Raw genomic sequence first — 59,153 nt, 5'->3', positions numbered from 1 at the left:
ATAATAGGCCCCTAAATCAATCTCTGCCGGCATTTCAAATGATGAAACTCATACACCGCAATCATTATTTTCGAAACTGCCGCCAAAGACGACACATGCAGTATTAGGTCAATCAAGCTTAACAAATCCTTTATACCATGCATGCTAGTAATCGATAGATCATAACAAAATTAGCTGCAAAACTTTTTCCAAATAACTTTGTGCTGAACGGTAGTTCATTATTTTCATAATAGATTGTATTGTCAAAACTTAAACTTCACCATTGTACGCAATATTCTGTAATTTATTTTAGAAACATTCGATCTTTAAAATCTTAAATTACCAAGAAAGCTAAATATATGTAATATTTAGAACTCAAAACAATACGACTGATAACAATGCTACCTACAAAATTCAACTTTCCCGGTATGGATCTTTCTGGGACACCCATGCAGCTTAAGATGACAGCGAGACAGGTTTCTCTAGATCGATTACACGGCCATTCATACCTATTACCTGTTTTAGGGAACAAACCAAAAAATCGATAACGTCTTATGGGTAGGGGGTAAAAATACTCGATTACGTTTGTACAAAAACATCGGTCTGAAGAATGTGTCATTATTATTATTATGTCAAAATTTCCAACATTTCATTATTACGTTTCTGGCATGGAGGGAGGGGGTCGGCTGAGAAACTAGTTACGTTTATTGGACGTCATCGATCTTTTGGTTTGTTCCCTTATTGTAACCTTATAGAAGCCATACTTTTCACGCCGTACTGATTACCCTCTGTACGGAATGTTACATCACAATCTTGATCGACTTGACAACAGGCACACCCCGGTACAAATAATTGTAAATGGTGGAAAGTCGTATTTATGACAAAATGATTAAAAAGTGATACTTTTAGGTATTATTCTGTTAGTTTCTGTTTGGCAAATCATAAATACTCACGTGTTTTGGTCAAAATGGCAATAATCTTTTTTCTACCCCTACCCACCTGAAATAGCTAAACACAACCCTTAAATTGCAAATCTTGTGCAAAAAGTTACTATTTTCGCCTGTTTTGTTATACGGTTGTTAATTCAATGAACTATGACTTTGCTAAAGAGCGCTTACATATTGATATGTTGATTTTGTGTAATCGGTGGAAAATGCCGCTTCTGGCGGCCATTTTGGAAAAAGCTGCCGAAAACACATTATTTTGAAGAAGAAAATTATGTACTACAATTGTAGGCTGTTGAAAACACCACTTTATATATGAAGCGCAATATCAATAATCTGACATTGCAGAGAATCGCATTTTATTCTGTAAAATTGCTGAAAAATGCTGCCGGCCATTTTGTTATAAATAGGCACCAAACCACATTTGATGGAGGAAATTATGTACTGCTAGCTGTAGAAAACTGTCATTCAAATATGAAGAGTGAATTGTGTAATAATCTGAAATTGCGGAAAATCACATTATATTTTGTGAAACTTGTGGAACATCCTGGACAAAATCCAAGCATAATTGGACAAAAATCCACATTTTGAACTTTTAATTTTATTAATATTTAAACTTTGAAAGTAAATGGTCTGCAAAAAGATCTTGTGGAAAATCACACTGCTTTCTTCTGGATTAAATGGGCGCTGGGTAGTGGCGGTAATTTCTAAAATATGCTGACGACAGCGCTGTAGATCTCTAGACCAGGTCTCGGTCTCGAGTCCTGGTAAAAACCCACAATTTTTTTCACGAATCTGCCTAACTAATACCCATTCTGCTGAAAGCGCGTAGGGTATAGAGCCCGTGCATTCTTTTATCGATTGGCTCCAAACAAACGATTTGAACCGGTGTCCTTCACCGTAATCATTGCGCAGTGCAGTCCATTCAATCAAATGTTGTCATCAACCTATTTGATCGTAGTGCATTTGTTATGTGTGTGAGACGAACTGTCGCGGTAGATTGTAATCATGCTTTTGTTGAATGCATTTGAGAAGTTCGCTATATTTACGGTATGATACGTCATATGCACAACCTCTATATATAATGCACGGCAATCGTGGTTGTATCATGGTATGCGTCGTATAATTGATCTGATGTGATGATCGATATGATATAATGTGTGGCGAACGAAATAAAACAAGATATTCCTGAAAAAACTGGTGTCAGTTCCAATTTACAATGTAATTATTATTTGAATGTAATGTTAAAGATGGAATTGCATGAGAAGTTTTGCACTAAAGCACTGACAGGAACATTTAGTGGTAGTTCATTTATCATTAAATAATTATACACTTACATGTATACGTGTTTTTCTCAGGACGAAGATGGCGAATTATATCATTCGATATTATCAAAGACAGAGATTAAAAGACTTTATCGCGTCTGACGTCATCTGTCAAAACAAACTCGACTACGCTGAACGCGGCGGTATAACCGGGCACCTTATTGTTAATTTTGCACCTTCAAACATACAAACCATCTCACCATGTCAACCGGGGGGTAGCCAGCTTTCTTGGTCAGGGGTGGCAAAATAAAATTTCTGGGGCACAGACGAAAAAAATGTAGTTATATCATACAATACATAATGCCAGTTTTGTTTTTGATAAATATTGTACATGCCTTTGAGCTTCCCCAAAGGCTTGGGGTAATGTGCGTGCGTAGCGCGCAAAATTTGGTATTTTACACTATTTTCGCCCATTATCAGGATAAAAGGGCTTTATTACGACAATTTTTTTTTTTTTATTTTACACTATTTTGGCCCATGATTGGGGCCTCCTTGCCCTTTTTATTTTCCTTTGCCCTCCAAATTTTCTCTTTGATTTTTTGTCAGCGGGGCACTTTTTTCTCTCAATTTTTGTCAGGGGGGCACTCTGCCCCCCTGCCCTACCACTGGCTACGCTAATGCATGTCAACAATGCCTAGAAAAGTTGCTTTTTGCCTTGTAAAATTACGTAATATTTCGCCATTTTCTGCTATTCAGCATGGAGGCAGGTCGATTCGGACCCAAACCAATTCGGTCACAGTTGACTTGGCCAATATGCCAATTTGAAAAATCATTTGACTCCAAACGATATCCAGAAATAAAAAAAAGAGGGTTATGTGCACAAAGTACAAAAAAGTGACTATATCTCATTAACCAATGATCCTACAGATATGCGAACACTGACTTTTTTGTTCCTTATGAGCAGAGAAAAAGTTCGACATATGGCACGAGGATTAAGTGCACAAAATTAAAAAGTGACTATATCTCATTAACCAATGATTCTACAAAATATACGACCACTGACTTGTTTGTTCCTTATGACCAGAGAAAAAGTTCGACATATGGCACGAGGATTAAGTGCACAAAATTAATATGTGACTATATCTCATTAACCAATGATTCTACAAATATGCGACCACTGACTTTTTTGTTCCTTATGACCAGGGAAAAAGTTCGACATGGTACGACTCTCTAGAATATTTCTTTAAAAAGATAGCAGGTTAAGTGCACAGATGTAAAAAAAAAAGTGACTATATCTCATTAACCAATGATCCTACAGATATGCGACCACCGATGATTTTGTTCCTTATGACCAATGTAAAAGTTTGACATATGGCACGACTCTGTAGGATATTTGGTTAAAAAGATAGAGGGTTAAGTGCACAAAATTAAAAAAGTGACTATACGCTCGTATCTTATTAACCAATGATTCTACAGATATGCGACCACTGACTTTTTTCTTTCCTTATGACCAGTGGAAAAGTTTGACATATCGCACGACTCTGTAGGAAAAGATGTAGAGTTAAGTGCACAAAGTAAAATAAGTGACTAAACGGTTCCAAAAAAGTAAGCCCTCCCCTAAGACATTTTAGTATAATCCAAAAACGGCTTGATCAATTATCTTCTTTTAAAGTTTGGAACATAGACTGATTAGTTATGCATCAAGTAATTAGGTTTTTGTTGCTGCCTTTTATCATCTTCATTGCAAAATGCAGCCATTTATGAAATGTTCGGCCAAAAAAAGTTGCATTTTTCTAAACAGGCCTTTTATGCTTTAATTCGTGTTTAACAATTTTTTCCCTTAAAGTGAGTAATTTAATCAAAAAGAAGCATAATTTCATTTAATTAAATTTAAACCTTTCCGGATTTAGGTGTCACACGTTCAAAAACAGTTTTTATGGTTCAGTGAATAAATTAAAATGAATGCTGCAGCTTATTAATGTCTTTCAATAATGAATAGGCCTTCCTTCATGTGAGATGGTTTCCAAGCATCGTTCTTCTCTGCTGCTGGTCAAGCTGGTTCCCCTGCATGCTCCAGGATTTGCTGCAAAGTCCTTTAAGGTGGTGTTGTGTCTCACTTGTCCGCTTGTAACAAGTTGAGTCTTGATAACGGCCACTCATATAAATGTTTTTTTTACCCATTCAAGTATTGACCAATGAAACAAGTGTATAGGGATCCAGCATAAAAGATCTAACCAGGAATCTGTTGGTCCATTGGTTAAATTAATCAATGAACACAAGATTTATCATTGAAGTTACAGTTGTTCCTTCCTAATAAATTTAATTAGAATGAAAAAAACTTGTTAAATTTACGCATTTTAATGCATACAAAAAGCCAATTTAGAAAAGTGCAACTTTTGTTGATAAATAAAACTTCATAAATGGCTATATCATTACTCACTGAACCATAAAACATGTTTGAAATGTGTAAAAATTAATTCATGAACATTTTAACTCAAGTTATTTTAATCATCATCAGTCGGCTGCGATCTTGGGCAAGCGAAACAGTTTTGTTTGGCTGCAGCATCCCTTCAGTATCTCCCAGGAGGTGCTGTACATAGTGTAAGTACAGTGTCCGCGGCCGTCCCGGTTTCCTCTTCCCATGTGGTGGAATATAAAGGTCATATTCTTTCACAGGCTCGTCATCTTCAAGACGCAGTATATGGCCGAGAAATTTGAGTTGATGAATCTTGACTCTGGCAACCAGTGGAGTGGTGGTCAGATTGTAGATGGTTTCATTTGGGATCCGATCCACACGCTTGATGTTTAACATGACTCTGTGTTTTCCATGTCCTTGGTGATTACTCATGACTCGCACCCATACAGAAGGATAGTGACACAAGTTGTCTCAAACAGCTTGATTTTTGTTCCGATTGGCAGGGATGGGCTTCTCCAAAGGCGTTCCAGTTTCCAGAAAGCGGCCCAGGCTAGTGCCTTTCTTCTTTTTAGGTCTCCAACACTAGAGCCCATCTATTTTGGAACCCAAGTACTTAAAGTCTGTGACATGGTTGATGGTACTACCATAGACTTCAAGTGCTGGCTGGGCATTACAGTTTGCAGTCATATATTCTGTCTTAGGTGCGCTGATGACAAGGCCTATATCTGCTGCTGCTGTTGCAGTCCTAGTAAGCTGTGACTGGGCCCGGGCTATAGAAGATTCCAACAGGGCAATATCATCAGCAAAATGCAGGTCATTCAGCATCCTAGCAGGATACCTACTTGACCGACGTGGGTAGGTAACAATTCCAGCATCAATTCCAGAAGTAGATTTCTTCAGGAGGTAGTCTACCAGGATAATGAACAGGAAAGGTGCCAACACATCACCCTGAAGCACTCCAGTTGTTACTTGGAAAGGCTCTGAGATACTTCCATCTACCATAACGGCACTATTGGAGTCCTTGTAGAGCACCTGTATGACATTGACCACAACCTTTGGTATTCCATAATGCCGCAGCACTGAGAACATGACGGACCTGTTGATGTAGTCAAAGGCTTTTTTGAAATCCACAAAAGCGACTGTCAAGGGAAGTTGGTACTCCTTGTACTCCTTGAAGCCTTCCATGATCCTCCTCAAAATGTGTATTTGCTGAGCACAGCTTCGACCTGATCTAAAGCCAGCCTGGTTGCTTCTAAGCAAAGGATCAATGTGAGGTCGAATCCTGTTCAGAAGGATCTTGTTGTACACTTTTGCGGCAATGGACATAAGCGAAATACCACGGTAGTTTGTCATGAAAGAGAGATCGTCTTTCTTTGGTAGAGGAATGATGACATTTGTGACCCATTGACGTGGCGATGTCAGCGTTGAGAATACTTCCATACAGAATTTGAGAATCATATCAATCATGCTATCCCCTCCTCCCTGAAGTGCTTCAGCGGTTATAGCGCACTCCAATGCTGCTGCCTTGTTGGTCTTCATGGCTGCTATTGCTTCGACTACTTCTTCACGAGTTGGGGACTCAGTGATAATAGGAAGATCTTCAACAGCTGGTGCAGGAAGTTCTGAAGCTGCTGTGCCACTGTCGTTGTTAAGGAGTGAGCTAAAATATTCTTTCCATTCCTCAAGCAGTTCATGGTCACTGGTTGGTGCTGATCCATCTCTCTTTTTTTTTTTTACCCCTTTCCTTGAGTTCTTCCCAGAAAGCGAGTGTATGATTTTCCAGGTGGTGGTGTAATTCCCCCATTTCATCGGCCAGCTTCAGGTCTTCCATCTGCTTATTGGGTGTAGCAAGCTCATCAGATTTATAGGAGTTGTTAAGGCTGGTGTTCAAGTTCCTCCATCTTTCTCTGGATTGACGAGACTTTGAAATGGAGTACCGCTTTTTGGCCTCATCCCTTTCAAGTTTAAGTCTAATGGCTGCATCTGATACCCAACTTGGCAGTCCGCATGGCTTTTGCTTTCCAATAACTTCCTCAGCAACTTCACGAACTGCTCTCTCAAAGGTCTCATACCTATCAGAGATGGGTGTGGCAGCATCCATGCTCAAGACCTGTAATCTGTTTGTTAGTTCCAGCTGAAATTTCTCTTTTGTATCAGGATCTTGCAACTTCTTCCAATTGAATTTTGGTCTCTTGCAAGGTTTTCCTTTGCTTGTTCGCAAACTGGCAGCTAGACGGATGCTCACAACACGATGATCGGAGTCCACTTCTACTGAATTGTATGCTCGACAGTTGCGGAGAGAATTTACCCACTTGCTGTTTATTAGAATGTGGTCTAACTGTGCATGGGTTGATCCAGCTGGATGGGTCCAAGTCCAGAGACGATTCCTGGGTTGGGGGAATCTCATTTGGGCCGGTCTGACACCAACACCATCCTATTGACCGTTGGGAAGTAAATCCTCCTCTTCCGCTCTTTGGTCCATGATGAAAATTCGGAGCCATTGAGATATGCTATTCCAATATGAAGAGAATCACTACGTCCTTGTCCCCTTAGAATACTCAAGAAAACAAAGATGGAACTTGATGTTCATGGCAAGAGACCTTGAAACTAAACTAGCCCTACCAGAAAAACAGCACCCGATCTTACCGCACTGTTCTCCAGCAGTTTAAGGACAAAGTCCGACCGGAACATAACTCACAAGTGCTCTTGAAAGACCTGGTATTAAACCTAACCTAACAAATTCCACGAACACCAAGATATGAGTAACTAAAAGGGGAAAGAACGGAGCAATATCGCAACATGATTGTGTCGCTGGCTGTACTGTCTACATCGTTGCAGTAGCAAAAACAAATGGCCAAGACATTTGAACATACTGGCCGTTGAACCTGATGGTTTCTTCCGCCCTAAAGCTGGCATGTTCAACAACTGAGCTAGGGAGGTAGAGGGAGCTCATTCCCTCACTCTGGTAAAATACCAGCCCGCACCTGAGAGCACCCAAAGGGAAATCCAACACCAGAAACAGCATGTTAAACACTGATTCTTTGCAACCGGGGTTGCAGGTGTTGGCAAAGGTAATTTTCAGCTCCCCGACACTGCAACAGTATCTCCCTTTTTAATAATAAACAAAAACATATATAAAAACATTCCTTTTCGATTCATTTTCTTCAAGTGAAAGAGGTCTGAAACCAAAAGCCATGCACAAAAAGCCTATGAAGAAAAGTGCAACTTTTTTTTGGCCGAAAATTTTATAAATGGCTGTATTTCTCAGTGAAGATGATAAAAGATCACAACAAAACCCATTCACTTGATGCATAACTAATCAGGCTATGTTCCAAACTTTAAACAAGAGAATTCATCAAACCGTTTTTGGATTATACCAAAAATTATTAGGGGGGGGGGACTAATTTTTTGGAACCGTTTATAATCTTATTAACCAATGATCGTACAGATACGCGACCGCGGACTTGTTTTGTTTCTTATGACCAGAGGCAAAATTCGACATATCGCACGACTCTTTAGGATATTTGATTAAAAAGATAGAGGGTTAAGTAAGTTCACAAAGTACAGCGAATTGGTTTGTGACCGAATGCAACATACTGCAGTTACTGTCCGTTTTCCTATACAAAACACACAGAGCTCTCACAATTCACGCGTTACCTCTACAAGTAGTGTATGTTAGAAGTATAGGCAATTGCCTAGTTAACCGTGTGAAAAATAACCGGCCAATATTTAAAGTATTCTCTTAAATTCTAGAAAATATAGTTTTGTAACATATCCTTAATTTTTAGCTAATTTAGGTGTTTGGAAATATTCGCACTTTGGTGTTTTAGTGTATGTTATAGGTAATAGGACATTGCCTAGTTAACGTCACTGTGTAAAAAATAACCGGCCAATATTTAAAGTATTCTCTGAAATTCTAGAAAATATAGTTTTGTAACATGTCCTAAATTTTTAGCTAATTTAGGAAGGATATGTAAATGACAGATAACACCAAAAAATATGAAGAAATTATTTCCAAACCGTGTTAAGTCTGCAAATCATTATGCTTCTCATTTTCAAGAACGTTGGTTAACAATAAGCACACTATTGTCTCATTTCATAAACAAAAGCGCACACAATATTGTTACCTTGCGTTCGCTTTATAATTGTTCACCCAACTGAAACTATAATACCAGCTCATTGCTCATTGCACAGGTAAAACAAAAACATGTGTCGTGTAGATTTAACCAGAGAAGATCTGATTTAATCAGTTGAGCTGTTTTCAATGTGTGTTATCTTGGTTTAATAGCTTTTAATGGGGTTTAAGTCCTGCAAAGGTCGTGGTGAATTCTACTGTAAACATGACTGCATCATGAGACATCAAGGCATCTAAATATATGTACAGATTTGGTATAAAAACAACGGTTATCACGAAAAAGTTAAATTTGGCCAATTGTTTTTGTACATCAATTATACAGGGTTTGGATTGGCATGTGAGCGAATTGGTTTGGCACTAAATTGACGATACGTGGCCGAATTGGTTTGTGACCCAATTTACATTAGAATTGAGACTAGATTCTGCGCACGCTCACGTCTATGCTCCCGATACTTGTATTCAAATTGTGGTCCGTTTCGTTGCTGCAAATAATATTGATATCGATATTGATATTTTTACAGATCATGTGATCATTCGATATGATTCGAATTGTCACATGATCGTCAAACCTGTATTAGAAGGTGTCAGTTCTCCAGGAACTGACACAAAAACTGTGATTAATTGTGCATGGGAATCGTTAATGAACAATAATGAAACTACGACGATTTAAATAAGTGTGACTCGCGTCTCTTTATCTGAAAATACCCCCCAATTTCGCGAAATTTTCGACGATAATATGAGTACCCGCGGATACACAGAGTGCCGGAACCGGGAGTAAAAGTACAATAATTCTGCCTCTGAGCGAATACAGATAGTAGATTACGTAAAAGGGCACATTTCCCCAAACAAAGGAATTTGAATAATGTGTTTAAAATTCCATCTGTTGACAATGTTAGCCCTGTATATGCCAATATCATAAATGATTTTTTTAATTGAAAATTAGTTTGTTGATATATATCGTCGGCTTAATTCCATAGTGGCGTAAGGTGGAGCACCGCGAATAAACAACTTTTCGAGAGAATCGGGTGTACAGAAAAGCCAATATAAGATCGAGTTGTGTAAATCAGACATTCATTATATTATATAATTGATGTGAAATTTCTGTAGTAAAATAAATAGATTTTATCCTTATATAACTTTCAAAAGAAATAAAGACATAATTATTATATACTGGTCAATTAGAAACAATAAGTACGAAATAATGCGTCATTTTATAAAACACATTCTTTAGTCAATATTTATTGAAGTAGAATGTTCTAGTTTCATTTTGTCTTTTTTTTTGTACTTTTCACAACTGTATTTATTTTTTTAATTATTTTGGTTTCACTTTTGTTAGTTCTTTTGTTTCAGCGATTTTGTTCCCGTCATTAGTTTGTGTGGTCAACATTAATCAGTTACAACTGCGGTACATCGACGACCCATGCTCCTTCCTGGTTAGGCAAGGCGGGAATATAACCAGGGAATATAGAGGCTAGATTGATCTTCAATAAGCAGGGCATCGATATTAGTATCACTGCGTTATGCTTGAACCGCATTTTGCTCAGGCAGCGAGAGCCAGAGTTAAAGAAAGGAGAGAGAGATCGGAAGCCTGGAGACATTACAACTGAAACAAACTGACTAAAGAAAACTGAAATTAAAGAACTGAAAAAGTTTTGTGTTTGCTCTTTCTATAAAACATATACGAGTGTTTACCCAAGAGCCACGCATTAATTGATAAAACATTATTTGAAGTCCAATTGGGAGGTTATTTTTCAACACAGGACCATGACATTTACGCGTGACGAGGTCTGCTCCTACCAGCACTCGAGTGTACACACAGACGCCAATCGGTGACTTTTACACAGGAGTGTTTTGACATTTCAAATTGGGTGTGTATTTTTTCACAGATACCATTTAAATGCTACCTTTAATTAGTAGCCAGTGCAATTAAAGCCAGAGAGCAAAGGAGTGATCATATGACATGATATTGGTTGCTGATAAATCACGCGAACACATTTGAATTTGAAGCTTTTTGAATTAATTTATATTTGTTTAATTCCATTGAATAGAAAACTTTAGTACAATAGTCCAAAAGGAAGTTGATTAGATATATTGTATTATTATAATGTTTGCACATGTGTCAAAGTCTATAAATCTGACAGTCCTATAGACATTCAGCATATTGCATTTGTCAGTTAATGGATTGACTCAAACACAATCACGCAGGTCAGGAAAATCGGCAGCATTGTGTCTTTTGCATGAAAATGTATTGCGCGTTTACCTTCTGCAAAAATATAACATAATTTATTTATAATTGTGAAAGATACAGAGGTTGTTGGTGGAAGTGGCACTTTCGTGTGACAGTGACCGTGTGACCAAAGTCCGAAATCCTACAATTGTACATGAGATGAGCTGTATGTATTAATTTTTATAGTTAATTCGATATTATTAAGTATAACGCTAACCACGGGCAAATTTTGATTAAGTAGATGCTTGATAGCACCGTTAAAAGGTTTTCTATGTTTTTATTTCTTTAGTAATATGCTTGTTTATAATTTCAAGTTGATTACCGGTGTGCACTTTACACTACTTTCTGACTGTAGCAGAAGAGCTGCAGAGGAATCTTGATAACACTAATAATAATCTTACAACACTAGTTTGCTATAGGTAAGATAAAAGTTTTACACAAAATATTATTCAAGAAGTACAAGTATCAGAGACAGCTACCCAGCAAACACAAAATGTTTTCGACATCATTCCCAAAAAGTTCGTAAAGGTTCCCAGAAAACGTTTAAATGTCAGGTTATAAAGGACACATAAAGGACATAAAACGTTTTCATAACGTTCAAAAATATTTGTTGATAACCTATACTGCAAATAATCTAATATAATGTTATTGAATTTTGACAAAATACTTGGTAAAAATGTTTGCAAAAATACTTTACAATAATATTTGGAAAATATTTTTATAATATTGTTGTAGTGTGTTTTCATGCAAAACGTTTTAAAACGTTTTCATAACGTAATATAACGTGTTTAAAACGTTTTGAAAAGATTTTTGTGTTTGCTGGGTAGCTATACAGTTCTCAATAATATCAATGAAACACTGTGTAGTGAAATGTAATAAAATATGTGTTTAAATTTATTCTAAAAAAATATTTTCACAAAATGATATTATATACAACTAGGGTAGCAAGATCTTTTCACACATAACAGTATAATTCTGGCTCACTACAAATCTGATCTACATTCCCTCGCATTAGTTCTAGTAAATATTCTGTTGATCGTTTTTTTGGGGGGAGGGGGTACCATTCTATGCCAAATTTAAAAAAGGTGGTTAAGAAGGTTTAACACTTCAAATTTAATAAGGTAAAACACCTTTTTTTTTTTATTTTAGTGCTCGACAGAAAAAAAAACATGAGTGGAACCACAGAAACTGGTGAAACGGAGTTAACTGTAATCAATGATCAACCAACTGAGAGTCAAAAGGCCATTCTTGTACCAACACAAAAAAACGATGGACGCAATGATCAACCGGATGGTGCAAAGAAACCAAAACACATGGTAATAATAAATAGTGCTATCTTAATTTATTGAAATAAACAGGTCTCTCGCAGTCCTAACATCTGTTTTTTTCTTCATGAATCCATGGTTGCCGTTGTTTTAAATTTTAAATTTAATTCTAATTTTCTCATAGAAACGGATAACGGAAGCGGACAATATACAAGTATTCAATCCTGATAAAAACGAGTAAGTAATGGCAATATTGAATTGTAATAATATGGTTGATACAAACCCAATGTTAATTCCTATCTAGGAATGTTGATCTTCGAACTTTTTGCTTATCAATACAGGACGATAAGTCGTAGATAGGTCAAATTATACATTTTGCGAATCCTTATTACCAGAGGATTATTATGGAATTAGTGTAAACAAAATTTGAGTAACTTTGAATTTTGACGCCTGTACAAATTTTGACCTTGGAATTTATAATAATTTGGGATTTCATAAATGGCCTAACTTTGGATAACACATTGTCCTAATAAGTGACCCACAAGAAGAGCATATCTCAATCCTGTTGCTTGTATTGCTTGGGGCTCAATAGAGTCGATAATCTATATTGCCTTACAGCACTCCTTACTACTTTAATTTTGATAAAACCAACACAAATTATACAGACAAAACTGAAAAAAAAAAGACTATGACGCAGTCTAATTTACATTAAGGGGTGGGGGTATGGACAGTATTTATTATGGGACATTAGAGCACATCAGACATATCGAATTGCATTCTGAATACGAAGAATGTCCTTCTCATATCAAATAATTTTGATTTTTTGAAATTCGCAATGTAATACATATTTTATGGCAAATGATTAAAATTGATATTTTTGATATTTAACAGTACTCGAAGTAAACTTTATAAATCTGATGATCTATACTTAAAGTGTATATAGGTGGGGTGAAGCCGACGATCAAATGTTGACCTTTTGTATTGAAGATATGGATTTTTTTCCCCAAAAACACAAAAAAAATAGGTCTTTTTTGGGAAAAAAATCCATATCTTCAATATGAAAGGTCAACATTTTCAATTGATCTTCGGCTTTTCCTCCCAGCTACATACACTTTAAGAATATGTCATTAGATTTATAAAATTTACTTCATGGACTGTTGTATATCAAACATGTGAAAAATATCAAATTTTAATAATTTATCATAAAATTTGTATTATATCGTGAATTTTAATAAAATGTAAATTATTTGATATCAGACATTCTTCGTATTCAGAATGCAATTCGATATGTCTGATGTGCTCTCACTGTCGAAACGCTCATTCCAGATCCCATAATATTATATAATCCATTAAACTTTCTTGAATCGCAGGTTACAACCAACAAGGGCCTATGGGAAAGTCATTTTCAAAACTGGGCATGAAGAGACGTCAAGTGAGGTTTGTTTTTAAAATATAGGCCTATGTAATTAGGCATATCTGTGAAGAAATATAGATGGATTTTTGAGTTTAGCTATTTTATTTATTTACTCATATGGATGGATTTTTGAGTTTAGCTATTTTATTTATTTACTCATGTTTTATGAGAACATGATATCGGCAAAGATATCTTGAAGATAATATCCCGGGGGGATCACTCACATAAATGGTCTGTACGCATGCGTGACCAAAAAAACAAGGAAAAGGGGGTGTTTTTTTAGGCAAGGCAAGTTACGCGAGCGACGCATTTAGGGTCTAAAAAACACTGATTTTCAAGAATAAGGGTAGTTTTCTGAAGCTGAACAACTTGTTTAGGGTACCTTTTCACATTTTTGGTAAATTACGAGTCCAAAAAGGGTCAATATTTTCATTTTTACTAGCCAAAAAACTCATTTGGGGGTAAATTTTACATTAAATTACCTTATTAGGGCCTAAATTTGCTGGTAGGGTAAAACTCGTTTAGGGGGTGTTTAAAGAAAATTTGGTCACGCATGCGTACACTATCATACTTGAGTGCCCCCCCCGGGGATAATATGCAAGGAAGATATGACAAAAAGCGGCAATTTAAATCGACATGTGCCATATAATTGTTTTTCGAATAACGTACTGTCCTTGTCTTATATGGGGGATGTTGGTATGTCATAAAGACATAATAGCATGATTTGAAATAGAATAGAATGTTGAACTTGTTCTATAATATTGGGTTGAATGCGCAGTTGTCGTTTTTGTATTTGCCTCTATAGAGTGTACCATTTGGTTATAGAATAAGTGTCATCATTAAATTTATTGTGTATTAATCAATCATGGTATTATATCATTGCTATCATTGCTAACTAATGTTAAATAACTACCTGCCCTCGTAATATTTGCGGATGTAAATTAAAGCACTTTAAAAACACGAAGTTTCCTGGTTATCTGTAGTAAGCGTGGTCTTGTACATGCATGTTAAGATAAAATAGGCATGTTTCGAGGCACGTTACCGAGGTAAATACGGACCACAGTGTCATCGCCCCGATATCTTCATGGCAGAAATCGCCATGATGGTAGACCAATCCATTTGTCCTTCAACAGCTAAGCATGACCATTTTGTTCCGACCTGTTTAATAGTTTTGAGACGCATAATGGGCCGAGGGACATCCGACTAAGGCTATTGACAATAGCCTGGTGACTGACCTCTGTAGATGTCGGAGCCTGGTATGTCATCTCATTTAGACTGCCTCCACCAGTGGTATACAATACACTTTAGTACCGTGTTATTTTCCGTGACCCGAGTCCCATAGCAAAAAGAAAAGTTTTCCGGTGACCACCCGGTGACCATTCGGTGGTCATCAGAAACTTTTCGGGTACCTTTTCCAGAGTTATCCGAAAGTGCCCGCTAGCGGATACCTTGCGGATACCTAATTAAGTTATCCAAAAGTTTTCGGGTAGACATCCGGAAGTCTCCCAAAAACTCAAATATTTCAAATGAGTTACCCAGAAGGTTCCCAGAAACTTTGATTCTTTGTAGGAGTTACCCGGTGGTTATCCGCTTTTAATTTGACCTTGAAAATAGCATTAAGCATCTTAAGAATGCATTGTGTGTGGGTGTATGGTCAAAGGTCACTGAATGAATTCAAAATGGAGAAGCTAGCTGTTGGCAGTTGAAATATATTTGTGCAGAATATTCAATCTATTTGTGGTCCAAATTGTATGGATTTACATGTAGAACATTACAAGATGTTTACTAATTAATCTGGAACATGCTGTAGGAATTATAAAGCATTGACTGCTTGATTTCATATGACAATGCAGGTAGGAAAATTTGTATGAAATGATTTGTATTGATGCAGTCTTTATACACTATGACACATTTGAATGTTTTAGTTTATATCTTTTCAAGTAAATCATACATGATTTTGACAGTAAATTAATGCCACTTAAATTACTAATCATCAGCTAATGTGTCAATTAACTGATAAGCTTTATGTTAAGCTATTGTTGTAAATAAATTATAATATTTGATATGAAAATTATAGGCTATGTCAGTGATGTGATCACATTTAGGTGCTGTAATACATGTATATACTTAGTATGCTAGATATCATAATAATTTGGTTGTACATTAATTGAAAGGTATGCCCCTTATAAAGGTGTGAACTAAATTAAATCAGAAGAATATTTGTGTACAATAACTACAATTACATATTGTATACTTTCAAGTTTCTTATAGCAAGATAGCACACTGCCATGACTGCAGAGTTGTATTTCTCCGAAAACTTACTACAATTCAAATAATAAGCTAAATTTGTGCATGTACTCATGAATTTGTATTTCTGCATTCCCCAAAAGGTCAGCAAGAAGTCTCCAAAGAGGTCACCAGGTATATCGTCACCAAAAGTTATCCGCTAGGTCCCCGAAAAGTTTTCGGGTAGTTATCCGCTAGTTCCCCAAAAAAGTCATCGGGTGGTTACCCGCTAGTTTCCCGAAACAGTCATCGGGTAGTCATCCGGTACCTATTACCCGAAAGGTATCCACTATGGTTTCCCAAAAATTTATCGGGTAGTCACCCGCTACCTATCTAATTTGCATGTGAAATTTGCCGGTGTCTACCCGATGAGTATGGGAAGTTATCCGAAAAGGTCTGATTTTTTGATATGGGGTGTTTTCGAATGAGGGCAGCTGTTATTTGTTTTGTCCTGCGCCATATAAAATCTGAATTTTTGTCAGTTTTTGAGTTCAAAATGCACAGTTGTTTGCCAATGCGCTGGCTAACGACTATCATGTTCTTTCAACACATATATTCATGTGCAGGCCTTGAAATTGGCTTCTTTATAAAGAAAAACATATCATCATTTTCTACCTCGGTATCCAAAGATTTATCGTCTAAATATCAAATCGTGCATAGCATAAATACATGTGTATTGATCCCGTATATTGATTTAGTTTCTCTGTCGTAAAATATAATTATTTCCCAGGCGATGTCGCTGTGCGGAGTGCATTAAACATTACGAACCCACCATTGGTGATGTAATTTTTTAGCTCACTACATCATTCTTGTCTTCTGTAGTATGTGCGACTAGACCATGAAACGGAGACGAACAGTATTTTAGAACTGCTTCAAAAAGACTGGAAACTTACCCGGCCAAGCCTTTTGATATCTATAACAGGAGCCGCTGAAGAATTCAGCTGCGAAGACCGTGGCGCATTTTTTGATGGTATTGTGAATGCTGCAGACATAACAGGTAACTTTACTACTGCAGAAGTAATAGAAACTAGAAAAAAAGAAGGCATATTGCTCCTCTGAAATTGAGATTTCTATCCCAGCACTGCTGGTGTGGTTTTGGTGGTAGTGCACCAAGTGTTGGCGCACAGCTCCTCCATAGCGGAGACAAAAAGTAGGAGTAATAATGTAATTGGCAGGTGCTAGGGTTAGTGAACGTAGCTTTGGAGCCTTGATATGAGTCCTCAATAATGTTGTTATTTTAAAAGTAAAATTGAAAAGCGTGACCCACCCTCTCTGAGCTGTTCTAGATGTGCTATTGAATCAAGTGATATCACTTGATATTACTTGAAGTGGCCGCATATTACTTAACAAAACAATAACTGTGTTCATGATTTTACTTTTATGTCACATGTACGGCCTGCATTATGCTTTATATAAAGTCCGTGTACCTTTAGACGTGTTAGATGTCGTGCATATTGACGTATAATTGTCGTTCACAGTTACCATTTGAAGTTGCTAAACGGACTTTCTATACCACTTCAGGTGATTTTACTAGAGTTAGATAACCTAAGGTGGTGTATGAAGTATTTAAGCAACTCGACGTGTTGACATATAAATGGCATATATCGCCTGAAGTTGTTGCATTGACTTAACATACCACTTCAGATGATCTATATATACAGCCAGACATAACCTGAAGTGATATATAAAGTGAGTTAAGTAACCTCAACTGGTAAATATGTACGTCATTTATATATCAATATGCACATCATCTATAGGAAAGATCACCAGATGTGATAACACTTATCCACGACTGAACGCAGCTTATGTCCACAACCTGTACAATTTCATGCATCTATTCGTCAAAATATCTGTTATGGTTTTTTTTTTGGTGTTTTTTTGTGAAGATGCCTGGATCATTACTGGAGGTACCAATGTTGGTGTGATGAAATACACTGGTGAAGCCGTCAATAAACATCAAGATACGACTGGGAAAGATGTTACCACAATAGGAATAGCAACTTGGGGAGTTATCAAAGAATGTCATCGTAACACACTGAACCGCACAGAAGAGGAGGTAAATCACCTCTGTCACAGTCACAAAATTTGATGTCAATTTTCTTAATATGATGGTTAGCTTTTCCTCACAGATACCTAAACTTTGAGTACATGTCGTTAGAATTATAAAGTTTACTTCAAGGACAAAAATGTCAAAAAATGTCAATTTTTTATAATTTGCCATCAGTTGATTAGTTGATATAAGAAGGATTTTCCGCGTATCAGAATGCAATTTGGTGTGTCTGATGTGCTCTTAGGTCCCCCAAAATATATTGTGCAAAAGTAGGTGACCGAGTCCTTGAGGCGATACGTGTTTAAACCACAAAATGTCGTTACAAAAAGTTAATTTTAAAAGGTCCACTTCAAATGACTTTTTACCGATCATATATCATTCCCTTTTGTTGACCATTGGCGAATTTTGGTCGAATGATCATGAATGACCAAAAGTGATATGGTCAACAATAGGGGAAGTCCAATACAACATCACATGACTTCTTCTAATGTATAGATGTGTGTCACATATTGAAAATTCAAGGTTATTTGAATTTATTTTGCTGAAAGGCAGTTTTATAGTTTTAGAATTTGTTTTCAAACTCTATAATAATAGCCACCTCCACCTCTATATTATAGAACTTGCGATTTTCAAACGTACGTATCATACGCCCGTGTATCACACTCATGTGACGGAATTTTGAATAAATACCCGGGCGTATGATACGTACGTTTGAAAATCGCAAGCTCTCTAGCACCTCGATAACGATATTATATTAATCAAACTTAAATGAAACAATGATTATTAAATCATACTTGCTTTTCTAAATTATACAGATTAACAAGGCTGAACACAATAGCAAGAAAAAGGATTTCAGCTTTGCAAACTTGCTAGGACAAAGGGAAAAGAATTCCCTCGAAAGTTATCTGCCTCCGAAAGAATTACCACTTAGACCCCGGCCAGGATTGGAACAAGGAGCAGACCTTAACCCTCATCACACGCACTTCCTCTTAGTAGATAGCCACAACAATAAGTTCGGTGGTGAAATAGCTTTGCGTAGCAAGCTGGAAAGAGCTATATCAAGCAACTGGCGAGTAGTTGGTACAAGTAGGTTTAACTTTGTTATACTTAAGGGGGTACTACACCCCTCGATAAATTTGTGTCTATTTTTGCATTTTTCTCAAAAACTAATAACACAGTGGTAACAAAAGTTATGTATATTATAGGGGCAAGGAATCCAATTACTACACTGGAATTTCAGTGACCCAAGACAAGCAGTTTGTTATTTATGACCAGAAATAAGGTACCGCTAGGATGTACCTCGTTTTCTATTATATATACTGAACCGATTGTTTTGAGTCACTGAAATTTCAGTGTAGTAATTGGATTCCTTGCCCCAATAATATACATAACTTTTGTTACCAGTGTGTAATTATTTTTTGAGAAAAAAGCAAAAATAGTCACAAATTTACCACATGGGTGTAGTACCCCCTTAATCTAACTATTATTTAATATCCACTATTATTTGAATGGCTATAAATCGATGTTAATACACACACTGGCCAAAGGTATTGCAAAATCGTTGAAAAAGCAGAATAGTTGGCTATTCATTGTTTCTGGACACACATCAGTAGGGTCAAAGTCAGGAAATATTTTAATATCTTCTGCATATAATGTGGTATTTGACACCATAATCCTTCAAAATATCACCTAATCAAGACATTCCAAGAAGATGGATTGTGTAAAAGCAGACTGTGAAAACAAGAAATCTAAAATCAATAGCAGGTGATAGGAGGATCTGGCAAGAAGTCCTGAAATAGACGCCATCACACACTCCTCAAAACCCGGCCCCAAAATGTTGTAAATGGCGTTACGTAGCTCGATGTATTTTGTATGTATATTAAACGCATAATGTTATGTAACATTGTCAATATTTCATGAATTCTACACAGGTCCGAATGACAACGTCGATGGCGCGGTAAACACACAGTCTATGGCAGGTGAGTTACTTTTTCTGAGCATCCACCACAATAGGGAACCTTGCAGCATGTTCATGATGGGTGACCACAATTTAGTTATTACCATACATTTAGAACGCTACTGACCAGAAAAGACAATTTTTGGATGACCTAAACATTTCTCTATATTAGTATCAGGATTCATAAATATGCCAGCACTCTAATCAGACACAATATTTACAATAAGCCGTGCAGTATGTTAACCTAACGAAGACAAGTTCTGAAGTTAATTGCAAACATTTCAAAGGAACATCATGCCCTACAAAATCAAGTCAAATCAAGGCTATTGGATAACATTAAGGTATATGCTATTCTGTTATGCAAATCGATATATAAATCTGTTAAACGCTGCTTTTACCTCATTACATAAATTTAGTTTATGTTTAGCATCTCTAAATATCGTGTGTTGACGTTGTAAGTATCAAATACGATACCCTGTAAACCCGTTATTAGCATTAGTGCACCTCTGTTAGGTATAATGATGTATTTAATTTTAAACACTTGCAGATGCTGTAGAGAAAACCACTAATCCTCCGCACTGCTACGTCAATGAAGCGGTAACAACAAAAACATCCACGGAAGGCAAGTTACTACAGTCCTTATTTTATTGTGGGTTCATTTGGCAAGTTAACATAACTTCTATTCGACGTATAAGTAGTGATATGTAACAGGATTTATTACCATAGCGATAGGTGATAACAATTAATAAATGTATTGCCCTGCACTATAATTAGGCTGTACACCTGTAATGTATGTATATGTGTGCAATCATATCCTTGAATATAAGACACTAATCGTACAGGTGCGACTGAAACGTAACTGGACGCTTGATAATGTGACATTTCCATAGTATTATGAATTTGCTTTATTCTTTGATAATCAATGGTGCTTCTAGTGCAGGGTAATACAATAAAAAATTGTACATATCGCTATGGTAATTAATCCTGTTACATCACTACTCCAACAGCGAATAATCAGGCAAGTTGGAAGTTCAATCTCACATGATGTATGGATTATTTATGTGTACGCTAGTGTATAAATATAAAATCAAAACGATGGATTTTGGATGATTTTAATATAATAACCATTTTGGACATAAACACAGGGGTTTTTTAAGTTTAAATTGTCAGATAGTTTAATCATGTTAATTGGTATCCTTGCATTAGAGGTGTATTTAATCACGGGGAGGGGTATACCTTAGTCTGTATTTTGATAACACAGGATATACTTTTTAGAAATATGGTATTACCCATAATAATTTTGGTGGGTATGTTCCCCGGAATTTTGAGGTGGTGGGTCTTTGGGAGCTGACTGCGCATCGGTAAATAGAGGTCTTTCGGAGCTGCGAACAAGTAAAAATGGGGACTTTTGGAGCTGCGAACAGTCAAAATCAAGGGTATTTCTTGGCTTTCTGGTTGAAATTTGCATGAAAAAAAAACAGAAATATGAATAATGAGCAATCTTGGTGTCTTTTAGAGTAGAAATCATCAATTTTTTTGGGTCAAATATATGGGGTCTTTCGGAGCTGCGTAATCCAAAAGGGAAGGGGGGTCTCTCCGGGGAACATACCCGCACCCATGGTCATTTTGTTAAGTGCCTGTGATATCAATAATTAAGCTCAATAAACATGATAAACACGATTTAGCTCTACAATATTTTCATATTTCTACAAATGTCCAGATGGGGTCGAAGTAAAAGAAGCGACTGATCTTCAGAACGGCGACTTCAATGATTCGACAGCAAACGAAAACTTATCCAAGAAAAGTAAGTTACTATCCTTAACACATTTATTATTTCCCTGCTTCCATGCTAATATTCACGTGATTCAAGATGATTATGCATCTTGAAATGAAATATCAAAATTGCTTTGCGTAGTGAATTATAGAAATGTTAATGACGCCCAACCATTAATGTTGATGATTATAGAATTGATTGTTTATTGAATTTATATACTTGTTGATTTCATTAACGTTACTGACAAGTGTGAATAAAACCTAGGTCCAGGTTCATCTACACGTTGTCTTTGGGACACTATAACAACCGATTGTGGTCGCATGGGTTTACGCCCAAATGACCTAAGCTAATCGTAGATATATCCTTTGCGCTCATTAGGAAGGGGGAAGGACCGGCCATCAAAGATAAGCATGGGGGTGGCTGGTGAGGACACAATGACTTTCATTTCGCTCTTGTGACATTATTCCAAGATCTACTGACTTTTTACTCGTTAGTTATGTGAAAATAGTCCTTTCCTTTTATATCTAGGAGAAAATTTGATTAAAATTGCATTTTAGTTGAATTCTTAGCCCAAAAACCAATCTTGCCTATGCTTTTGTCCGTGTTACAAACTATGGCTCAGTAGGTCTATGGTTAATATTTTTTTGCGCATTTTCACATTTGATTTCTTAAGAAAAGGGTGATCTGGCGATTCCGGTGGTGTGTATAGTCCTGAGTGGTGGTCCAGGAACAATCACTACTGTTTACGAAGCCGTTACTCACGGGACTCCAGTGATTGTTGTAAATGAGACTGGGCGAGCAGCTAATTTGATAGCTAAAATCATACTCGAGTAAGTAACACCTTTGTACATTTGTGTCAAAATCAAGTGATTGCATTATATCTTCCATCTCTTTGGACTGTTTGGAAAACAAATACCCAGCAAACACAAAAACGTTTTAAAAACGTTTTAAATAAGTTATATTTGGGCTTTTGGTTTAGGTAAAAACGTTTTAATAACATTAAAATGTCGGGTTATATAAAGGTCATGAAAACGTTTTTAAACGATTTGTATGAAAACACGCAACAACAATATTTTTAAAATATTTGCAAAATGCTATTGTAAATATTTTTTTCAAACATTTTTGGCCAAATATTTTGTCAGCACTTAAATAACATAATGTTAAAATATTTGCACCTAGCAAACACAGAAATGTTCTTAAGATGTAATTTTGAAAACGTTGTAATAACATTTAAATGTCGGGTTAGATAAAGGTCATGAAAATGTTTTTAAAACGTTATTGCAAATATTTAGAGCAAACATTTTTCGCAAAATATTTTTTCAACCCCAAAATAACATTCTCTTTAGAATGTTTTGTATCAAGTTTTCAAACATTTAAACGTTTTCTGTCAAACATTTTGTGTTTAATGGGCAATATATTATAAAAAATGTTTTTTAATGTTATGAAAACGTTTTATACCCTTTATATACCTTTTATCTAACCCGACATTTAGAAGTTTTCTGACAACCTTTTATAACCCTTTGCGAATGATGTCGAAAACGTTTTGTGTTTGCTGGGTACACACATTCGGAAAATAATGCATTATCATGCTCGATGCAAGAACAACAATGTGTATGAAATATAGCTATCGGCAGATCAAAACTACCTGAGAGCAGCGACGCAGACGCAGACCTACTTCAACGCGACCTTGACCGACTTTGTAGCTGGGAGCAGACATGGTGTATGGCGTTTAACACTGACAAGTGTTCTGTTTTAAAGATCACAAACTCCATACACCCCAAACAACACAAATACTCATTAAACGGTACATTCCTTGAAGAAACAAACTCACATACATACCTTGGTGTTGATATTGCTAGCAATTTGAAATGGCACATCAATCGCACAGCTGCAAAAGCTAACAGATCGCTGGGTTTTATCAAACGTAATCTACTGGGTTGTACTGAGGAAATCAAGAACATTGCCTACAAATCACTCGTTAGACCTTCGCTGGAATACTGCGCTGCAATATGAGACCCTTACACCGTGGACCAAATCTACCATTTTGAAGCTGTGGAGCGCAGAGCCGCCCGCTTTGTCAAAAACAACTATGACAAGCGCAGCAGTGTCACCGACATATGCTACAAGACCTGGACTGGCCGCTACTTACTACCAGACGGAAGATATCTCGTCTAAGTCTATTCCAGAAAGCACGCGAAGGTCACCTAGCCGTCCCAGTTCGAACCCTACAGCACCCGGTAAAGCGCTTCACCCGCAATTCGCACAGCAATTCACCACGATCCGTTAAGAAGTGGAACTCACTACCAGAAGACACAATAACTATATCTGACCCAATCGCATTCAAAGCTCAGCTACAGCAGCTCAGTGTTCAAGTAATAAAGTTACAAAAAGCACACACGCCGCAACCGGTTCAGTTTGCCCCCACTTGGGGTGTTGAACTGTAAAGAACCACAATCAAGGAAAAAAGTCTTGGAACGCTTGCGTGTGAATAACGGAAAACTGTCACCCCTCTCCCCGTGCAATGTTGAGAAATGCCAATGTCTTCAGCGGTTCCCCAATGTGTTCCAACATTGCTTGATGGGGAGAGGGAAGGGTAAATCATTGTTGTAGATGTCATGTTTCTTCCCAAACACAATATAGGTAATTTCCATGAACATAAGAAATTCTGCACGGAATTTCGACAGAGTGTGCCAAGCGTTCCAAGGACTTTTTCCTTGATTGTCTCTACCGAATGCAAAATATTTCATCTAAATTTCGTTTTTGTCTCATAACTCAAAAACGGAATGTCGTATGAGCTTCAAATTTCACACGATTTGAGAGTGGATTATATACTTTGCAATCATAATAAAATTGTTGATAACGAATTTGGTTTATTTAGGAGTGGTCACCCAAAGCACCCCATAAGCTAAATTACACACGTTTCATAATTATGGCTCTAAACTGCTCTAAAATGTCGTTTTTGTCCATAACTCAAAAACAGAATGTTGTATGAGCTTCATATTGCACACGATTTGAGAGGGGATTATATGCTTTGCAATCATAATAAAATTGTTGATAAAGAATTTGGTTTATTTAGAGAGTGGTCACTGAAAACACCCCATATGCTAAATTACACACTTTTCATAATTATGGCTCTAAACTGCTCTAAAATGTCGATTTTGTCCATAACTCAAAAACAGAATGTTGTATGAGCTTCATATTGCACACGATTAGAGAGTAGATAATATCCCTTTGAATCATAATAAAATTGTTGATAAAAATGTTGAGTTATTTAGGGAGTGGTCACTGACAACACCTCCTATGCTAAATGACACAAGTTTTGTAATTATGGCCTTCTTCTGTATGATACTGAGTCAATTTTCGTTTTTGTCTCATAACTCAAAGACACTACACATGCATTTTTCGTACAATATCATAATGTTTTGCAGCATGTTTTCCAAAATCTTTTTTGAATGTTATTAAAACGTTATGTACCCTTAACCTGTAAAATGTATGTTTTCTCTCAAACTTGTGTTTGCTGAGTATAGGCACATCCGAGCGAATCAGAAAGATTATTATGATGTAACAATTTGAAACAACTCATTTCTGAATATTATTTATAACAAAATACGCTTTTGCGATGAGAAAAAAAGAAAAGAAAAAAGAAACAACAATTTAATACACTTAAAGACAAAATATAGACCACCATTGGGACTCGAACCATGCACATCAGTCAATAGCCAAAAGGTTAACAGTCGGAGGACTAATGCGCTACGCCACGCTGCCATTGCACAAACGAAGTAACAAGTTTTGTTCTTTTATAGTAGGAAGGTATCAGGGTAAGTGTAAACTTGTATAGTAGAAATGGCAAAGTGTCATCAGTTTACCATAATGACAAAATGGTCAAAAATCGACATTTTATGTTTTAGAGGACGCATCTAATGAAGAGTCACGTTCGGTTACATTTGCTATACCAATTGAGAATGTTTTAATGGTAAACTGATGACACCTTGATCTCTACTATGAAATTTTTAACACTTTCCCATACCTGACTACTATGAAATAGAACACAACTTGTTACTTCAATTGCGAAATGGCAGCGTGGCGTAGCGGATTAGTCCTCAGACTGATAACCTTTTGACTATTGACCGATGTGGTTCGAGTCCCATTGGTGGTCTTTTTTTTAAAAGTATATTCAATTGTTGTTTTCTTTTTTTTTCTTTTTTTCTCATCGCAAAAGCGTATTTTAATATAAATAATATTCAGAAATGAGTTGTTTATGCGTATTTATTTCAATTCAAATTGGTAAACTTAACTGTAAACAAATTTAATATATGAAACAAATGTTTCATTCCTTTTGCAATAAAACATTTTCAATTGGTATAGCAAATGTAAACGAACGTGACGCTTCGTGAGATGCGGCCTAAAAACATAAAATGTCGATTTTGGACCATTTTGTCATTATGGTAAACTGATACATTTTGAGGTTTCTACTATAGGGTGCTTGCATGGAAGATCACAAAGTTCAAACCATCCTAAAGACACGCTCCAGAGGACATGCAAATGCACGGAGTACAATACCAATCACCTGTTTAACTGGTTTTGATCAAAGTAATTCTTTGTACTCCATGCATTAGCATATCTTATGGAGCGTGTCTGGAGGATGATTTGAACTCATGACCTTTCGTGCAAGCACTATATACAACTTTACACTTTCCCCGATACCTGACTACTATAAAAGAACAAAACTTGTTACTTCGATTGCGAAATGGCAGCGTGGCGTAGCGGATTAGTCCTCAGACTGATAACCTTTTGACTATTGACCGATGTGAATGGTTCGAGTCCCAGTGGTGGTCTTTTTAAAAATGTATATTCAATTGTGGTTTTTTTCGTGGTTTTCTCATCGCAAACGCGTGTCTTAATAGAAATAATATTCAGAAATGAGTTGTTTCAAATTGTTACATCATCTTTGTGATTCGCTCGGATATGCCTATACTCAGCATACACAAGTTTTCCAGAAAACATTTATATATGCCTATACTCAGCAAACACAAGTTTTAGACAAAACATTTACATGTTGGGTTATATCATAAAGGGTACAAAATGTTTGAAGTTTTAATAACATTGAAAATATTTTGGAAACATGCTGCAAAACATTGTGATATTGTAAAAAAATGTATTTGTAGTGTTTTTGAGTTACGAGACAAAAACGAAATTTGACTACAGTTGAGGGCATTATTACGAAACTTGTGTAATTTAGCATATGAGGTGTTTTCAGTGACCACTCCCTGAATAACCCAACATTTTTTATCAACAATTTTATTATGATTCAAAAGGATATTATCTACTCTCAAATCTGGTGCAATATGAAACCAATACAACATTCTGTTTTTGAGTTATGGACAAAAACGACATTTTAGAGCATTTTAGAGCCATGATTATTAACGTGAGTAATTTAGCATATGGGGTGTTTCCAATGACCACTCCTAAATAAACCAAATTCTTTAGCAACAATTTTATTATGATTACAAAGCATATAATCCACTCTCAAATCGTGTGCAATTTGAAGCTCATACGACATTCCGTTTGTGAGTTATGAGACAAAAACGCAATTTAGATGAAATATTTTGCATTCGGTAGAGACAATCAAGGAAAAAGTCTTGGAACGCTTGCGTGTGAATAACGGAAAACTGTCACCCCCTCTCCCCCGTGCAATGTTGAGAAATGCCAATGTCTTCAGCGGTTCCCCAATGTGTTCCAACATTGCTTGATGGGGAGAGGGGAAGGGTAAATCATTGTTGTAGATGTCATGTTTCTTCCCAAACACAATATAGGTAATTTCCATGAACATAAGAAATTCTGCACGGAATTTCGACAGAGTGTGCCAAGCGTTCCAAGGACTTTTTTCCTTGATTGTCTCTACCGAATGCAAAATATTTCATCTAAATTTCGTTTTTGTCTCATAACTCAAAAACGGAATGTCGTATGAGCTTCAAATTTCACACGATTTGAGAGTGGATTATATACTTTGCAATCATAATAAAATTGTTGATAACGAATTTGGTTTATTTAGGGAGTGGTCACCCAAAGCACCCCATAAGCTAAATTACACACGTTTCATAATTATGGCTCTAAACTGCTCTAAAATGTCGTTTTTGTCCATAACTCAAAAACAGAATGTTGTATGAGCTTCATATTGCACACGATTTGAGAGGGATTATATGCTTTGCAATCATAATAAAATTGTTGATAAAGAATTTGGTTTATTTAGAGAGTGGTCACTGAAAACACCCCATATGCTAAATTACACACTTTTCATAATTATGGCTCTAAACTGCTCTAAAATGTCGATTTTGTCCATAACTCAAAAACAGAATGTTGTATGAGCTTCATATTGCACACGATTAGAGAGTAGATAATATCCCTTTGAATCATAATAAAATTGTTGATAAAAATGTTGAGTTATTTAGGGAGTGGTCACTGACAACACCTCCTATGCTAAATGACACAAGTTTTGTAATTATGGCCTTCTTCTGTATGATACTGAGTCAATTTTCGTTTTTGTCTCATAACTCAAAGACACTACACATGCATTTTTCGTACAATATCATAATGTTTTGCAGCATGTTTTCCAAAATCTTTTTTTGAATGTTATTAAAACGTTATGTACCCTTAACCTGTAAAATGTATGTTTTCTCTCAAACTTGTGTTTGCTGAGTATAGGCACATCCGAGCGAATCAGAAAGATTATTATGATGTAACAATTTGAAACAACTCATTTCTGAATATTATTTATAACAAAATACGCTTTTGCGATGAGAAAAAGAAAAGAAAAAAAGAAGCAACAATTTAATACACTTAAAGAAAAAATATAGACCACCATTGGGACTCGAACCATGCACATCAGTCAATAGCCAAAAGGTTAACAGTCGGAGGACTAATGCGCTACGCCACGCTGCCATTGCACAAAGGAATGACACCTTTGATCTTTATTCTAGTTTGTTAACACTTACCATTTTGAAGTAACAAGTTTTGTTCTTTTATAGTAGTCAAACATCAGGAAAAATGTAAACTTGTATAGTAGAAATGGCAACGTGTATCAGTTTACCATAATGACAAAATGGTCCAAAATCGACATTTTATGTTTTTGACCATCTCATGAAGCATCACGTTGGTTTAATTGATACAATTTGAATGTTTTACTATACAAAGTTTACACTTGATCTCTTATACCTGACTACTTTAAAATTGAAATATAATATTGTTACTTTCATTGCAAAATGGCAGCGTGGCGTAGCGGATTAGACCTCAGACTGATAACCTTTTAACTATTGACCGATGTGGTTCGAGTCACATTGGTAGTATTTAAAAAAAAGTATATTCAATTGTTGTTTTCTTTTTTTTTTTTTTTTTCTCATCGCAAAAGCGTATTTTAATATAAATAATATTCAGAAATGAGTTGTTTATGCGTATTTATTTCAATTCAAATTGGTAAACTTAACTGTAAACAAATTTAATATATGAAACAAATGTTTCATTCCTTTTGCAATAAAACATTTTCAATTGGTATAGCAAATGTAAACGAACGTGACGCTTCGTGAGATGCGGCCTAAAAACATAAAATGTCGATTTTGGACCATTTTGTCATTATGGTAAACTGATACATTTTGAGGTTTCTACTATAGGGTGCTTGCATGGAAGATCACAAAGTTCAAACCATCCTAAAGACACGCTCCAGAGGACATGCAAATGCACGGAGTACAATACCAATCACCTGTTTAACTGGTTTTGATCAAAGTAATTCTTTGTACTCCATGCATTAGCATATCTTATGGAGCGTGTCTGGAGGATGATTTGAACTCATGACCTTTCGTGCAAGCACTATATACAACTTTACACTTTCCCCGATACCTGACTACTATAAAAGAACAAAACTTGTTACTTCGATTGCGAAATGGCAGCGTGGCGTAGCGGATTAGTCCTCAGACTGATAACCTTTTGACTATTGACCGATGTGAATGGTTCGAGTCCCAGTGGTGGTCTTTTTAAAAATGTATATTCAATTGTGGTTTTTTTCGTGGTTTTTCTCATCGCAAACGCGTGTCTTAATAGAAATAATATTCAGAAATGAGTTGTTTCAAATTGTTACATCATCTTTGTGATTCGCTCGGATATGCCTATACTCAGCATACACAAGTTTTCCAGAAAACATTTATATATGCCTATACTCAGCAAACACAAGTTTTAGACAAAACATTTACATGTTGGGTTATATCATAAAGGGTACAAAATGTTTGAAGTTTTAATAACATTGAAAATATTTTGGAAACATGCTGCAAAACATTGTGATATTGTAAAAAAATGTATTTGTAGTGTTTTTGAGTTACGAGACAAAAACGAAATTTGACTACAGTAGAGGGCATTATTACGAAACTTGTGTAATTTAGCATATGAGGTGTTTTCAGTGACCACTCCCTGAATAACCCAACATTTTTTATCAACAATTTTATTATGATTCAAAAGGATATTATCTACTCTCAAATCTGGTGCAATATGAAACCAATACAACATTCTGTTTTTGAGTTATGGACAAAAACGACATTTTAGAGCATTTTAGAGCCATGATTATTAACGTGAGTAATTTAGCATATGGGGTGTTTCAATGACCACTCCCTAAATAAACCAAATTCTTTAGCAACAATTTTATTATGATTACAAAGCATATAATCCACTCTCAAATCGTGTGCAATTTGAAGCTCATACGACATTCCGTTTGTGAGTTATGAGACAAAAACGCAATTTAGATGAAATATTTTGCATTCGGTAGAGACAAAAAAAGAAAAAAGTCTTGGAACGCTTGCGTGTGAATAACGGAAAACTGTCACCCCTCTCCCCGTGCAATGTTGAGAAATGCCAATGTCTTCAGCGGTTCCCCAATGTGTTCCAACATTGCTTGATGGGGAGAGGGAAGGGTAAATCATTGTTGTAGATGTCATGTTTCTTCCCAAACACAATATAGGTAATTTCCATGAACATAAGAAATTCTGCACGGAATTTCGACAGAGTGTGCCAAGCGTTCCAAGGACTTTTTTCCTTGATTGTCTCTACCGAATGCAAAATATTTCATCTAAATTTCGTTTTTGTCTCATAACTCAAAAACGGAATGTCGTATGAGCTTCAAATTTCACACGATTTGAGAGTGGATTATATACTTTGCAATCATAATAAAATTGTTGATAACGAATTTGGTTTATTTAGGAGTGGTCACCCAAAGCACCCCATAAGCTAAATTACACACGTTTCATAATTATGGCTCTAAACTGCTCTAAAATGTCGTTTTTGTCCATAACTCAAAAAACAGAATGTTGTATGAGCTTCATATTGCACACGATTTGAGAGGGGATTATATGCTTTGCAATCATAATAAAATTGTTGATAAAGAATTTGGTTTATTTAGAGAGTGGTCACTGAAAACACCCCATATGCTAAATTACACACTTTTCATAATTATGGCTCTAAACTGCTCTAAAATGTCGATTTTGTCCATAACTCAAAAACAGAATGTTGTATGAGCTTCATATTGCACACGATTAGAGAGTAGATAATATCCCTTTGAATCATAATAAAATTGTTGATAAAAATGTTGAGTTATTTAGGAGTGGTCACTGACAACACCTCCTATGCTAAATGACACAAGTTTTGTAATTATGGCCTTCTTCTGTATGATACTGAGTCAATTTTCGTTTTTGTCTCATAACTCAAAGACACTACACATGCATTTTCGTACAATATCATAATGTTTTGCAGCATGTTTTCCAAAATCTTTTTTGAATGTTATTAAAACGTTATGTACCCTTAACCTGTAAAATGTATGTTTTCTCTCAAACTTGTGTTTGCTGAGTATAGGCACATCCGAGCGAATCAGAAAGATTATTATGATGTAACAATTTGAAACAACTCATTTCTGAATATTATTTATAACAAAATACGCTTTTGCGATGAGAAAAAAGAAAAGAAAAAAGAAGCAACAATTTAATACACTTAAAGAAAAAATATAGACCACCATTGGGACTCGAACCATGCACATCAGTCAATAGCCAAAAGGTTAACAGTCGGAGGACTAATGCGCTACGCCACGCTGCCATTGCACAAACGAAGTAACATAGTTTTTAACACTTCCATTTTGAATTGAAATATATATATATGCGTATTTCTTTCAATTCAAAATGGTAAAGTGTTAACAAATTCCATATAAGAGATCAATGTTTCATTCCTTTTGCATTAAAACATTCTCAATTGGTATAGCAAAAAACGAACGTTTTACGTTTTGAGATGCGGCCTCAAAAACATAAAATATCGATTTTGGACCATTTTGTCATTATGGTAAACTGATACACTTTGCCATTTCTACTATACAAGTTTTACACTTTCCCATACCTGACTACTATAAAAGAACACAACTTGTTACTTCGATTGCGAAATGGCAGCGTGGCGTAGCGGATTAGTCCTCAGACTGATAACCTTTTGACTATTGACCGATGTGGTTCGAGTCTCATTGGTGGTCTTTTTTAAAAGTATATTCAATTGTTGTTTTCTTTTTTTTTTTTTTTTTTTTTCTCATCGCAAAAGCGTATTTTAATATAAATAATATTCAGAAATGAGTTGTTTATGCGTATTTATTTCAATTCAAATTGGTAAACTTAACTGTAAACAAATTTAATATATGAAACAAATGTTTCATTCCTTTTGCAATAAAACATTTTCAATTGGTATAGCAAATGTAAACGAACGTGACGCTTCGTGAGATGCGGCCTAAAAACATAAAATGTCGATTTTGGACCATTTTGTCATTATGGTAAACTGATACATTTTGAGGTTTCTACTATAGGGTGCTTGCATGGAAGATCACAAAGTTCAAACCATCCTAAAGACACGCTCCAGAGGACATGCAAATGCACGGAGTACAATACCAATCACCTGTTTAACTGGTTTTGATCAAAGTAATTCTTTGTACTCCATGCATTAGCATATCTTATGGAGCGTGTCTGGAGGATGATTTGAACTCATGACCTTTCGTGCAAGCACTATATACAACTTTACACTTTCCCCGATACCTGACTACTATAAAAGAACAAAACTTGTTACTTCGATTGCGAAATGGCAGCGTGGCGTAGCGGATTAGTCCTCAGACTGATAACCTTTTGACTATTGACCGATGTGAATGGTTCGAGTCCCAGTGGTGGTCTTTTTTAAAAATGTATATTCAATTGTGGTTTTTTTTCGTGGTTTTTCTCATCGCAAACGCGTGTCTTAATAGAAATAATATTCAGAAATGAGTTGTTTCAAATTGTTACATCATCTTTGTGATTCGCTCGGATATGCCTATACTCAGCATACACAAGTTTTCCAGAAAACATTTATATATGCCTATACTCAGCAAACACAAGTTTTAGACAAAACATTTACATGTTGGGTTATATCATAAAGGGTACAAAATGTTTGAAGTTTTAATAACATTGAAAATATTTTGGAAACATGCTGCAAAACATTGTGATATTGTAAAAAAATGTATTTGTAGTGTTTTTGAGTTACGAGACAAAAACGAAATTTGACTACAGTAGAGGGCATTATTACGAAACTTGTGTAATTTAGCATATGAGGTGTTTTCAGTGACCACTCCCTGAATAACCCAACATTTTTTATCAACAATTTTATTATGATTCAAAAGGATATTATCTACTCTCAAATCTGGTGCAATATGAAACCAATACAACATTCTGTTTTTGAGTTATGGACAAAAACGACATTTTAGAGCATTTTAGAGCCATGATTATTAACGTGAGTAATTTAGCATATGGGGTGTTTCCAATGACCACTCCCTAAATAAACCAAATTCTTTAGCAACAATTTTATTATGATTACAAAGCATATAATCCACTCTCAAATCGTGTGCAATTTGAAGCTCATACGACATTCCGTTTGTGAGTTATGAGACAAAAACGCAATTTAGATGAAATATTTTGCATTCGGTAGAGACAATCAAGGAAAAAAGTCTTGGAACGCTTGCGTGTGAATAACGGAAAACTGTCACCCCTCTCCCCGTGCAATGTTGAGAAATGCCAATGTCTTCAGCGGTTCCCCAATGTGTTCCAACATTGCTTGATGGGGAGAGGGAAGGGTAAATCATTGTTGTAGATGTCATGTTTCTTCCCAAACACAATATAGGTAATTTCCATGAACATAAGAAATTCTGCACGGAATTTCGACAGAGTGTGCCAAGCGTTCCAAGGACTTTTTTCCTTGATCGCAGAACCAGAACCAGAGAGGAACAGTTATTATATCAAAAACGGAGGACACATATATTTGATTAAATGTTGCTTTGATACACCACCATAACCTGTTTCTGAATTACAATTTAAAATGATATAATTAATGATTGGAACAACTTTTTTGTTGTGTTATAATTTGCTTTCTTTATAAAGGGTTATATACTGTTTTTCTGAATTCCTATAGCCAATCAGAAAAGTGGTTAGAAAACCGCCATCTTAAGTGAAAATCCTTTTTTTTTTCTCGCGTATGAAATGATTATGTTTAAAAATGCGTATTACTTGTTGCTCGAGGAATTGTACAAAATGATGCACTAGTAATAAGACGTTGATGCGTCATTCACATGTTAGTGTATAATGAGCCTGATCCCTCAGATGGGGTGTTTGGTACCAGTTTGGGGGTGGGGTGTGGGTGGGGGAGAGCAAAGCTGCACTGCTACCATAGGTAGTTGGCATCACAGACTACACAAAAATGCCTGATAGCAATTGAATCGGAGTAAATTTTGGAATGAAAAGGGCATCGAACTTTACACCATTATAATGTTTTCCTCTAGTCATAAGGATTCGGAAAATGTATAGTTGGACCTATCTAAGACGTACCGTTCTAGAGTTATTAACAAAAAGGTCAATGTCATGTTTTTGACTTCATGGGGTTTAAGACCATCAAAGTGCTCCGATTTTGATAAAAAGAGGTATCAAATTGTTTGCTTTTGTTTTATTTTAAAAAAAATGTTTTTTCCTTTTGATATAGTGACAATGCACGAGAAAAAAAGGACATAGCAAAATATGAGAAGGAACTAAGAAAAATTGGCAGTCCCAAGCCCCTTACCGGTGAAAATTTTGAGGCAAGAAAATCAGAACTCATCAAATGTTTGGAAAAGGATCATTTGCTGACTGTATGGAATCGAAGAACAGAAAAAGATATGGATAAAGTCATTCTTGAAGCTCTAAAGAAAGGTATCCCTTTTAAGTACCATTGCAACGTTATACCAACGATAAAAAACTTAACTGTTAGGTAACATATTTCGTGTTATTTTCAAGTGAATAAGTGAGTTATGTATAGTTGACCCAACGCCGAGTAACATCACTCAGCGTGTTATACCATCCCCATTCTAAATCACAATAATTACTGTGGTAACATTACATCGAACTTAAATAGCCTGCAAAAGAAATCAGAAATATCATGTTCATTTTATAATAGTACTATACTTTGATCAGCTCGTAATCGGCGGGAAATAATAGGCTTTTACCACTACGCCGAAAAGTAGACCACAGATATTGAAAGTGTTCCAATACCTGTGGGTAGACCCACGTTAAGCGTGACATAATTGATCTGCCTGGTCAATATTTTGCGTGTTAAAGAAAGTAGACAAAGTATAGGACTTCCATTATTAATTTGTAATACTTCTGGCGAGATGTCACATGACAATCTCCAAATAAAGTATATTGATATTAATCCGCAATGTTATAAGGCCCGCCGATTACGAGCTGATCAGACTATAATATAGTATACTACGATGAATTTTCATATTTCAGCCTATCCCAGTGAACTGTTCATGCTAGCATTGAAGTGGGATCTGTATGAAATGGTAGATGATGCAACATTGCAGGTAGGCAAACTGTAATTCTAGCCAATATTATGGACGTACATACCCAAAAAAGGCGTCATTAAAGGATGCAACTGTAGAAATAAAAAAACAGCTGCACCTTCAGAGAAAAGTAGTGGTTTGCCAAGACACAGTAAAATAAAAACAGTCAAGTTAGCTCAATCGATAAGGCGTTCGACTATGGTGCGAGAGGTTGCGGGTTCGAACCCTGGTGGTACCTAGTACGCTCTCGTGGAAAATATTGTGTTAGCTTGAAATTCCCCTGGACAAGAAACTTACTGCTAATTATCTCGTTGTAACCCGTACTCGGGGAGCTGATCCTGGTTGCGATGGTTATTTGTGGAATGTCTAGGGTGTGGGCTCTTGAAGCAGCAAAGACCCTGATTTGTTGTTAAATAGTTTATGGAATGATGTGGGGCCGTAGTGATCAGCGACAACCTGTAAAGTGTGCTGAAGCTTGTGGATCAACATCTAGGTTGATCCGATAATATACCAAATCCTACATGTTCTAGCAGGGGATTTATATAATAATCAGACAAAATCCTCCAAATTTATAATGTAATCCATTCCTAACAGCAAAATCAAGAAGCCAACTTTGAGGCACTGACATATGCTTTGACCAATAACCGTATCAAATTCATTGGATTAATACTCAAGCATTTGGAGGATGATATCAAGCCATATCTGAAAGACGAAACACTTGAAGAGCTGTACTATAAGGTATATTTTTATATATGTTTTTTTTAAGCCTTTTTTTTTCAGAAATGTTTTCTTTTGCATTTTATCACATGCACTATCAACGGACCTTTTAACCTATAAATACCGATGAAATAGTGGAAATAGTCCTTCAACTGGCCAGATTTTGGCAATACATTCATGTAGTATGGTTCTTCCCCCTGCACAACCAGTACACAAGAAATTGACCTCGTTGCTTTTGTTTGTGAAACACCGACGCTATGATTAGCGGATAGTCATCGCCCCCGCCCGTCCCCGCCATTTCATCTTAAAGGAGGATTTCGTGATCCTAGCACCCTCTTTTTATGACATTTTTCAGTAGATATCCATGAAAAAAGCTTATTTCCCAAAATTTCAGTTGATTCTGATTTTTCGTTTGCGAGTTATGCATGATTATGTGTATTACACTGCTTCATAGGCCATTGATGTAATTTCGTTCTGGTATACCTGAACGAAATTCAAGTTTTACGATATGTTTGCTAAACGAATTAATCTGCAAGAAACTTTTGGTACATAAACGTTATGTTTTCTTCATGCCAAAATAATATAAGCCTGAGGTTTCAAATCGAGTCAACCACCTTTAGTGTACACCATTGCGTTCTGAAAGAAATATTTTCCTTTCCAATTTAAGAGACTGCAACGTATTAAACTGGAAGTAATGTGAATAAGGATGAAACATCGCAGTAACCTCTCTACGGTATAATCTTTTGTATCGCACTCTGCGGGAAAAGACGACATACAAAAAATATATACCATTAACACCAATCTGGTGAGGCTGGAAGAAGTATCCAGTTTTTTTTTCTTCAGCCGAAAGAGGGCACTGTTTATTGTGATTCACTCTTAATAACATTGTCTTTTATTTTTAGGCATCAGACACACTTTTGAAGAAACTCATGGTAGAGACAACCAATAAGGTAATGTCATTTTATCACTATAAATATGATAAATATGACCAATGTGTAAGTCAAGACCCGAGGTAACAACAACTGACTATAATGGTATTCAGCGAATCGACCCCGTTGAATTTGTACAGTGACTGGATGGACTTGATTTGACTTGTTTTAGCGAGTTAGAATAAACTGAAGGATTAGGATTTAGCTATGTTTTATTTGGCAAAACAGGATAATATTGTTTGATCCAAAATAAAAATAGTGCTGTATTTTTCTGGAATGTGGAGTAGAAACAGTTATACAAGCATTGATTTCCTATTCAGTATCTTAAAGATAATTCCAATTAAAAACAGTCATTGAATGTCAAATAAAACCCAAATTATACTTTTTATATATCTCAAGCATACTGAATACAAACTATCCGACATTGATAAAGTCATCAGGAGACTCACGGAAGATGACATTGTCTTAGATCAGAAGGAAGGAAAAGCAGACACCGAATACCGTAAGTGTTTTTTCCTTATTAAATACTAAGATGATATCTCGAAGGAACGCTGATTATACACACAGCGTGTCCCAAAGATGCCAGTCTGAGTGTCAAGCAAAATTATATTGTGAGGAAAATCTGAACAAGTTACTGTTTACGGGTAATGGTAATTAAATCCGAGACACAAATCCAATTGGCACTTAAAGATAGCTTTTTAAGTGTAACATGTTGATAGAAAACCGATGCTTTTAAAACTTGTCATCCAATGGCCGTATTTCTTACACACATATAATTGTTACATTGATTTTTATCAAAGGCTGCTGGCAAAAGTTGTTTTTGTTTGCTGTTCTAAATGGTTTTGATCAGTTGGCCGAAGATTTCTGGGATAGAGGGCAGGAATCCATAGCCGCCGCTCTTACAGCTAGCAAGCTCTATAAATGCATGGCGTCTCTGAAATGCAACGAAGGTATAGAATGGAAAACGCGGATGGAAGAAAACGCGAGGTAGGCATTGGCGTAGCCAGCAGTTTTCAGAGGGTGGGTAAATGAAGGCAATACAACTTTGAAGGGGGCAAAACGAAAATGGTCAAAAATGAGGTCAAACATTTTTTAATACAAGGCGGCCTGCATTCCACAGGGAGAAAGAGGGGTAAAGACTTCTCACAGGGGCAGCTGTTCCCTTTTGCTCCTATCTACTCCACTGGAGATTTGTATTTGTGAAATACATTTTTTCTGCATTGCATGTCAATGCTAGTCAAGGCATTATAGCAGTTATCTATAACAAGTAGTACTGACCGGTTGCCGCAAAGATAGCGGTGTACCCCCTACTTCAAAAGGGTGGAAATGATTTCTTGTGTTCATGGTGTTAGATTGAAGACGTACATCAACTGACTCTGAGATTAGTTATCATAACAAGCTTTGCTATCAACATCTGCTGAAATAGAGTATATAGAAGACCTATGGCCCAGTTGTAGTAGGGGCTGAGGTAATCGTCGAAGTATATATAATGCAAATATCCCTGAATTGTATCGACTTGTGTTGTGGCAAGCTATGGTGAGTTATGATATTTAATATTTTGGGTGACTAGCATTATTTGCCTTTTTAATGTTTTTAATAAATAAATGAAAAATGAACAACAACATATTTTTTATTTAACCAGTTTAAATTTTGATTTCAAATTTGGCATTTTTTCCAGAAAATATGAAGACTGGGCATTTCAGATTCTCACACGCTATCAAGAAGATCGCACAGGTGTATTGGACCCATCTAAACTCCTCACTCGTGTCCTGCCGAACTGGGGCAACGTAACGTGTCTCAATCTGGCTGAATCTGCAGAAAACCTCAAGTTCCTCTCCCATCCTGTTGTGAAGGACCTTATAGATGAAAAATGGAACTTGGGTATAGTTGGTTCTGGTACAATGCCTTCCAGATGGAGACCATGGAACCACATACTGGAACCAATAAAGGTAATTGCGCGGCTTTTTGTAATACTTATATGTGCATGATACCAAAATAGTGATTATGATCTATACTCGTGTGTAAGGTGTGTGGGTGGGGGCGTTACGGGTGTGCTTAAAGCAGATAACTCAAAACTCTATTTGTTGATGTTTTCCTCCAGTTACTGCTATGTTCAGTTTTCCCGTTCCTCATCCCTTTCTTGGTTACTTTCCATGACACTTCGACGACGTGGTGGGAAAAGATACTATCATACTATGCAGCACCTAGTTCGATCTTTAGACACAATGTAGTAAGAATTTCATATAGAATTAAAGGGAGTCTCCTGCAATCACAACATTATGCCTTGTATGTAAGAAAATAAATTATCAAGCACAAATAACATGGTTTTATTTAAACAAATTCATATTGACCATAAAACCGATTAAAAAACATTCGTCTCTCAACACGCGATATTCACAATTACCAGGCGCCGAAATTAGAGACTTTGCGAAATGAAGCTACTGCAACGCGAACGTATGGTTGGTTACTGCAACAACAGCGTATTGTCGTTTAAACTCGGGACATGTGTATCAATGTGCGTTCAAAAGAAGGGCACATGTAAGAGCTTGTAACCGACTACATCAAAATGTCTCTCTTTTGTTTAGTCAAGTGGTTATTAGTCCCACTTTAAGACAAAAGACTCTACCTTAAGAGCTTCGTTTGAGTAAACATGAATAAACTCGCGATGCCACTCAACATGGTTTATGTCGGGACCCAGCGTTAATCTCCTTATCATATTATTTTGAAAGTAGCTATACGTTTCAATTAATATTCTTACGATAGTTATTATAGGCCTATATATATTATTTAATAAAGGCTCGTCAGCTTTGTCAATTTCATATTTCAATTAACTACAGAAAGCCTAATGAAATACATATTCTTTATTTTTCCGTGCAATCCCTTTTGTGCAATGTTCATCGTGTGCCTATTTCATTTGTTTCTTATTTCTTAATGATGTATATTTATAATTCAATGGGTATTTTGTTTTTAGGTACACATGTTTTAATTGTAAAGCGCCTTGTGGTCTTTGATGTAATGCGCTATATAAGAATAAATTATTATTATATTATTATTAAATTATGACGTATTTTCATCATAATTTACGGCACACTATAGATTCTCGCGTTAACTTTTACTTCAAGCGGCATTAATGGCAACGTGGTTTTGAATACATAATCCTCTATTATCCTCTAGACGTTACAGTTTGTGGTTTCAAACTTCATTTCGCAAAGTCTCTATTGTCTTATGCAATGACGTCCCAGTATACCATGAAAGCTGACGACAATTCAGCGCAAATAACCATGATGTCATTGCACCAGATAGTCGGCACCCGGGAATTTTGAGTATATCGCGTGCTGAAAAACAAAACGGCTGTTTTAATTAATTTTTTATGGTCATTAACATATAAGGCATAATGTTGTGATTACCGGAGACTCCCTATAATATTAAAGCAATGTTTACATAATAAAATGTATCTTAAATTATACATCATAACTCAAGGTTTAATGTTGTTCCTGTATTACCAGACCGTTAAAACTCAGTGTAGCAATTTTTCACCCATCATAATTATATTTTGAATCACTGAAAGTACAATAACTACCAAATAAGTAAACTTTAACTTATGAAAACCATCAAAACTGATGCCGTGTTATTATAAGTGAACTAATGTTGATGTAAAATTACAGATATCCCACATTGTGTTCACCATCCTTTTCTCATACAACCTACTAACTTTGGGAGAGTCAATCGACGTCCCAAACACTTCGATGGATATCTTGCTGATCATCTGGGTGCTATCAATGGTACTCGAAGAAGGGCGACAGGTAAGATAACACAAAGTATTTAAATAATCAATGGAAAATATGTTTCTTATACGCATTTTAGAAAGTTCATCGAATTTGAAGGTTGTTGTTGTGATTGCAGACTGTTATAACTATAGGGCAGGTCTTTGCATACTTTTTTGCGCTTGTGAGTGAGTGTGAACGCATGGGGCCCAGGCATCTGGCCCTTCTAAACAAGAGAAAAAGGAATGGATATAAATCATGCTAAGATACGGAAAAATTCAAAGGATGTTCATTCAACAAGCAAAAATATCAGAGAAGAACGGCACTTGTTCCCTTCTTGAATAAGTTCATCAGGACTGTTAGGTATCATACTATTGGTAAATTATGTTTACAAGTACAATAATTTACTCACGTTTTTAGACGTTTCATCTTCCGATCGGAAGACTTCATCAGTAATGCGATGAATCAGCAACACTCCTACTCTCATCTCCAGAGTGCACAGTTCTTTGCAGTAGCTGGGAAAACCGGTAGACCTTTCGGGGTAAGACTTAAAGAACACTTAAAGGAGTCAGAAAAGTTAACAGGGAGGAAATTCACTCGCGCTGTACGCAAGGAGTCGGTCGACGAAATCAATAAGTCTGCCATCACAGACCACTTGTCACAACAAAACCATTGATTGGGATGGAGCAAAAGTAATCGACAAAGACTCTTGCAAGCAAACTAGATGGATCAGAGAAGCCATGTGGATCAGGAAACGGTCTGCCAACGTTATCAACCGCGATGAAGGGACATACTCTCTCAATCACAAATACGACCAGCTACTGCAAAGAACTGTGCACTCTAGAGATGAGAGTAGGAGTGTTGCTGGTTCATCGCATTACTGATGAAGTCTTCCGATCGAAGATGAAACGTCTAAAAACGTGAGTAAATTATTGGACTTGTAAACACAATTTACCAATAGTAAAGCACTTGTTTCCATTTTGAAATATCGAGAGCATGCACAGCGTAGACACTCCAGGGGTTCTTATTTTATCTGACAATCATAACAACAAACCGATAATATGATTGGCCGATTACATCAAAGTGTTGGACGGCTTAGTAGCGGTGCTCTTGGATATGTTGAAGGGAGCACTATTATAGCTTTGCGTGCGTCGCTCTTTTTTTTTTAAACAAGGCGCTCGCGCGTCAATCAGACAAAAAGACTGCCGTACTTTTAGCCCGTGTTGTCTTAGATGTCTGTTGTTTGCGCGTACCAGAATTAGTTTTATATGACATTTTAACATGTTTAAGGGGTACTACACCCTGCCCAATTTTGTACCTATTTTTGCATATTTCACAAAAGTTATAGCACATTGGTGACAAGTAAGATATGTATATTATAGGGGCAAGGACTACAACTACTGCACTGGAAATTTTATTTCACCACATACAATAGTTGTAGAGTTACTGTCAAAAATGAGGGAAAACCAATATTTGATCAATAAATCAATAGCTACTTGCCTTGAGTTGCTGAATTTTCAGTGCAGTAGTTGTAGTCCTTATAATATACATATCTTATTTGTCACCAATGCACTATAATTTTTGAGAAAAATACAAATATAGGCACACAATTGGCCATGGGTGTAGTACCCCCTTATTGCCTTTTTTAATCTATTAACTTTCTAATGAGTTTATAGGAGGCAAAAAGTGTCCGTACATGTACAATGTCAAAAATTACAAATTAAAGTCGCGCACTACTAAAATGATTTCATATTATAGCCCCGCTAAATATTTAAATATCACATCGCACTCTTTGATTTATAATTAGATACCTGGCTCGGAAAGTAAAATAATAGATAAATAAATAAATACATAAATAAATACATAAATAATTAATTAATTAATTAATTAATTAATTAATTAATTAATTAATTAATTAATTAATTAATTAATTAATTAATTAATAGTAACGCCAAATCGTAGAAAAAGCAAATATTTTGTATTGTGGAACATCCTTGGCTAAGGTTAAGGTACAGGTAAAATGGCAAAATCTGTCTTTACAGGGCGGATGTCCATCTCTTGTATAAGCTATTCCTCGATTCTATAATACACACAATATTTTAATTATATCATTTGCAATACTTAGATGTTGGAGTGGGAAGCAAATACGTTTAGATTACGTTGCTGGGGATGGTGGTCTGACAATTGGAACAAGATTGACCTATTTGCACAGCTCCTTTTTCTGTCAGGAACATATCTTCGTTACAGTGAAGAGGAGAATGTTAAAGAGGACGCCCGAATCATGTTAGCAATTGGTCTCTTCATATACTATTTTCGAATGCTTGAGTACCTAACATTCATCAAGAGTATCGGTCCCAAGATCTTTATGATAGGCAGAATGGTATGTATTATCCTTTACGATGTGGGTGTATCTTTAGGGTATACTACTATGATTTCGCGCGGTTGCTTAAAGGAAATCTGTACCATAAACTAATCAATGGCTATATAGTTGCAGTAATAATAAAAACGACAAACAGTAAATAAAAGTCCCAAGCTTATATACGTCCAAATAAAGGAGAAATTCTTAATTCCTTACGACAATCAGCGATCGTTTTGTAATCCATGGTGGCGGCCATATTGATACCCGATGTATTTTATTACGCTGTAACGGTACACCGATTTTGAAACCAGCGAAATCCGTGCCACGTGAACTTGCGAATGCCATAGCAACACACGCTCGCCGCGGGTCTGTGTGAAAGGTTACACTACCGCTTGTGGCAGAAAGGAGCTATCATGGCGGCTTCCATGAATCACAGAAACGAAGGATTAAAAGTGCTTTTTCTTTGTTAGGAATATTCCGAAATTCATATAGACCGTCTGGTATGTTTAATTTAGGGGTATATAACTATTTTAGCCATAGATTAGTTTATGGTACAGATTTCCTTTAACGACAGGAATAAAATGGTAAACAATCTAACAATCATAACAGAAGAAAAAATAAAGCATTAATTGCCTGGTACATTTTGCCCTTTTTAGTACGAAAAACCCCGTGTTTTGGGCCAAATAGGGTAACATTGCAATATTGTGAGTGCTTTGAGCGCATTGGCCCACAAAATAGTAAAACACACCTCATTTAGAGCTAAAATGGTCTGATATGGACATTTTTCGCACGCAAAAACAATTCTAGTAAAACCGGAACAAAATATGATCGCCCCCTAAATTTTAATGCTTCCGCCGCCACAGTAAATATTTAAAAACATACATAAAAAGGCAAGGGAATTAATGCATTTACATCTTTTATCGTTACATTAAAAACCTGCAGTTCATCGACTTAGGGTTCTTCATGTGCATCATCTTCATTGTTCTTATTGGTTATGGTGTCACCATGAATGTCATTCTTTACCCGCAAGTGGAACACGAGAATGCAAAGGACTTGATTGAGGCTTTAATTTATCGGCCGTATTTTCAAATCTACGGAGAATTGTTTCTTGAAGAAATCAGAGGTTTGAACTTTAAACTCAAAATATGGCGAATTTATATATGAAAAAATTATGGGATACAGGGCCATCGCCACGGGGATGCGACACCCTTCTGTGGAAAAAATAGGGGAAAATTGAAAGTAAAAGAAAGAAAGTGTAAGGGGAAAGGGAGATAGTAGGGAGGGGAAGGTAAGAGGGGTAAGAATATGAGATGTGGTCTCTCCTATCATGGATGTGAGAGAGGGGATACGAATTACAGTAAACCATTTAACAGTTAGTTGGTCATATATAAATAGGCCATGTATGGTCAGACGCGTTCAGGTGATCGACCTAGGCCCCTCCCTGCTCGACTGAAATATTTGGACAAATATTTGCGATTTAGGGCTACATTTTCCTTTAGAATTTACATTTTTATACCTAAATTATCATTTTACAAAATGATACCAAATTTATCATTTTACAAAATGATACCAAATTTGTGTTGTGATGATCAAGATAAAAAGTATCTCGTCTGTTCGTAAAATCTGTCACTCATCTGTTGGTAACACATGTCAATCAGAAAAATTTTGAATCCAAGTTTCACACTGAAATGACAACTTGTTGTTCAGATGACCTTGTTGTTCAGATGAAATATTGTTTTAATTTGACATCAAGTAAATAACGACCACTGATGTGAATAATAACAATAATAATGATTATACCTCCTCCAAATGCATGAAGCGAAAATGATAATGAGAGTCGGATAGACTTCCTTCAATGAATACATGTACTGAATACATGTGAATAAGGTTTGATGTAACTTTCAAATCTTGGGTTACTTTCATTTGAATATACGCTGCATGCAACATCACTATTTGTACCATTAATGAGGTGTTATGGTTATAATGCAAAGAAGTAAATTTTTCTTCCAATACATTTTCCAAACAATAAATCATTTCAGAGTAATGGTCACTCATTAAGATTAAAGGGGAAGGGATTAATTTTGATGATTATTACAGAATATAGCATAATACAAACACATACCTACGGCTGACCTTGAAAATTAAAACAGAGAAAATAAAACTAAGCATATTGTTAATATTCCGTCTTAAATGTTGAGCTGTGGTGGTTTCACAGTTTTTGCATTTTACTTTTTTTTGCTTGTTTTTTCCTATTCGTATTACTCAGATGGCTGCGATGACGATGCCATAGGACTTGATGGAGAGCCTTGTTCTAAGCATCCTAGGATTGGTACTGTATTACTTGCACTTTACTTGGCATTCAGCAATGTTCTTCTCCTAAACATGCTCATTGCTATGTTTAGGTAAATATTCATTTTAGGGAAACTCTTTGATTTAAACCTAATTACAATTGAATACCTGAATGGAAGAAGGGCCCAACTCCATCAAAACTGTTTTTGAGATATTAAGAAAAAACTTAATATTTGGAAAAGTTTTATAGGCAGAATGGTTTTACCTTCAGGGGACCTTTAATACATGAACATACAATATTACATACATTCGAAATTATATATGATGTTTCCATGACAACGGTACAGGTCTTAATACGAGCTGGAGTTGGGCCCTTCTTCAACTAATATACTGCAAGTGCCAGTTCCGTAAGCAAATGTGTTATAAATAGCTACAGAAATTTGGTAATTATCCAAATAGAAGCATGTAATAATATTAGCAAGAAAGTTTATTGTAGTGAAAAGCAGATTTCATGGATGAACAAAATTCCTCTTTAACGCAATTTGTGGAAGAAGGGCCCAACTCCATGGAGTTGGGCCTTTCTTCCATGAAAACCATGATTAATTGTATGTGGAAGACTATGGCTCATCGTTCACACACAAGGAAGAATAGTCTGCAGGCAATAAAATGATGGGTCTAACTAATTTTTGTAAAATTGGAGTTGGGCCCTTCTTCCACTCAGGTATTCAATTTTTACTTTGTTTTATCCATGGTTTCAATTTTGTAAATTAAGCGCGTATTTCGGGAGCAGCCGACCCCCTCCGTTAAGTTGACATAAAAACTAGTCTGAGATAGAGAAGCAAACAAAGCATTTTGCTGGTATATTTTAGGAGATTAGATTGAAGAAGTCATTAATAACATTAGTGCCACGATTGTCACTAATAAATGTGACAGTATCAAAATACGTTAAATTCTTGTTTCCTTTACCTTTTCCTTTTGCTGTGTATTGTATTTTCCCTTTATTGCTCTAAGAACACAAACGATGTGTAATGTAAGGAGGAAACCTCGAACATGCACGAGGCCATAATAAAATCTAAGGCCCCCTTACACAAGCTTATATGAAATGCAAAAACTGAGATTTAGTAAAAAATAATCAAATAGAGGTATAACGGTTGACAATATTGGTCATATTTTAATTCAAATTAGAGCATTTGAAATAGAAATGTGCACAAGTGGGAGGAGCAAGATAAAGCGACGATAAATTAGACAATAATCAAGAAGGCGGAATTTGAGGTAATCCGAGATTTCTTCGATCAGTCGAGAGAACATTCCAGGAATTGCAGATACGATTTAAAAAAGATTGAATTGAAATTCAGTTTAAGTTTTATATTCTGATGGGAATATGATAAGGGAGTCATAGGATCTCAATTACAATTAACGTTAATCTTATATTTAGCCTTTTGGAGATATGACGTGCACAAAAGGAAGGCAGTCTTCAATATGAGTAAACCCGGCACATTGAAAAGACTTTACCCATTCCGTGCAGCCGAATCATATTGTGTCCGCCATATCTCGTAAAGGCTAATTGAGATTGTAGGCAGTCAAAAGCTGATATAAACGTCTACCAAAAAGTAATCCCCCTTTAGTACGAGATAAAACTCAAAATCTATGCATTAAATTCGGCATATTTTGATATCTCTTTTGTGTAGATAGCTTAAAGTTTGTAGTCATAGTGACTCCTTGAATGAAAAAGATGCATTTTTAAAAGTTGTACTAAAAAGCAACTGAAGTCAGTGTACCATAACATTCCCTACATGACTGGTCAAGGATGGATTTAGGTACAACTTTTGAATAGGTGTTTTTTACTCAATGGGCCACTATGGCAACAAATTTTGGGCTATATAAGACAAATGAGGCACACAAATTTGCCAAACAAAACAGGGGTTCCTTTTGCTATTTTAGTTTTCAATTTTGATGTGTAGATTTTGAGTTATTATCTCATAATAAAGCGGGGGAATTACTTTTTGGTAGATGTTTACTCAAATGACTTTTACATCAATCCCTTTTTTATTTCTTTCAGCAATACTTTTGACCAGGTCCAAGAACAGAATATTTTACACTGGCGATTTCAACGTTACTCTCTGGCCAAGGAATATATACACAAACCGATATTTGCACCCCCGCTGATTATTATATCGCACCTGGGACATATCTTTATGTTTCTTCTGCACGTACATGGTGTTGTTGTAGAGCGCTTAAATGGAGACTATGATAACTCTTTGGCGGATTATTTGCACCTTTTGAACTTATGCGTAAGTTATCAATGGACGGACAAAAACTACTACGTAATTTTAGACATTGGGTTGTTCCTAGGACAACTCTTATGATGTGATCAAGTATCGTTTTCTTCTGTGCAGTTTAAATTTGTGCAAACTTAGAACAAACCAGATAATGATAAAAACGATACCCTAAACAGGTGTTTTCACACCATAAACAGGGATTTTCCGCGTATTAGCAATTGCAATTTTTGCTACCCTTTTCCCCACTATTTCATGTTTTTGACACCCTAAACACGCGCGTATCGTGCCTATCCACGAAAAACTACCCTTTTACGCGTTTTTATTATCGCGGATGGTGTACAGGCCACAATGGGAGTGACCCCAACCCCCGGGCGTCCACATTGCCAATATATATATATATATTTATATATATATATATAAAATAATTATTGGACAGTCCAAAATTGTTATCTTGCACAAGAGAGAGTGCAATAGATATTAAAAGGAAAAGTCCCCACAATTGTCCAAGGAGAAACAGAACGGGTTAACGGTAAACGTTGGTGATTGGAGGGGTGGGCATGCGTCACTGTTTTGTTCTTTTTACCTGACCATAAGCAGGTTGAAGTTCACCACTACTAAATATGCACGGGGAGTGTATGATTACCCACCCTTAGCAGAGCAGTAGAAACGACCCAGATGGCAGTGTGACACATTAAGGGCTGTGCAAAAGTATGAGCCCCCCGGAGAGGGGGTGGGGGTAAATTTCCGAACGGTCTGCCAAAGATCGCTTGCCCCCCCTTTTCGGCCCGCCAAAAATCTTCGTCCCCCCTTTACACAGGCCAAATTTTTAGGATCCCAATTTGAAAACCTTAAATGGTCTAGATATATGTTGCGAGCGCAGCGAGCAGGAAAATTTGCATATTAAAGCGTTTCCGTGCTGTTTTCCTACGCCTTTTAGAGCGTTCTATTTCAAAGGTGCCCCATGAATGCGTGCCAAAAATCGCTTGACCCCCCCCCCCGGCTGGCCAAATATGTCTTGCCCTCCCTTTCGGCTCGCTAAAAATGTATTGCCCCCTCCCAGGATTTATAATTATTGCAGAGCCCCTTAAAATACGGGAAATACAAAAAAGGGCAATCCTTATCATGATTATGATTGTTGTTGTCGTCATTATCATGATCGTAACTGCTTTATTATTTCTATGTGTTATCATTTCTAAATGTTATTATTATTATTATTATTATTATTATTATTATTATTATTATTATTATTATTATTATTATTATTATTATTTCGATAATTGAAACACAGGTGTTCATTACGACGATAAAAGCGAAAAAGACCAGAAGGAGGTTGACAGGATCGTGTTGCGGGAAGAAAGAAAAGCAACTCAATTCAAGCAGCATCGTAAGAAGCAAGACCAAAAAGATTAACATCAGCGAGGAAATATCTCTCTCTGGATAGTGGATTATACTGACATGTTCTAAAACTGTGGCTAAAACTATGGGCCCGAGATGATTTCATTTACTATTGATCTAAAAAAATCAGTGTCAATCTGGACCGATTGCCCGCAAAGAAAACATTGCATTGCCGGGCCAAGCAGCATGTTGTCTGGGCAGGCAACATGTTATTCTATATACAATGCAATGAAAATAACTTACACTGGCTTTATTATATACCATCAACCGCAGGATTTTATTATAACGCCCATCCAGTATATACAAGAATTTTCCAAGAATATAACAAATATGCGAATAGGCAATACTAACTTTCGCATAACGATATTCTTAACATTAATATTTTACAATTATTTAATATTACCTGTTAGATTCATAAGAAACGGCCAGACCTTTAATAGCAAGATATCTACACGTATTCACCGTGGGCTACATAATTCCTATTCCTACAGCCACAATAGTCGGTGTACTTCGGTAATATTTATAAATACGCTTTTATAAATACGCACACGTGACCCATGGGCAAGACATACCAAGACCAGTAAGCGTGACCAAATCATCATGCATTGACCACTATATAGAAAGGGATAGGAACTCTGTAGATAAATATCATCTTATTTAAGTATCAATATTATTGAATTGCAAAATTATTACACATTTTGCTATTCCGAATTTGTGACATGTTATCAAAAATAACATTCTGAGAGTATTTACCGACGGAAATTTACAATTTACAATTTCATCACAAAGTTGAACAAAATAGACAATTTTGCTGCACAGCAGTCTGATGTTGTTCCGCCTTTGCATTCAAATGTATAAGAAGACCACTCGCTATGTAGAAGGTGACTTTGAGACTTACTGTGTATAAGCTGTTATGGCAGCGCAGAAGTGGTCCCGTGCATATTTATTAAAGCGCATTTATAAATATAACCGAAGTACACTGATAGTTGCACTGCTCTGGGTATAATAGAGGATTATTATACACACTGGTACAGGATTGGTAATTCATTGGTACTCAACAGTAGCCGCACAGTAGCTATTCAGCAGTGTACCTCTGTCTGGCAGCAATAGGTATCTGGGAGTGTATTGGAATTCTGAGCTATACACATTAATGTTAAATTAAATGCTAAATCTTAAATAAAAGTAGTGCTCAAACCGGCAAGAATACAAAATATAAAATATACACACGTTCACATCATTCCGGGACCCACACACACCTTATACAAATGATACAAAATTACATATTCTGAACGTATATTTCTACATTTTGCAACAAACGCACTGGCCGAAAACGGGTTGTTTTTTTTTTCGTTTTTTCCCGCTGGGTCTAAAATATGTCGCAGCGACAAAACATTGGGAGACGGAACAGAGCACTGAACAATTTTGATCACTTGAAAAGGATAATCGCACCTATAAACTAAAAATCGCAGTGATGAATGAAAGGGTAACGTTTCTGCAAAAAAAAAATCCCAAAAAACCCGCACACAATAACGTCGGACTGTATTATAGGCCTCTATCTGGCCGTCACGTTGCAAAATTTTGAAAGGCCACTGAACATCTGCAAAAGCCACACATTTAAACCCTGCTCAAACATATTATATTCAAAAAATAAACTGTACAATGATATCAATGATTAATAATCCGAGTTAGTTAGTCGGGGACCAGACTTTCAGAATTGACCGAGTCTTGGGTCCCGAGTTACTAAGTCGTGCGCGAGTTAGTAAGTACGGCCCCTACTGTTTCGGGGCTTCAACTTATTACTAAACTCAACGAGTGTATACAGCAAAACAGTATTAGTGAAGTATAAGCATGTCTTATACTGATACATTTCACAACAGATAAAATTAACTTTTATTCTGCATGCCTCAGATTAGAATTTTATAAAAGTACACTTCCAGGAAATGAAAGATGCTTTAGTAATATAGGGAAAAAAGCATACCCACCCCCTAAAATTATAAAACATTTCTTTGCATAACTTGACACACACTTTGTTGATTTGAAATATTTAAAAACTTGTGAATAGAGGAAACTTTTTTTTCGTTGGCCAAAAATAGTCACATTTTCCAAAAATGATACCTTCAGATCAAGTTGCCTCTTCCAACGTCCAATAGGCATGCATGCAATATACAAAAACGTTTTCGACATAAACGTGATCAATGTTTTGATTAATTGTTTGCTTTGTTTTCTTGTATTTTTATGTATCCGATAACTCAGTCACCCATGCAGCTTTAAAAAACAATGATTCATTGACATGAATGTTGACATTAATAGTATTTTCTTTTGATTAAGGGAAGGGGTATGAACGTTTGGACAGTATTTATTTTGGGACATTCGAGCACATCAGATATATCGAATTGCATTCTGCATACGAAGAATGTCCTTCTGATATCAAATAATTTTGATTTTTTTTGAAATTCGCAATTTAATACACATTTTATGGCAAATCATTAAAAATTGATATTTTTGATATTTAAGAGAGATTTTCTGAGAAATACTGATGCCATGGGAAAAAGGTGGAAGATGGGGGTCAGCAAATTTCAACCATATTTTGGCAATTTAATAAGTTTGGATAAGTGTTCATAATAATCAGTATAAAAAAATCTGCTATGCCCCCTCCTGAGAAATATGGGCCCCTAAAATATGCCCCCCTAACACGTATTTCCCTGACTTGTAAAATGCCGTTTTATGCCATTTTTGAACAATTTTTTGGCACCTAAGACAAGCATCTATGAAAGTAAATTTTTCTACACATCTTCTTTCATCCTTTGTCTTTATCAAAAATATAAAACAACAAATGTTTATATTGGGATGTTCCATTTATGAACAGGGGTGGGGCCCATATTTCACATTTTACAACTTTTGAAAAAAAGTGAAATATCCCTCTACTTTGTGACGTCATTGTAGGAGTTCCTCAATCTTTCTCAAATTGTTCATTACAGGAGAATACCTCTGTACATAGGTCATTTATATAATGCAATAAAAATCATGGAGACTTTTTTACTTTTCATAGAACACAAACATGGATTTTCCCAATATGTGACATTGGTATAATGATGCTGTATATAATGCCAACATCAAATATAAGATCTTTTCACTGTAGCAGTCCCTTTTCTTAAGCCAATAGTCAGTTATTCCATTGAGGAGTAAAGAACCACATTTAAGAATGCAAATCAAGTACAGGGGTAGGGGTTTCTCTTTTACAGCATATTGGTAAAATCGCCAGTAGATAATGCTCCTTGAATATGAGCCCCTCTTATGTCACAAGCTCGTATTCATACATGTTAGTGGTATTATGATTATTATGAAAATCACAAGCTCCTATTCTGATTCTTAATCATTTCACATGCAGCAGTACTTAAGCTATAGGAACTAGACCTAGTAGGGCCCCATACCCCAAAGTACTAAATCCTAATAACCTGGGGGTGGAACTTAATGCTAGGAGTGGGCTATAAATGGAACTTGTTTTGTTTTGCTTCGGGATAAGGTTTTTGTATGTTCTATTTAAACTAGGCCTACCGTAAAACCCCGTCTACAAGGATATACCTAAGAAACGCCCTCAATAAAATTGGTTGCTTGTTGTATTTGGAGTTTGAGCAAATATAATACTTGCACTGGGTGGCTATGCATTCCATCTAAGTATGTTGTAACACCAATCAATTGTATTGACATAATAACGACTGTTTCGTATACAGGATCGTATAGCTCAATTGATAGAGCGTCAGACTTTGGAACTGAAGACATGCTGAAGAGAGCATGGTCCGGGCACCGGTTCCGTTTTTTCATTCTCGTTTAATTTTAACTTTTTGACATGTTCTTTTTATCTTTCTTCAAATCTACCTTTCTACTTTTAATTTTAGGTGCGTTTTTTTTTTTTTTTTAGTTTTTTTATAGTTTTTTTAGTAATTTTGTGGTTTTATAGAAACTAGTAAAAGCATTTATTCTAATGCGAAACCCACGGTTAGACAGATGTTGTAACTACTTGTCTGTCCTCGTCTTTGCAATAAAAACCTATGTTGCACCTTTGTGCCATCCCAATTCTTGAGGTAGGGTGCGTTTTTGGCTTAAGCACGATTTTGTTTCTACTTGAAATGAAATCAAAATAAATATTGTTCTGTTGCCACAATTGCAGTTTTTCAATAAAAAAATAGATGAGGAATAATAATTATTCCATATTTGAATCTATTGTCCCATCAAGAATAGAGTGTCTTCAAAAACTTCAATCAATTCATCTGACAAAGGAAACTATTCTGGTCATTCAATTTTGTTTCGCTTGCACCTGTTATATCACAGGCGTTGGTAGAGAAGGCCAGGGATATAAAGGGATAGGCATCGTAGCTATTACGTAACACACCGAATGATGTAGTTTAACTCTAGACAATAGGCGCCATATTGCAGGAGGGTTAGAGTTCATAGAGGAAACGTTAAAGGTTAGTAGATTAGGTCACCCAGGCACATCACTAATGTGTTTCACGAGTTGTAATACCGACAGGTAAAAACATTGATTATGTAAAATTCTCCCGATTTTTTAAAATTACTAAATAAGGTTAGTACTTCAAACCATTCTTTGATGAATCTATGCAATATGACGGTAATTTTTGAAACATCTAAGAATCAATCTTAAACATCTTCATGATATTCATTTTTTGCGCATGGTCAAAGCATGCTCTTGCGCTATCCACAGACTATCCGGTGGAAACTTCAAAGCAACGATCATGCGTTAATATTTACAAAATGGCGAATGATGTAGTTTAACTCGAACAATAGCGTGACCGGCGTGACGTAGTTTTTGGCATTGTTCCTATATGCACTTTCACCCTCCTGAGAAGGCACACTTCTCTTGTCTTCACCGAAGTAGTGATGTAAACACTAACATGATTAATTACCATAGCTAGCAATGGACATACACTATTTTTTTGTTCCACTTGAACCCATACTATAGGCTATTCGCTGTCGATGTGACGTAATTAATCGGATTAACTACCATAGCAATTGATGAATACAATTTCGAATATATAGCCCTGCACTTCATCGTTCACGTGGCACCTATGCATTAAACCATAGTTGTCAAAGAAATGCTAATCACTCGCCATGTAAGATTAGTATTTATGAAAAGAGTGGTATTCAATCTATGTTTGGTGACATACGCGGGTGATTAGTGCAATCTGCTTGATGGTAGTTATTGCGATTATTACGTCACTTCGACAGCGAATTGTAGTATAGACGAATCCAACAAGCCAAGTGATGGTCAGAATTTATTCGGCCATTATACCAGGGATATAAAGGGATAGGCATCGTAGCTATTACGTAACACACCGAATGATGTAGTTTAACTCTAGACAATAGGCGCCATATTGCAGGAGGGTTAGAGTTCATAGAGGAAACGTTAAAGGTTAGTAGATTAGGTCACCCAGGCACATCACTAATGTGTTTCACGAGTTGTAATACCGACAGGTAAAAACATTGATTATGTAAAATTCTCCCGATTTTGTAAAATTACTAAATAAGGTTAGTACTTCAAACCATTCTTTGATGAATCTATGCAATATGACGGTAATTTTTGAAACATCTAAGAATCAATCTTAAACATCTTCATGATATTCATTTTTTTGCGCATGGTCAAAGCATGCTCTTGCGCTATCCACAGACTATCCGGTGGAAACTTCAAAGCAACGATCATGCGTTAATATTTACAAAATGGCGAATGATGTAGTTTAACTCGAACAATAGCGTGACCGGCGTGACGTAGTTTTTGGCATTGTTCCTATATGCACTTTCACCCTCCTGATTATACGCTGGTGAAGTTGCGTAATTAATCGGATTAATTTCCATAGCAATAGGTGAAAACAATTTTGAACATATCGCGCTGCGCTACAAGCAGGTTACACTCATCACCTGTACTGTGTATGTCTGCAATCATAGATTGAATACAATACTGGTCTTTTCAAAGATCTTACAGGTGCAGCATGATATGGTTCAATGAAGAGGTACGGCCTGAACGTATCAGTGTATAACGCGGTATATTCAAAAATTGTTTTCACCTATTGCTATGGTAGTTAATCCGATTATTACGTAACTTCGCCAGCGTATTGGAATAAAACAGGAGGATGTGAGTTCATAAGGGCAATGTCGGGGATAGGTCACAATCGATGTGGAGAGATGAGAGGTCCGACCAACAGCCATAGCGATTCAACTAATTCCAGCGGACGGTCTGTGGCTAGTAAGGAATCGTCTTTGACCAAATGCGCAGATCTGTCTCGTCAGGAAGATATTTAATATCCCGAATTTATAATAGGCCTATGCCTACCAGTTCCATCGTATAACCGATCTGCTAGAGAATATTTGTTACCATGTTTAATAAATTCGTATTTATCGTATAATAAAATGTAGCCAAATGTATATTATGTGTCACACGGTTTTCTGCTGAACCACTAGCAGGCTATGTTACCACATCTATGACAATGACAAAGGTGAATTTTGATGATTTTTACGATCGTCCGGATGAGCAAATCACTGAATGGGTCTTTAGTTCCTCCTCTCCTTATCCTGCCAATATTATATGAATCAAAGAAAAATAAAGAAAAAATAAAATTAAACAAGAAAAAAAAGACAAAGAAAAGAAACAATAAAAAAAAAACAATAGAATAAATTAAACTAAATATGAAAACAAAAATGATCACGAAAGGAGTCTTTAGAAAATGCAAGAAAATATAAATGAAAAGTTTGAACAATATTTTGTTTATAAAAGTTTGTGTGACAGTGATGAGGCTCGAACTCACCATCTTCCGATCTAAAGAACCAAAGTCTTATGCCTTGCCAAGTGAGCTATGCTCGTGAGATGCGAAATAAAGATAAAATAATACATTGTATACCTGCTTGTGTCGGTAAATAATTTGCTCAAATTCCATAATGATATAATATTGTGGAGGGCGCTAGCGTGAAATATGCTATCATCACAGTCGCTTCTATTCCTTATAGACGGGTTTCTACGGTATCTCAACATGTAATTACAAAATGTTAAGCCTGGGTTTCAAAAAAGAATGTGCACAGCAAAAATCCAAAATGGCCACATTTTCCCTGAAAATCACATTTTAGCCATAACTTTGTCATTTTTGGGTCTTTTTACCAGGTTCTGGTGTCTAGTCTATGTTTTTTTTGGTCAATCAATCTATTTATGCAGTTAGAAGAAGTCTCAAATCTTCATGTGTTGAGTTACGACCATTTCTGACCCAATGCACCTTTTTACCCAAATTTTGAACCAGGCCCATAGACCTCATATTTAAATTACAGAAAAAGCTAGACAACAGGTTAAAACTTACATAACACTATAAATTGGAAAAACGAAATAGACACACAAGATACGTTACGTCAAGTAAAAAATGTAGATTTTTGCACTGCAGACTTTTATACAATTTTGATAGTTTAATGGATTTTATTGTATTTACATTTTTAGCAATTTCTTGCATTACAAAAGTTTGTATTACACTTTATATTACTGATTATATGAGGCTTCTTTAATTGTGAGCTAGGATAATTCAAAGTGAAGGCAGTTTCCACTAATTTTAAAGCAAATTTCCCCAGTAACATTTGACAAATTCCCTCATCATGTGAACATGACCTAAACATTTTACCCGGAATAGCCAGTATCAGGGATAATAAATTCTCTTTTCCTGATCTCTTTTTTTACACTGTCAGTATGGGAGAGCTCCAACTAAGCCATGTGTATTGACCCTTGACCTTCTACGGTGACAGTGGTATGTTAAAAAGATGAGGGAAAGAAAATTTGTTATCCCCAATACTGGCTATTTGGGAGTAAAATTTGTAAGGACATCTCCACAATATGAGGTAAAATAAAAAAAAAACCCATAATATTAATGGCTACTTGTTATGTTGCTATGAAAACTGATAAGTGTCACAGGCACAATCTCAAACTGCTGCATGATAGTGTCCTAGATATCATCATCAGTGCCATGTGGTCGCTGCTAACTTTCATCTCCGGTATCAGTACCAACGCGCATCAGGTGATCCACTCGAAGGTTTTGTCCCCCGCGTTTCATCCCCATTATCATCAAGGTAAAACCCAATATACCAACTTTTGTTGCCTCCCTCATCCCAGATGACAGCAACAACATTTTTCTGTGACCTATGACCTTTGAATTTTGGGAAGTTTGACCCCAAATTTTGAGCAATTTGTTGCATTAAAAAAAGTTTGTATTACACTTAATGAGTATATTATTGATATATGGATTCTTTAATTGTAAGTTACATGTATTAGGAGATTTCAAAGGGGAGGCAATTGCCATGGCAATGGCCATTTATACTAATATTTAAGCGAATTTCCCCAGTAATCTATGATCTTTGAATTTTGGGCAGTTTGACCCCAAATTGACCCATTTTCTTCATTTTGAGCAATTTGTTGCATTTAAAAAGTTTGTATTACACTTTATAAGTATACTATTGATATACATGGATTCTTTAATTTTAAGCTACATGTATTGGAGATTTCAAAGAGAAGGCAGTTGTCATGGCAATGGCCATTTATACTAATATTTAAGCGAATTTCCCCAGTAACATTAAGCAAATTCGATTTCACAAGAAAAGTATAGGCCCTCTCCGAATAACTGCTAACAGAGCCCGTTTTAGTACTAATTTCGATGTTGAAATAGCAGCATCACTTTCTAACATTTGTTAATAAAAACTGAACCTTACCTGTAAAGATAGACAAAATTGGAGCTTAAGTGAAAATTTAGGCTTTATTTAATACAGCTAAAAATAAAGAAAACTATTGTCATGCGTGGTAGAATTGCCGCTTAAAAATGTTGATTTTTACATGCTTTTCACTATGATGGAGAGGTTATTTGGTGGTCTGCACCCCCTTAATAGACAGAGGTCACTCAGATGAAAGAGAGCAGTTTACTAGTAAGTAGTATATTGACCATCAAAGGATCCTCAATACAAACCCCAAAATCCATATAATGTGTCAGCATTTTTGGTATTTCAAAAATCGAGAATCATAGATACATAAGCGTTTTTATGTTTAACACAATAACACCCCTACTTGATCAATGTAGTGTTCCAATATATTATTGTCTTTGTTGTTAACTACATAGTGATAGAAAATAATTATTGTAGGGCCCTACCTGCGTTCCTTGGAAGAAAAAGGTAATATTCATTTGAGGGTGCATAAAGCAAGATTATTTTAAATCAGCACAGACAGAATTTTAGTACTGACCCGGGGTACTGAACCCCTTTATAGAATAGTCCTGTTCTATAAGCATTTATCCAACACAATTTAGGCCCCAATTTATTATGTAATAGTTTTGTTAATGTTGTTTACTTCTGATAGGCTCCCTTTTCATCAAATTTCATTTTTAAACTTAGAAAAATCACCGTACCTGAGTTTAGCATGAAAATATCGCAATTTTGCACTTTTCTGAAAAAGAGCATAAAGTAAGATGTGCTCATTTTAAAACGGAACAAGTCTCCACGATTTTTATTTGCTCAATTGTTCAACCTATATCTACTTTATCCAACAAGTAAATAACTTTGACAAAAATATTGAGGAACTCTCACAATCATCTTGCAAACTTTGCTTCAAAATTAGTATTTTGCACTTTTCTGAAAAAGAGCATAAAGTAAGATGTGCTCATTTTAAAACGGAAAAAGTCTCCACGATTTTTATTTGCTCAATTGATCAACCTATATCTACTTTATCCAACAAGTAAATTTGCTGACCCCCATCTTCCACCTACCATCTGAGTCTATCGGATAAACCCTCT

The 59,153-nt window shown here is 36.0% G+C and overlaps 1 protein-coding gene across 1 annotated transcript; it reads left to right on the top strand.

Moving 5' to 3' along the window:
* The first annotated feature begins 12,135 nt into the window (after window positions 1-12,135).
* LOC140142257 (transient receptor potential cation channel subfamily M member-like 2) lies at window positions 12,136-49,353 on the top strand. Its single transcript, XM_072164225.1, has 22 exons — window positions 12,136-12,282; window positions 12,416-12,468; window positions 13,602-13,668; window positions 16,754-16,928; window positions 17,818-17,987; window positions 18,797-19,067; window positions 19,913-19,960; window positions 20,486-20,560; window positions 21,659-21,742; window positions 22,386-22,542; window positions 34,769-34,974; window positions 35,554-35,627; window positions 36,201-36,344; window positions 37,226-37,273; window positions 37,652-37,754; window positions 38,053-38,239; window positions 38,931-39,201; window positions 40,918-41,055; window positions 43,142-43,396; window positions 44,318-44,498; window positions 45,642-45,704; window positions 49,232-49,353. The coding sequence occupies exons 1-22, from the start codon at window positions 12,136-12,138 to the stop codon at window positions 49,351-49,353; spliced, it is 3,039 nt and encodes a 1,012-aa protein (XP_072020326.1).
* Window positions 49,354-59,153: the final 9,800 nt, after the last annotated feature.

Source organism: Amphiura filiformis, chromosome 20 (assembly GCF_039555335.1).
Source record: "Amphiura filiformis chromosome 20, Afil_fr2py, whole genome shotgun sequence".
Lineage (NCBI taxonomy): Eukaryota > Metazoa > Echinodermata > Ophiuroidea > Amphilepidida > Amphiuridae > Amphiura > Amphiura filiformis.
This window is presented reverse-complemented; position numbering and strand designations above follow the sequence as displayed.

What these genes read in the sequence shown, in the direction of transcription:
- LOC140142257 (XM_072164225.1), top strand. Translation starts at nt 12,136, where the DNA reads ATGAGTGGAACCACAGAAACTGGTGAAACGGAGTTAACTGTAATCAAT. An exon ending in TGGTAGAGACAACCAATAAG is followed by an intron (nt 37,274 to 37,651) that starts GTAATGTCATTT and finishes ATATATCTCAAG; the next exon opens with CATACTGAATACAAACTATC. An exon ending in TCTTTATGATAGGCAGAATG is followed by an intron (nt 43,397 to 44,317) that starts GTATGTATTATC and finishes AAAAACCTGCAG; the next exon opens with TTCATCGACTTAGGGTTCTT.